This window comes from Molothrus aeneus, chromosome 10 (genome assembly GCF_037042795.1).
Source record: "Molothrus aeneus isolate 106 chromosome 10, BPBGC_Maene_1.0, whole genome shotgun sequence".
NCBI classification, from domain to species: Eukaryota; Metazoa; Chordata; class Aves; order Passeriformes; family Icteridae; genus Molothrus; species Molothrus aeneus.
This window is the reverse complement of record NC_089655.1, coordinates 14,716,943-14,781,502: the sequence shown is the minus strand read 5'-3', so window position 1 is coordinate 14,781,502 and position 64,560 is coordinate 14,716,943. Positions and strand designations below refer to the sequence as shown.

The window sequence follows — 64,560 nt, the reverse complement described above, 5'->3', positions numbered from 1 at the left end:
TCCAGGTTTCTGAAGGCAGGCTCCCAGCATCACCTCTCTGTGCACGAGATGCACCCCAAGCCTCACTCCTGCTGCCTCCATCCCCCAGAAGTCTGTCTCACACTGCCCACCATGAAAGCCTACGTGGAGGAGCAGCTTGTAGGAGGCAGGACATGCTGCCTGTCCCTCTGAGTGGACACAGCAGGCTCTGTCTCATCACCAAGAAATGAATAGGCTTAGTCTCAAAGCCTTCCATCTGCTGGATTAAAACTGGTTTTAATTAAACCAAGGAGGAAAAGGCAGAGGAGGAATGGTAAAACACAGTTTGGGGTGTGGAGGTTGTGCTTTTCTTCTGTTTGTAAGTTCAGTATTTTGTGCATGAGAAGAAGTGGCCCAGCATGGTGGAAACAGGTGCTGGAGTGAGCTTGTCCACAGCATCAGGGGTGGGACATCATCTCCTGATGTCCCAGCCCTGAGGGCTGATCTGTGCCTCAGGTGACAGCTTGGACATCTCCCAGCCTGGCCAACACTTCCCAGGACTGCAGGCAGGGTGAAAAAAAGACTTTTAAAAGGGGTAGATCTTTCCTCATCAGCTGGGAGGGGTGAGTAGATCTACTCTTCGCTTCATCAGAAAACAGTTCTTCAAAGCTTGTGTACCCAGTTGATGAAGAACTGCACTTGGCAGATAGAAAATGCACAGCAACTGCACATCCTGTAAACCTTTCCCAAAAGGGCATCACAAAATAATCACTCTGATTAAGTTCTTAATTTTTTTTTAGAGCATCATTTATCAGTTTAATTTAACATTACTTCAGTTGCTAAGGAACAATGATTGCCAACCTCCACCAAACAGAAATTTTCAACACTAGTGTCTGGTCATCTAATTGGAAAATATTACAAAACTCAAGCTGAGGTCTACCCTCTCCAGCCACACTGCACAGTGAGACATGGAAATGTTCTGTATTATATATAATAACACTGTTTATTAGTCAAGACTTGTAACTGTAGGAGAGAGCAGCAAAATCACAAAAGGCTCAGTAGAAGAGACTTGCAAATTAGTCTCATTACTCTTGAAATTGAACTGCTTTCCATGCTCCTGGCAGAGATACCTCAAGGATACTGAGATTGCCTTTCAGATCATGATCATTCTGCTTTACACAGTAATGTACTAAGTCTCCATCAGGCCAGTGATGGGAAGGGGGATGTTTACTTAGTGATGTGTGAAATGATGAATAAATCTTCAGGAATTATTTTGGGGGAGAGGGCAGTGAGGGAAGAGCTTTATTACATTCCTGGATCACCACCAACTGCAGAAATCCAGAAATTTTGCACATCTTTCAAATACTGGGCATCAAAGGGGGGGGAGGGGCGGGGAAGGAAGGTTCAACTCTGGTTCAAATTTCTGCACTACCAAAAATGTTCCTTCATTTCAATTAATTCTTGACCTATTTTTAAAGAAAAGAGCCTGCTGTGTCTTTCTGCCTCAGAAGACTGACATTGCCAGCAGGATGCTGCAGTCTCTGGTCCCAGCTCCCTGGGGAGTGGTGGGGGCTTTCCTCAGGGTGTGGGGATGCTCTGCTCCACGGGGCCATGGGCTGCATCCCACACTGTCCAGAGCCCCTCTCCCCACTGCCATCCCTGCAGGGCACTTACCTGGTGTCACACAGGAGGTCTCAGATGAACCAGCCTGGAACCCTCAGAATGAACCAAACCCTTCAGCTCCAGCCCAGGCCTGGCACAGGCTGGGTCATTGCACTGGAGCCACTGTGGGATCACAAAAGGGACCTGAGCTGGCACTGAGAGGGACAGGGCAGAGAGACAGGTCACTAAGTTTTCTAGATGAATATTTTCAAAGAAAAAAAGAGCAATGTTTTGAATAAGCTCCTGTGATATAAATAATAAATAAGCAATATACACTGTATATAGAGACATACACATACATGCATGCATTATGGAGAGCTCTTCTTTACTGATTAATTCCCTCAGGAGTTAGGAAATCACAACTAAAAACAATCATTTGTATGCAGAGATAGACTGCACAGAGAGACAGAATTTTCTGTTCTTACAAAGACAATACTTTTTGGAAAAACCCCAACAAATTATTGTGAGCCATACTCAATTTTGTCTAAACAAACAGCAGAAGAGATATTTTCAAAAAGTAAGGAAATAAAACTGATTTTTTTATATTTGTAATTTCATAAGCTTTGATTTTATAACACTGTTCTCAATACCTGAGCAATTCAACCCTTGTATGATACTTCTAAAAATCTGAGTGTTTATTTCACTAGCATGAAACAGGGACAAGTACTCACCAGATAAAAAGGGAGACCTCCCCATATTTGATTTTAAGAGTGTTTAGAACAATCTTTCCACTTTTTTGATTCATTACTGAAGCCAAAAGGTTCCCAGTTCTCCCAGGGAAACTCGTGTGCCTGACAAGGGGGCAAGTGAGCCCTGAGCTTCAGCTCTGCTTGTCCCTGCCACTCCCTGCTCTCCCCACCAGCCAGGGTGGGCACAGCCAGGCCCACTTCTGTCCCAGCACTTCCACTTCAGGCTGCATCTTTAAACCGCAAGGCACAAATCCTTGAGCAATGGCATTGGATCTGATATCGCATAATCTGCTGAGCGTACAAAAATTGGGAAGATTAGAATAGTGGCTACCACCAGAACGAGTTTGGTGATACTGACTGATTGGAAAAAAAAAAACAAAAACACCCTATTAAAAAAAGAAATGTTTTCCCTGGACATTGGGAGGATGAGATGCTCCCTTAGCACTTGATGTGACTTTCAATCAGTTTTCCCTGCTTTTTCCTGGCTTTTTTGCAGCATCCCCCTGACTTTATTTCTGATCGTGAACATTGAAGGTTTAATCAATCATTGCTCCTCCTGCTTCTGGAATCTAAGTGATTCACTTGTATTTACTGAATGTCATTAGGCCACAGTGATGAAGTAGCTCTGCTTGGATCTTTAATCCACTCCTTGTTATAAAAAACCCCATAAGATTGAGCTGTTTTTACCTGGTATCAGTTCAAGCCCTGGACACTGCTTGGAGGGGAAAAGGACTGATCTTCCATGTTTCTCTTGGCTAATCTTAAGGTTAATAGAAAGAGGACAACAGATGCTTTGTGAATTATTGCTTTGCAAATTAAACCTTCTTTCTTTGTTGAAGACAAGGCTGGGATGTTCCTTATTTTGTTACAGAAACCAGCAGTAGTTGGCTTGATCCATAGTACAACCACATTTTATCATCTACTGCACGCCTGGAGAGCTGTTTCAGGAGGAGTTGACAGATGCTGCCAGCAATAACAAAAGCACAAGCCCTTTGGATATGTAACTGAAATGCAAAAGACTTGCTTAGCTCCTTCCAGAGGCACAAGCAGACCTAGCTACAGCGGGAGAGGAAAACTGGAGAGCTGCTCCCTGGAGGCTGGAGCAGCTCCCTCTCCTGCAGGCAGGAGGCCTCTGGGATTCACCAGCTCTGCTGCTGGGTGTCCATGCTCTGCTGTAGGCAAGCAATCCCCTCAGCCTGGTTTTTCACTGTACAGAACAAACCCCAGTGAGGACTTGTGCCGTGGTTTTTCAGAGACTCAGTTCCACAGAGCAACAAAACTTGACGGTGCCAAACACTCCCATGTTAGGGCTCATCAGGAGTTAACTAATGATAATATCTGTCATAAATACTTTTGGGAATGGCAAAACATCAGACTGCATTGCAGTTGTGCCTCATTCTTTGTAAATACACGCTGAATATTTTTAACAAATAATTATTACGCTTCAGACTCTCCCCTTCCAGATATTCCCCAGTGACAATTTTTGCTTCACATAGAAAGAAACTGCTTCTTCATTCAACAAATTAAATGTTTGCCAGAATGGCATATTAAGAATCATAGAATGGTTTGGGTTGGAAAAGACCTTAAAGAACATCCAGTTCCAACACCTCTGCCATGGGCAGGGACGCCCTTCATTAGACCAGGTTACTCAGAGCTCCATCAAACCTGGCCTTGAACCCTTCCAGGTATGGGGCATCCAAAACTTCTCTGGGCAACCTGTGCCAACTTCTCACCACCATCACAGTAAAGAATTTCTTCCTAACATTTAATGTAAGAGAAACCAAACTCTCTGCCCCTCTACTGCCAGGCAGGGGGTGGCTTTACCAGCAGGTGGAAGGGACCCAACAGTACATCAGGCAGGAACTGCCCTGAGCCTTCCCTGAATCCCCAACAAATAATCCCACAGCTGTTTTGCCTTGAACATCTGGAACACTTATTGTGTTTGGGCAAGCCTCAGTAAGCATTGCCTTACCTATATGTAAAAGAGCACTTAAACTTTTCCTTAATTTGCAGATTCCTATTTAAGGTTAAACTCATGTTTAAACAACAAGCAATTCTTCTTCTGTTAATTAAGATTTATACAGGTTCCCATGTGTAGATGAAGCAATGAAGTCCTAATGAGCAGAGAGTCTAATTATGATCATTCTGTAATTGAAATAGTGGTGTGCCTCAGAATAAGACTGTTATTTTGCCAGATAATGGACTAATGAGCACCAAAGAAGTAGTAAAAAAGGTCTGTAAAGGACTCTTGGCAGTTCTTATGAGGACAGGCCAGAGTGTGAACACCTCCATGTAGTATTCAAACATGCATAATGGAATATATAATGCAATACAGCCAAAGATTTATATCAGTGTTGGAAGTGGCTGAAGGTCAAGGGCATACCAAAAGCAATGGAATTAATTATTAATGCGAGACAGAAGAAAATAAGCCAGAGACAGCTGCATGAAGTGATTTAGGAGACAGATTAAAAATATAAAAAGGGAAGTCAGTGGGAGGCAACATTGGGAAAATGATCAACATCCACCACAATATCGGTCCCATTGGCTGAAACCAGCTCCCTCCACGTTCTGATTGATGAAATACACCAGAGTCCGATATTTTTTCTTGCCTAAATGACCAGCTCTAATCATGAGCTCTACACATTGCTGCTTTCTTCATCGTTCAGCTCGTCAGGAAAGAAAAGATAATTACAGAATGTTTGTTTAGTAATTGTCTGCTTCTATTTTGGAGTTTGCTTCTGGTGCTAACAAATGCGACTCCATTATGTCATTTATCATGTGAACAGTCAGGTTGAGGAACATTTTAAATCAGGAACTATTTTGGTTTGCATGAGAAATAACCTCACAGAACAACTGACTGATGTGTGAGCAGAAAAATTCCATGTCTGAAAAGGATAGGTTAGGTGATTTCACCAGATAAAAAGCTTAAGGAAATATCTTTTCACCAGCAGAGCAGACTGCTCATGGACAATGGAAGAATTGCAGCCCCATATTTTTCCTCACAAGGAAGTCCAGATTTGAAGTTATTTTACCTGACTTGCCAGGTAACATTTATTTTCTATTACCTTTTCTCCTATTACCCTTTGCAAAGGAGAACTTTCATTTCATTGGATGCACTAAAAATTGTACTTTAAACCTGACTTATGTGCAAGTAACACAGGTTGTAATTATATCTCAGATGTGGCAAGAGCAGAAAAGTGGAGCTAAAGGAAAGAACCAACCAGACATTACCCACAGATATATCTGGAAAGTAATGGGGACTCACCGCTTATTAATAAACAGCTCCCTGCCTGTTGTCATCTTATTTCAAAAGTCCCATGCCTTCTTGGTGATTTCTCATGGGCAACTCCTCACAGCAGTGACTCCCTCTTCACAATACAGCCAACAAACTCCATCTCTCTTCACAGCACAACCAACAAACTCCAACTCTCCTCACCCAGCTCACCCACTCTTTTGTGGCACTCATCTTCTTATTGGACACAGCTGTGGCCTGTTAAGGGCAGGCCTGTTCCTAATCTTTGGTGATATGTACAGCTGCAACTCCTCAGGTGTGAGACTACCTTCTGCACTCTCTTTATTTTCTTACATTCTATCCCTCCACACCTCCCCATGAACCTTTATTGATATCCAGAACACTAAATTTCCTCTGTTATACTGTAGCACCAGCACATGATATTTTCCTGACTTAATTCAGCCCAATCCAATGCACTTGTCCATTAGGGTGGGATCTCACACGCATGCCCCATCCACATGGACAGGTGTAGCTCTTGGTGAACCTCAACCTGGTGGCATGGGCTCAGGCAAAAGGCTACTGGGAGCACACAGCCATGTGAGAACAAACTGGAAATTTCCTCCAAGGGTATTTTTCAACCTCAGTTTGCTAGCTGATTCCACAGCTGTGGGTTGAGAAACCTGTCTGAAGTGACTGGCCAAATAAAAAACCCCATCCATTTAACAGGGTGTTCTCTCAGCAATAATGGAACAGGAGTTGTTTGACAATACTTTGGGTAATGTCTTGATGACTGTAGATGGCTAATAATAGCAGTTCCTTTTTTTCCAGAAATATGAAAGTCATAAAAATGATGGTTTAGAGGGACCAAAACTATTTATAAACTGAAGAAGAATTCAGTGAAGAGTTTTGACTAAAAAGGAGTGGAGGGGAGAATTTTAATGTGCTTGAAATAGAAGTCAAAATCTTAAAGAAAAAAATGCAAATCTGAAGTATTTTAAGTGGTTTAAAAAAAAGTTGAGTGGCTCAAACATGAAAGGACACCTTTTGTTTCGGATCAGATGAAGATTTTGTGTTTACCAGGATGAACAACCTTGATTTGAAATGTCCTCTAACTTCAGCCTTAGGGTGGGCAGAGGACTCCAGTTCACCCAGGATCTTTCATCCATGCTACATACAGAGAAATAGTAATACAGAAAATGTTAACTGAAAAAAATTAGAAGTTCTCAGGAGCATTGACTTCCATCATAGGGTTTTTGTTCATTTCCTTTTGGCCAATTACTCTCTTCAGAAACGTCTCTGGCACATTATGAAGACTAAGTGTTAAACCTGGGAGGTCGTTTCACTTGCAGCCTGCCGAGATTGTCTTTACATTGCTGGTTAACGACTTGTGAACTTCATTGTCAGATGCTGCTCTGCGCCTTCGCATCTCCCAGCTGATGGCTCCGTGCCATGAGCCGAGCAACTGCTGGGCTCCGAGGGCGCCTCTCGCCCTTGTGAAATTCGAGTTCATTCTTTTTCTGCTCCCCGCGCTTTCTCCCTGCAAATTTATGACTTGCTAACAAATGCGTTGCTCTTGATTCCCTCCTCTTCAGTGATCTTTAAGATCTCTCATTTCATAAGGAAGAGGCAGGTGGGAGATCTGCTTCCAAAAAAAAGAAGTTTCCATAAGCATGGCTTTATGGAGTAAGGCTGCCTGTGTATCCATCCAATTTCCATTGACTTAATTCCGTCTTTTTTTGTCAAGTTGCATAGCAATAATTTACTGTCCTAAATGAAGTGTTTTCCTCAAGATGCCCACATTCCTGTGAGAGCTGGAGGTTTTACCCACACATGCAGGCAGCAGCCTTTCATCATTCTCCATATAAATTGAATACTTCCTCTGCTTGCTTTTACAGCTGTTCTCTGAACGCCATCCACAAAACTAATTCAATATTCCTGTGGTTCACCCATTCCTTCAAAAACCTTTGTCCAGGCTTGTTTTATCCTGGGAGGCTAATAATATTTGTTGCACCTTTACAGTGGCACAGGGCTGCATTGCACTGATCTGGCACCCGGGAATCAAAGCAGTCAGGGTGGGAGGAATTACAGTTCCTAGTAATTGTGCAAATGCAAATTTATTACTCCAAAATCCTCTCTAATGTAAATCCAGTCAGGTCAATAGAGGTAGAGCAAAACTGGCCATTCTGCTTCATCTGTTATCCTCATTTTTATAAGGATGGATAGCAGCTATTAAGAGAAAGGAACTTTCAAACGCCTGGAAATACACTGACCTGGGAAAAGAGCTGCAAGGGTGCCAGAAATCACTCTCTGTACAGATGGGTATTCTGCCTAACCAGAGCAATCAGCATTGCCAAAAACCTCCGCCAGTGTGAACTGCTACATCTCCATTAGCAGTGCTGATTAACAGGAGCAGAGGGTCCTGCCCTTTGGCTAAACCATGCCAGCCTGTTACAGAGGAATTCCCGATTTTGGCAAGTAACAGCATCTCCCTCCATCAAGGTCTTGCTAACCTGCAGCTGCCTTTTCCAGTGATTGTGTAAGGTTTTCTGCAATTTGTTGAGTTTGCTCCTAAAATCTTCTGTTGCTTGTGTAATCTTTTTACGAGCTACACAAAAGAATTGTTTTCCTTAAAAAATCCTTAACATATGCACAGATAAACTCAGAGTCTAAAGGTTAATGTTGCTTCATCACTGCTGAAGTGAAATCAAAGATTTAAAAAGTCATTCTGCAGAATGATCTTGCATTTTCAGGGGAAAATAAACTGTTATCGACTATAATAATAAGATTTTGGAATATGCTAATGGATTTTTTTTCATTTACCACACTCGATGCTCTCTTTTTTTCCTTAACCATTGCAGTTTATTATCAGACAGTTACAGTTCTCCAGAGAAGTTGGGTTTTGTTCAGAAAAAAAGACTGTTGAAAAATTATTAAAGCACCAAAACACCTGTATAAACCTATGTCAAGACAGGAGGAACTCTTACAAATAGGTAGGATAAAAATACACTGTATTAAGCCTTTTCTTGCTTTTAAGATCTTTTAATTGGCTCCATTTACCCAGGAAAGACAATGTGTTAATTTAGTGCCTTTTCCCTTCTGCACTGGTGTCAGCAAACCATCAGCCAGAGAAGGCAGGAGTTTGAAATCATCTCCAGAGACCACTCCCTGTAGAAATACCCATCAGTAGGGAATTGCCTCGATGCCAAGGCTGTGTTCAGCCTATCTAGCTTTATTAATCTGCTGACAGCCTGCCACTTCTCACTGGCATCACTGAGCAAGCCAGGTAAACTGCAGCCTAATTAATGGCCAGGCTAGAGGCTTTCTTCAAAGACTGACTGAGACAGATGCTGGTTTTTCCCAACAGAAATGCCAACCCAGTTTAAGTGTTCCTGCAACCTCCACAGTCAGGCAATTTACACGGATTTGGCGTGTTTGAATACACTGTGCAAAAGGATGTTCAGGCATCCTAAACACAAACAGTGTCCAATGTGTGTATACCTGTGGGTCAGATACCTGCCAAATGCCAAAGCCTTCAGGAGGATGAGAAGATACTCCTCTCCACCACTGCTTTGAAACAGCTTTAGTTTGTATGAAACACAGACTCATAGGACTGGAAATATCTCCAGCCTTAGGCTGTATCAAAACACGTGTGACAGAGATTTAAATGGACTTGGATGCAAGTCATGTAAGGTCAAGTTTCCATTTAAGAACCATTTGCATTAGCAGTCCTAGCACTGTAGTAGCACAGGGGAAGAGACACTAATGATATTTAGCATATTAACATGGACAAAAGCTATTTGCTACATCCTCAGGAATAAACACAGATGAACTCATAACAAAGCTGTGCTTCCAATCCTCCTCATTGTGCAGGGCTCTTACAGAGGTTCTCACAAAATGCCTCACTGGGCAGTGAGGTCCAAGATGTGGTTTGGGCATAGCCAATACAGCAGAGAATACACAATCCCTGTCAGTCAGGCTCACCTGACACGTGCAGTTGTGACTCCTCTTGCATTTTGGTGAATGTGCAGTTCATACCTGTCTGAAAGCCAAGCCTGCCTGCTCAGCCAGGCACAGGTTCCTTGCTGCAAAATGGTCTCAGCAGAAAACGTTCAGCTCCATGTGTGGGTAACATCAGCTCCCTTGACAGAAGCAGATGGGAGGTCCATGTGCTGCTATGTCAGAAATATCTGTCATTCTCCCATCTTCCCTGTGTCCTGTATCTTAGGTTATCAGGCGTGCTCCTCTCAATGCCAGTTAAAAGGCAGGTGTCAAACACAGAAGGCACGTTCATTTATAACTCCACAGACTATAATTATATGTAGTCTAGGGCTTATTTCCTGAACTAGGAAGGAGGAAAAATGGGTTAGGTGGGTGTGAGTAACAAGCAAGAACATGTCTTTTAGAGGTTATGAAACTACCTTGATCTCCCAGTATCAGAAATGCTGGCTAAGAACAAACAAATCAGAAAACTCTGTGCAGGCTGAGAGTTGGGACAAAAACAAGGGAATTGGGAACTGACATGGGAATAGTAACAAGTCTCTGATCGAGGCTGGGAACTTAGTATTGCAAGCAAAAATGGAGGAGAAATATGAGGTCACCACTACAGCTTATTTGCAGAAAGATAAGTGCAATCTTGGGATTACCAGGTGAGATATTTCAGTGAAAAATGGGGACTTGAATTTCAGTGTATGAAGCATCAGTGAGACCTCCTCCCATTTAATACTCTAACTACTTTTGGTAAACCATATGAACTTTGAGATTAATTGACACCAGAGCAGATGTAGGGAAGAGGTCTGAGGTGAACTGAGAGTCATTTAGGAAAGAAGATTGAAAAGCCAGTCCTCTAGCTCAGAGAGAAAGGTAGGCAGGAACCATCTCCATAAAAATACCTGAGTAAGGAGAAGTGAGCAAAACAGCTACTGAAATGAGAGCCAGTGCTGGTGCCAGAACATGTGGGGAAGGGTTCCTGACCAGCAGGGACATGGACAGCCCAGGAGAACCTCACAGAGGGGTAACAGGCAAAACCACAACATTGTTTAAAGTGGGAGCATGGTCCTTTCATGAAAAGGACCATAAACAACATTATTCCTGGCACAGCAGAGAACTGGGCTCTATGATCCAGGATCCTCCTGTGCTTGTAACTTCAAATTGCCTAACAGGAATAGAACAGCAGCAAAACAAAGCCTTTGGCCACTTGTTACTGGAGGTCTGTGGAATATTTTCACAGCAGTTGCAATGCCAGAAGCTCCAGTGTCCTGGCTCAACACCAACACATTCCTCTGCTATTTAAGTCCCCCCCGTGGTTTCACTTAGTAATGCTACTCTTTGCTCCCTGTCCAAAAATTGTGGAACAATGCTGCCTTTTTGAGCTTAAAAATGTTTTCTATTTACTGAATTGCTCTTCAAAACATAGTATAATTCACTCTAGAGTGTAACTGTGTTGCATTTTAACCTGCACAGAAATAGCATGTGCAAGTGTGGAGAGAGGATGGGAGAAAAAATAGCAATACAAAAATATCCTTATGACAACACTGAGCCCAAGTGAGAAATATTACCCTTATTTTACAGTAGGAAATTTTTGATTCTTTTAATCCATAAACAAAAGGGTTTGAAACCTTTCCCATGAAAACATAATAAGCAGGTGTGGTTTGGGGCTTTGCTATCAGCTGTAGCTTTTAACCAGTCTCTGAAAATTTGGTCTTGAATCTTTTTTATGAGCCTTTCAATGAAGTCTAAAGTTGAATTCTGGCTTTTCATCAAGATTAGAGAAAATTAATGACCCTGGCCTAAAGACCCCAATTTGCACTGGCAGGCTTGGAGTTTGGAACAGTATGAATTTCCCAGGGTGTGTGTGTTGGTGACTGTTAACCTGAATTACCAGTATTGCAACAGTGCTGGATCCTCCCAAACAAGAATCATGACATGTCCTATCCCAGATCTGTATCTATGGATGGCAGATATTACGTAGAACAAGGAATTATTATTATTATTACTATTATTATTATTTAATTCTTGTAACAATCACCAGATAGCTGAGCTACTCCCACAGCTGCATTAGGTATCATGACTAAAATATGCAACCCTTTTGTTATTTCATCTTCTATGAGAAAAGTGGACTGTCATATTTCAACAGACAATTTTAAGCACATATTTCTCAGTAAGTATGTTGGAAAATACAGCTCATAAAATGTGCCTTGCTATTCCAGTTTTGCCTATATTCAGTATTGCAGCCAAGTTATACAGACACCTAAAGCAGCTCCAGACAAGATGGGGTCCTGGAGCTGTGCAGGTCGCATGGAGCAAAATATGCACCAATCTGCCCTTAGAGTGGGGTAAATTAGTCTTCACAGAGCTCTGCCTTAACAAGTTGCTTTAATATTTGGATGGAATTGGGTTAGAGATGGCTTGAGTAGAGCTGATTCTAAGCACAAGCCAAGTAGGCAGATTTTCAAGGGCATTCACCACCAGGACACAGAAGCTGCTGAGATAAGAAACTTTCTGCCTAATTTTGCTGTGCCAGAACCCTGGGAAGGGAAGGAGAGAGAGGTACAGGAGGAAGAGATTTCCTGCAGAAGCTGCAGGAACAGCACTGGCTTCCCACCACAGCTCCTTCCCAGCCCCTGGCACAGCCAGGCTGTTCCCCAGGGTGGGGGGAAGCTTTGGGTGTGTGTGTAGGAACAGCTCCTGTTCCCCAGGGTGGGGGGAAGCTTTGGGTGTGCCCACCTTGGAGAGGTGGTGGGGCTGCTGAGGGCAGGGACCCCCTCTCACAGCAGCCACGTGTGCAGCAGTGCCTCATGCAGCCCTGCAGAGGGATGGGGAGATGGGGGCTATCAATGGCTCTGATGCCTTGGCCAGACCCTGCACCCCAGGACAGGTTTGTTGCAGAGGAGCTTCACGGGATGGGGTGAAATTTGTTCTCCTAGATATCCTGGAATCACCTTCTGAGGATAACAACTGAGGGGTTGAACTCAGTCCAGCTGTTGTAGCCAACAGTGCTAAGAAGCGCTGCAGCACTTTGAGCAGACAGGAGTTTCCTTAGCACTACAGGCTTTGTGTCCAGCCATTTCTCTCTGCTGTCAGCCTGCCAAGATGTGATAAAAGTACCAATAAGGGCAGGTTGCTCACTGCCAGGATGGAAGAGACTCCAGGCCAACCTGAGAGGACAATGAGCTTTCCTGGGCAAGGGCAGTCCTACACTGGGGGCTGCACTTAAAATCACTGGCCACATTCTCCTAGAGCAGGTGCTGGCCCAAATCTCTGCAGAATTTTATTCCACTCCTCAGACTCCCTGACACTGCCCTTGCAATCTGTTTCAGGTGCCCACTCCTCATCCATCAACAATTTCAGCCTCATCAAGGCTGTATCTGTGCCAGCGATCGAGCAAAAACGGTGCCACTTCTCTGGACGAAGGGGCATCAGAACGTCCAGGGAGCCCTGGGAGGAAATCACCAGGAAGGAACCCCAGCACACCAGAGAGGAGAATGGGGAAACTTCACTTTCCCAGGGGGCAGGCGGCCCGCAAGCGTTCAAGGGCTGCGGCAGGGCTGTGTCCGCCAGCCCGCTCCAGCCAGAAAGCGTCCAGGACGCGTCCAAGGGCTCCGGGCCGGCCCCAGGGGCTCCGGGCGCCTCCCGCCCCCGGCAGCTGCCGCCGGCAGGACGGCTCCGGCCAGGAGAGGGAGCCGTGGCCCCGCGCACCCCGCCTCGCACCCCGCCTCCCCCGGCCGGAGCCGAGCCGGCAGCAGCGGAGGGACGGAGCTGTGCCCGTGCCTGAGCCTGCCCTGCCCCTGCCCCGGCCCCGCTGCCCCGCAGTGACCGCGGCGGGACCGCCCCGAGCGCCCCCGGAGCGCGGCCGCGGGGAGAGGGGCGGGCGGGGCGGAGCGGAGCCGGGGGCGCGGATCAGGCACGACGGCGAGGAGGCAGAGGAGGAGGAAGAAGAGGAGGAAGAAGAGGAGGAGAGCGCGGCGCGCCGGGCACAGCTGTGCGCTCCCCGCGTCCTCAGGTGAGCCGCGCTGCCGGGGGTGCGCGGGGGACGCCCGTGTTCCCGTAGGCGTGGGCGTGGGCGGGAGTGAGGACAAGGGAGCCTGTCCCGCCCCGCCCCGGCCGTGAACTTCCCGCACGCAAAGGGAAAGTTTGTGTCGGAGGAGGCGGATTCCAGCCCCGGCGCGGGGGGAGCCGGGCGGCGGCGGCGCGCAGCCGGCAGCGGCCCCCGCTCCTTGGCTGGCACGGGGGGAAGAGGAAGGAAAGAAGAGGAAGCGCTCGGGAGAGCCCGAGGAGCAGCGCCCGGCGGGCTACGAGCGAGGGGGGACAGGTGGGCACGGTGGGAGCGAGCGAGCGGGGCCGCGGATGGGGGAGCGGGCGCGATGGGACCGGGGACCCCGCGGACCTCGGGGGACCCTGGGCGATCCCGCGGTGTGCGGGGACCGAGCCGAGCCGCGGGACCGCGGGTTCGTGCCCGCCGCTCCTGCGGCCGGGCTGGCGATGCCCCGGTCCCCGACATGCGGAGGGATTCGCTTCAGTTCGCTCCCGTGTGCCGCGGAGATCTGGGCATTGCTGGCTGGAGCGCTACACGCGCTGGGAAATGCAACTTTAATTTTCATCCGGATCGCAAATTCTTGAGCCTCTGATAGCTGCTCTCTGCTGTCAGACGGGTCTCTGAAATGGAAGTGGGGAGAGGAAGGGGTCAGGCTTAAGCTGTAGCCGGGAAATAAAGTGAAAGAGACGTGCAAGAAAACCGACTGGAAGCGATTAGATGCTGGCAGCAAGATGGCCTTTGCTGTGTTTGTTGGGGGCAGCTGCCCTCTTATGTGAAGCAGGTTTTTTTTGGGTTTTTTTTTTGGGGGGGGGGGAGGTGTATCTGGAGGGAAACTGGATGGTTTCCTATAAAACAAGGGGAAAAAGGAAACCGTGAGTGCTTCACTATTTCGGGTGTCCCTTTTCTGTGCCAATGCTGCTCTCCCCTGTTACAGTGGCAGTGCTTGTTCCTCACTCTGGGCTGGTTTCTTGTAGTGTGCCTGTACAGTGCTTGGCACAACAGAATCCTGATCTTGGGGCCTTGGGATGTCACAGTAAACTGGATTATAAATGCCTTCTCACATGCACACTCTGTCTTTTCATCCTGACCTCTGCTTTGTGAATAGCTGGTTATAGTGCTTGGATAAAATTCTGGTTGGCTTTACAGATCTTTCTTTTCTTATAAAATGATGGATTTTGTTCCATGCATTCTGTTTTTTGTCATAGGAAAGGCTTTTCACTTCTGGATTTGTCAGATTGCAGCAAGCTCCTTGTATTATAAAAACACTTATCTCCTTCATAATTAAAAAGTATTATTTTCCTGACACTCCATTCTTAACTGTGCCCCTCTCGGGCAAGCAGAAGTGTCACCCAGCATACTCTTCCAGGATTGTGAGGTGTTATTTATTAACTGTACTGTGGAGAGTCCATATCTCATAACTTAGAGGGTCATTTATAACAGGTTGCTTTTGACAGCTCTGGAAGATTTACTTGCTGTCTTGTATTCCTTGCAGGAAAGGCATCCCTTGTTTTCATGGAGAGCATCACTCCAGCCCACAGGCTCTCGGGTGGGCAGGCTTGGTGCTGGAAAGGCTCCTGCTTTCTGTCTCCACTGCCTTCCTGTGGTGAGCAGGAGAGGGCAGGCAGAGAGGATTAAACTCTAAAACCCAGATATTCTTCCCTGGAAGTAGGCACGGTGTTGCTGCTGGGATCACCTTGTTTGGAGGAGCAGCATCCTAAGGATGTAGGATAATGAGGGACATGGAGAGTAAGCCTGAGAGGACTTGGGGTGGTGGAAGCCTGCAGGGCACTGCAATGACTGGAAATGTTGAGCTGGGAAGGTGGGAGCTGCTGCATGAGCTGGAGGAAGGGGCTGTGGGGTGAGAGGTTGTGTTTCTGACTCCATGCCTCTGTGCAAGGCAGAGCTGCATCCACACAGCCCTGGGATTGTTCTCCATGTCTCTGATTCTAGCTTGAGTTCAAAGTGTCTGTATTTGATATGATGCTTGCTGATGTCTGTCCATGCCTCCCCAGAGTCCAGAAGGTCCTCTGATCCCTCCAGGGTGTGGAAGGAAAGCTTGTGTGTGAACACTTCTGGGCTCTCCCCTCCAGACTCTCTTGGTCTGTGCAGGTATTCTGCATTTGAGCACGAGCACATGCAGTGGGGATGAGCACTGCCTTGCTCTGGGCTCCAGCAGCCTCATCCCCAGGGCCAGGTAGCACTACCCTAAAACACCTGGCACCACAAAGCACACACAGATAAGACAGACCCAAGAGGGTAGCAGGAGTGGTGTAGCAGCCTGAATACTTGGAGGTGTGGGAAATGCCTCCCTGCTGGCCTCAGAGCTGTAATTTTAAGCTCTAAAATAAGCATTCAGGAAGAATAAGGCAGAAAGATTTTGTCCTAGCCTTATTCCTTCAAGACCTGCATGAACCAGATGCCAGTTCTAGGGAGGAAGAATTATATTCTTTATTCAGAATAAGAGTCCAAAATTTGAGTTTTTATTCCTTCTTCTCACTTCTGCGTGGATTTCTCTGTTGGCTATTTTGGCAGGCACATGATTCATATTTCTTTCCCTGTGTGTTCTGGGTCCCCTCTCTTGTCAAGTGTTCTCCCATTTCAGCAAGACTCTGACTTGCAAAACCTTGCCATAAAGCCCTTGTGGCTGGTGGTGTGGGAGAGCCCCATCCTGGCTCTCAGAGTGCAGGTTGCATTAGCCAGGTGGACACTTTGGAAGATTATATCAGCATGTGAATGCATTTGTGTCTTTTTTTCCCCTTATCATACAGTAATGGGGAGTGCTTTGGGAATAAAAATAGAAATAGGGAAAAGCCTATATAAGCTGAAATCTGTGAACAGCGCCACGTTATCTGGGAACTCAAACACGTTCTCCAGTGCAGCCCTGCTCTCCTCCTTCCTCCTCTCTCTCTTGACATAGCTCATGGATTTCAGTGCCCCCATGAGCAGAGCCTGTGTCCTCTGTGCTGCCAGGCTGCTGCAGCCTGCCTGGTGCCAGCTCTGTACCTGGAGGGGAGCTGGAGCATCTCTGGCTGGGCACAGTGGGACAGATGCAGAGGCAGAGCTGGCTCAGGTGTGCCATGCCCTTCTCCACACCCTGCAGGAGGCTGGGGGCTGTGTGCAGGTGGGGCTCTGCCAGCCACGGTTTGTGGCTGCTTTGTTCTGCTCCAGCACCAGCAAAACGTGCGGGCTGAGATTCCCTGCTAAACAGGAACAAAGCAGCTTCTTCTTTTGGGAGGTATTTTAGGATTTCTGCCCCCCCAGCAGTGCTTTTGCCAGGCAGAGGGCTAATCTGATGTTTCTCAGCCACAGTGCTGCTCTCTGTGAGGCTTTTGCTCGTGACTGAGCCAGATGAGCTCAGAGAGAGGGTAGGGAGGGAACTGATTTGGGGAAATTGCTTCAGTGGTGCCTGCCCTTTGGGGAATTTCAGTCTTGGTCACTGTGTTCACTGTGTTCAGCCTCAGAGGCCCCAATAAGACACATGCACAGGACATGATATTCATAATTTTGGAGTCTGATTTTACAGAAAGTAAAATACAGGAAAACAAGTGTACAAGTGTGTGTATTTTGTTATAGGGTTCTCTAAAAATAGTTGCCTGTAAAACAGTATTTTCACTACAAGTGAAGAATCACTGTCTTTAGTCAGTCCTTTGTTAACCTAACAACTCTCAGTTTCATCAAATGGGAATATATCCCCAGGAATTCCTCTGACAAAGGCTTCCCCTGAGTCTGGATGATTATCCAATTACAATTTAAAGAAAATTACAGCAAGGATAATTGGCTAAAGATAGAAGTATCTGAGAGCGTTAGGGAAAGAGAAGGAGAGAGTGAGAAAGTGAGAGCTTCACTTTCTCATATGAGTAAATGAGAATTATTTCAGTCCTTAACTTTTGCAGTGAGTGGATTCAAGGTCCCTGGTGTTTGGATCTCCCTCCCTCTTCCTCCCTCCTCTCCCTCCCTCTACTCTGTCTTCTTATGTGTTGACTTGATATTTAGATGAAAAAGTTACATTGATTCTTACGGAATCTTTTTACATTTACATGTGTTAACAAAATGAGACTGTTAACTTAAACGCTCCATTTGCAGCAGAGAATAAGAGATTTCCATGAATCCTGGCCTCAGTCGGGGAAGTGGTAGGTGGCTCCTTCTCCTGGGAGCACTGGGAAGGTGCCAGAGAGCCATTGGCTTGGAAATCCACTCAGAGCAGGGCCATGAGCAGCTCCCAGCCCTGCCCAGCCCTGCCTGGGTGCCCACAGAAGGAGCCCCAGTGCCGAGCCTGGCAGGAGCCCTGCGCGCCCAGCGCTCCCACCCGTGTCCATCGCCGACAGCCCTGAGCGGCCGTGGCTCGCTTTCCACCTGCTTCTGAAGCATTTGAGGCTGCCTGCAAGCCCACTCACTCCTTTTCCTTGCCAAGAGCTCGGTCAGGCCAGGCTGGGCAGGCTGTGCTGTTTAACCCTTGCAGTGCTGGCTGTGGCCGTGGCTCAGCGGCTCTCGGGGTGCGGCCTGGCAGTGCCAGGTCAGAGCATGGAGCTGGGCTCCCCAGGCAGCTCCCTGGACAGCTTTGCTGTGCTGAGCTGAAACACAAAGCTACAACGTGAATCATTCACTTACACAAATACTTAAGGAGCCTCTTCAGCTCTACTCAGCCAAGGTGTTATCAGAATTAGAAGAGGGCTTAAAAAAATTAGCAAAGAAAAAAGACTAGGTTTTAATACCTCTCTATTTATCTGGGAAAGCTGCTGGGTTTGCTTTTGTTTGTTTGTTTTCCTCACAGTTTTCTTTAATCCCTTGCATTATTGAAATATAAGTGTGGTGGAGTATCTTGCCTCTCTTAGGCCTGATGCTGTTTGTTTAGAGGGATGCGAGATTTTTCCAGCGTTCTGAGGAAGATTCTTAGGTATTTGATCAATTTCTGTGCAAAGGCTGGCAAGACTGGGACTTAAATGTTTATCCTTAGTGCTGACAGGATGTTGTGGAGTTGTTGAACTGTATATTTGTAACAATTATGCTGCTTGGCAAGAAAGACATGTTTTCTTCTCAGAGGGAATTTTTGTTGGTTTTCTTTTTTTGGACTTTTTCTGCCATGAGTTGTGGTTATAGCTGCCTTTCTTTATCATTTTACTTTTTGTTTTAGATGTAAATAAAGAGCTAATTACAGTTAATCTCAGTGCAAAGGAATGAAATTTTAAAGTATGAAAAATAACACCCATCTGTTGGATTTGCAGTAACATTTTGGGGTTTGCCTTCTACTTGGAAGGATGCCAAAACTTATCTTGCTCAATTTAAAGTTTTCTTTGCAATATTTAAACTGGATTTTTAATAATTTATAAAAACAAACAGAAAGGGAAATAGCTTTTCAAATTATGTTTGGTCATGTTCTTTATGTGGTGGTTGCTAAAATGTGAGCAGCTCTAACTGAAATGAGCCAAATTCTATAGGAACAGGTTGAAGACCTTCTGGAAAAGCATCCATTTTTCATAGTAGTGCATTGCATTTCTCTGTTTCCTGCTTGCTGGGGCTCCATGTGCCCAACTAACCAGCCCCAAAATGACTTGTTCCAAGGGACCTGTTCCTTAAGTAGCTACTATTTAAGATAGGCTCAGAACCCTGTTTTTTTGTGGTGGGTATGTGTTACTTTTAGCTCCATCAGCTCCACTGACTGTTGAGCTCAGGGAATTAATCTATACTTTGCACTCATATGTTATCTTTCATCTCAGCATCTCTAAGCACTTTAGAGATATTAAGATGCACTGCTGTGGTGTGAGATGGGGAGAGGCTGTTCTAAATGTGGCTGGGGAAACAGAGGCACAGATTTCAGAAGCCTCTACTAATGCACTCAGTTCAGGGGCCAGCCATTTATAAGTTGTCTAATGCCTGATCATCAGGGAGGCACTACAGTTTTTCATGCACTGCATTTGGTGATTGATGCCTATATACAGATTTCATGTTTATTAGCCAGAAACTCATATTTCTACCCTAAACTAGAGAGTGTTTTAAAATCTTCAACCTTAGGGACTTACAGGAGCCTAGTAAATGGCAGTGTAAGGAGTCCAAATTCCAAGTTATTTTTTCTCAGGTTAGTCCTGTTGCAAAAAGTAAAACCTCACCTCCCTCCCACCATAGTAACATCCAGAGCCCCACCTACATGAATTTATTAGCAATCTGTTGAGTCAAAGCTCTGAGATGTGTAAAAAATACTTAATTTGTCAGTAAGAGGCATGCAAATTCACTCTAATACAAATAATTGGATTTGTTCTGTTGAGAAATAGCCCCTCTTCCTTCAAGCACAGATACCTCCAGCCCTTGTTTTTAAGAAGGGACCCGGGTAGTAGGAGGAGGCTGTTGCTGCCCAGCTGGCAAGCTGTGGAGGCCTTGAGGGCACCCAGCCTCTCTGAATGAGCACAGATGTGCTGCTGGATCCCACAGATGTGCTGCTGTAAAATGTGTTACTCCAGCAAATTGTGCTGGTTGCATTTGATTTGAGCTGATGTGTTGGAGTGACTGAAGGACAGAACTCAGACTCCACTGGAATAACATCCCAATGGACTGGGATGGGATTTCCCCCATATCCATTCTCTTGAAAAAATAGCCCCAATGCATTTACCTTTCTCCTCCTTCCTTGTCCTCCCCCATGTTGCTGTGTGGAATTTTGGGAGCCTGGTTAGCTCTGGATCCTTGGGAGGTTTCACACACACACACACACACACACACAGAGTCCTGACCCCATGGAGAGGTAGGAACGCTTTTCTCCAGACTGGCTGTGTCTTCCTTTCCTCCCATTGCACAGGGGAGCTGTGCCTTGCCTTTCAGCCCTGTTGAATAATCCAGGAGGGTAATGTTGCTCCCTTAGCATTTTTTTTGCCCCCTTATCTGTCAGGTGCAATGACTCTGTAGCTGCTGGCCTGAAGTGTCAAAGAGCAGAAGGGAAACTCAACCCAGCTGTGTTGGTTTTTGCACCGCCCTGCCTCCCTGTGCTGTTGGTGGGAAGGAGGGGAGGGGTTGGGGGAAAAAAATTGTTTTAAGGGCTTTCTTTTACTTCTCATTATCCTCTTCTGGCTCTGCTAGTAATAAATTCATTTTGTACCTCTAAGCTGAGCCTGTTTTGCCCTTGGAGTGTTTTTTCCTGGTCCTTATTTAAACTCATGAACCCTTCATTAATTTCTCCTCTCCTCTGCCCAGCTGTGGCACGGGAGGGGAGGATGAGCGAGCAGCTTTTGTGGGTGCCTGGCACTGGGCCAGAGTCAAACCATGACACCAACTTCCCAAAGATACTCAGGGATTGCTTCCTCTCAGTGCAAAGATGGGAGCCAGCCCAGGGCTGGGGTCAGCACAGATTTGAGAATGTGAAGGCATCTACTTTCTGGCATTGAAGGTGCTCAGAAATGAACATTTCAGAGGCTTTTCAGATTTTTTGGCTCTTTGCAGCAGGACTTTAGTGCAGAGCAGAATTTCCTTGTGTCTCTGCACTCGTAGCCTTTGGAAATGTCAGCAGTGCATGTATTGCCTTTTGTTTGTCATTCAGCTGGAGAAATGAATTCATTGCCCTTGTGAGATCAATCATATTCTCCCCAAATAATTAATATTGATGACAGTCACAGTATACTGCTGCCTGCAGCTCCATCTCAGCTTTCCCACTGTGTGGGTGCTGTGGGTCACAGAGCAGATTTTCTGACAGGAGGCTCCTGGACTTCAAATTTCAGGGTGCTGTTCTTTGAAGGTTGAATTTCAAGATGCCCTGATGGGGCCAGTGCAGGCAGAGCCTGAGCAAGTTCCCTGTGATGGTGCAATCAAATATTTGCAGAGGGAAATGTTAGAGACATGGGGAGCAAAAGGAATACACATCACGGGGGGGAAGGATTGTCTCACTCTTGTTTCTCTTCTCCTCCTTTTTTCTGTGTGTACACAGCTTTTTCTAGTCCCCTTTGCAGAATGCAACTATACTATGCTGGCCAGAAGGGGACGGGTATGCAAAAGAAAGCTGCTCTGATAGTCCCCAGGAGGACCAGGTGGGTGGGTTGGGAATGTGGAGGGCTGGAAGGACCTCCAGAGAACTGCTTTTAAGTGAGGTGCTGTCTTGGGGGCGGCTGGTAGCTCCTGGGCTTTCTATTTTTATATTGCTTTAAATTGATGGATGTGTAAAGCAGACTTGGAGCAGCCTGTCTGAGCTGCAGGACAGGGATTGAAGCATCTTGATGTCTCATTCTTGTTTGCTTTGACTTGTAAGTTTAAATGGGATTAAATTAACATGATTAATATAAGTACCAGGTGTGGAAATGCTGTGTGGCCCAAACTTGAAAAAGAAACTCCTCTGACTGGCTTTTACCCTTGAATATTTTGCTCATCCCAGGATACCCAGAGTCACTTGAGGAAATCATTCCTCAGGGAGAGCTGGGCTTCCCCACTGGCAGCAGCACAGGCAAACCTGGCAGTGCTGGAGACATTGCAGCTGCCTGAGGGGTTTGTGGCACCACAGGAAAGCAGATTCCTGGGAAGGGAGAGACAGTGTTGTGCTCTGGAGCATGGTGGTGCTTGGAGGATTTTGGTCTGTTGTGTCCCTCTCTGGAGGAACAAGAAGGGAAGGATGTTGTCTGGATATGGAGCAGCCATCCTGGGAATCTGGTGCTCAAGCACTTAGTGGGAAGGAGATGAAGTGAAGGAGCAGGTATGTAGCTGCCAGCAAGGGCTTGGACTTAAGAAAAAACTCTTGGAGTGATTTTGAACTGCAGGCCTATTGCAGGTGGTGCTGAGCAGGGCTGGTGCAGCCCCTGGTGTGGCAGGGGAGGTGGCAGTGGGGCTGCAGGGCTCTGGCTGGACCAGGCTGGGCTTGCAAGGAGACTCCTCCTGGGAAAGCTGCTCTGGGGTTTGAGAGTCCTGGGCCTGTCCAGAAAAAGGCATTAAGCCCATCTGAAAACCTGCTCAAATCTGCATTGTGTTCTCTGGATTTGGAGATTTGTGCTGAGCTGGCTTGGGGCTGCTGCTGTGCAATCTGATGCAGAGTGTGGATGTGCTGCTGTGTCCACTGGGGCACTGGAGCAACCTCCCAGGGAGGGAAGTGGAGCTGCTCACATTGTAAAACCATTAAAAAGGTCAGGAGGCAGAATGTATAAATTAAATGCTTCTTGTCAGATGTCTCCAAGTGTTCCATGATAGTTAATTGGAATTTTTCCACTGAGGGGGGATCTCACTTTGGATTCCTTGGGTCTTCTCAGGTCTTTGGGCCACACTGATTGCAGATTTCCTTTTTTTCTGTGCAAAGATTGGTTTTTCTCAGTTTATTTGTGGCAGCACAATATTGTGTGTGTTTCTCAGAACTCTCCCTTCACTATAACACAACTGTCCAAAATAGAAGCATTGTGTCTGCCTTCATGGAAGATCTCAGCTCTCTTTGAAGCACGGTTGGAAACTTTTCATTCCCTGGCTATTCACACATGAAAAGTAGACTGTCTTAGCTGGATACCTTTTGCTTGAGCACAGAAGTGCTCTTGTAGCTCAGTGTTTGAACTGCTCAGTGGCCAGCGTGGATCCATTTGTAATCCATGCTGTTTGATTTTACAGCTGTGGCTCTGCTTGCCCCTCTCCAGCCCACTCCACAGATCTCTAGGCAATAGTCCCAGCTGCTTATTTGACTTGTCCAGGTGTGCATATTTTGTAGAGGTGACAGAGAGCTCGTTTATTTTGGCTGCATGAAGTGTAGTGTGCTCTGCCTGCTAAATTGGTGGCAGAGCATACTCAGTGGCACCCTGGACTCCAGCAGAGCAGTGTGCAAAATCTGCAGCATTTCTGCTTCTCCAGGTCCTGAGAGGACCCCAGGAGAACTGCAAAGGGAAGCAGGGGATTACAAATTTATTCAGGTACATTTTCAAGCCCCCACTCCGCTTCTCTCCACATGCCTAGATTGCACTTCTTTCTTTTGTCAGGGTGAAAAAAACCCTTCTTCCTCTGAATTCTCATTGTTAGCATTAAATCTGCTGAGCCAAAAGGATGCCAGGAGATGGTATGTAAGTGTCAATAGCAAATCACAAATTCCCTGCCTGGAAATCTCACCTCCATGTCCCAAACATTGGCACTGGCAAATCTTGCACTACCAAGGAAGCTCCCAGGAATGACTCACTGTGAATGAAAGTCTCCACACTTTTTCCCAAGCCTCTGAGCTTGAGGGGGGAGGCTGCTGCCAGCTCTGCCCTGGGGAGCCCTTGGTGCCCCTGGAAGGGCAGCCTTGCTTCTGCAATTTGTGCTGCTCTGTTGAAGGAGAAATAGCTTGGGATCACCTCCCACGGTGACTCTGGAGCATCAATGCTGAGCTTGTTCATCCCCATGTTGGGGATCTTGTAAAATGTCTTTATTAAAAAGCCATCAGGCTGCAGCCTTGGCCTGGATGTGCAGGCAGGTAGCCAGGGAGGGGCTGTGGTGGGTGACAGGCAAAGGGAGCCACCTAGGATGCCTGGTGTCATGTCCTGAGCTGGCTGAGCCACTGGTTAAGAAGACTATTCCCAGATTTTCTTGTCGTGTGTTTGGTTTTGGTTTGGTATTTTTGTCCTCCAGGGTGCTCAGTAGCTCTGGCTGTAAAGCTGTGTGCCAGTGGCCAGGGCTGGCCTAGCAAGGCAGAAAATCCTTTGTGCTGGTGACAGGAGACACCTCTCACCAGGGCAACTTTCCATCTGACCCCCACTAGTTTAATTCTTCTTCCCCTCTGCAAAAGCAGGTCTGTAATATCTGCTGTGATTCTAGCTGGTGAAAAGCTTTCAGGCTGCCCAAATTTCAGCATTTCCTGTGGTTCTGATGACATAAATTAGTTTTGTAATAGAAATCTTTCAGAACAAATTCCTCTCAGCCTGCTGTGATGTCAGGCAGGCGATGGCCTGGTGAGAGCAGCTACCCTGGCACAGGTGGGACTCCAGCACTGATTTTACACGTCCCTGCCTTAGGTGTGCCACCAGTAGATGCAGTGACCGGGTCACGCTTACGGCTCCTGTGATATCCCTGATTGCAGGGCAGGTTTCAGCTCTGCTTGATCCCTGCTGAAATGTGCCTGGCTGTTTGGGAGCTGCTGCTGAGACAGGTTGGGCTCCCTGCCCTCAGGAGGGATGTGAATGTTTTATCCAAGGACAGCGCTGGGGCCCTCTGGTCACTGTGCTGTGTTTGAAGTGCTGAGTGTGGCGTGGCATGCACGAGAGCAGGGAGAGTGCTGCCAGCTGCTCTGGGTGCTCATCATCAAACTGCTCTGGATTCCTCCCTGCTCCCTTCCTGGGAGCTGTCTGGGGATTAAAATTGTCGTTAATGTGGTTATTCCTCCTGGGCAGTAAAGGCTGGACTCCCAAAAGCCATGGCCTGTCTTTCTGCCCAGGGGTCACATTCTGTTCCTCTGGACGCTGTCCCTGGCACTGGCCAGCTCTGTGCAGGACACAGTGGGACCATGGGCACCACAGCAAAGGGCAGTGCCAGGCAGTGCCCACGTGGCCTCTGGAGGAGATGCAGGGTCAGGGAGACACTGTGCAGGCTAAGTGGCACCAAGATGATTTATGCTACAGTAATTCCTCCTTTTGTCTGACTTACCCCTGCACATACTGAAATGCAAAAGTGTTTCCTGGGGGGCTGAAGGGCCTTTTCCCATTTTCCATTAGTGTTTTTGCTGTTACTTTTCTGCAGCTGCTTTTTCAGGCTGCCCTTTGTCTGCCTTTTGGATTCTTTGAATTTACTTGAACTGTGCATCTATTTTTGCCCATAAGGAAACCCAGCAGACTCATTGAGCAGCCTTCTGCAATGCTGCAGTGGGCTGATGCAGGGACCCAGGGCTTGTGGGCACCCTGTGACTGGGAGCAGAGAGCTGAGCCCCTTTCCTGAGCACCAGCCCTGCTCTGAGCCCATCAATCGACCTCTATCTCCAAGTCCTTGTGGCATAGAACCAAAGCATTTCCCAAGCTAGCCCACTCCAGATTTTGCCAACCTTCCCATGTCTGTGTCCCATTTTTGGGGGCTCTCAAATGCTTTTGAGTTGGGACAGATTTACAGAGAGAAAATACTATGCAAAGCGTGCTTTGGCTGAAATTATTTATTTCCTCTTTCAGAAACTGCTTTATTTCATACTCCCTTTCAGTCAGAGCACTTAGTGGCAAGGTTCTGAAGGGCGCTTTTGTTCTGCAGGCTGTAGTGTGACTTCTCCATGAAAAGCAAAAAACCTATCAGCTCTGCCTAGAGGCTTCTGGTTAGGAGGGACAAAGGCATTTTTCCTCAAAAATGCAGCATTGTTCTGTAGAATTGGTACAGTGTCTTTGAGAATAGGTGTGCAGTAGTTACTTTGAGTGCAGTTCTCTTTGTTAATTACTTGACATCTGTCTTTGGTTTTATAATTGCTGGTAGAGTGCGTGGGCTTTGCAGAGTCCGTGCTGCTAAAGGCAGGAGGGAATGATGCCTTGCTGAGGTCTCTTTGGCAAGGGTGTTTTATTAAAAGGTGTTTTAAATAAAAATATTCATGGTTTTTTTCTGACAGAAAAGCCACTTGTGACCAGTATAAAATGAAAAAAATCAGACTTTCCACCCCTTTTGATGTTAAGAGCATGAGACACTTCCATGATCGTGCTTCCCCCGACCCCACTTTTCTTTCCTCCTCAGTAGACAGAAGGTGAAAGTTGGTAGTAAAAAGTGCTCTGGAAGAAAAAGGGAACAATTTCTGATTTGAAACAAAGTGAACATTTCAAGTTAAGTTCCTTAAAAGAAATTCTAGCAAGGGCTGTGATGGATCATTTTCCCTAACCGCTCTATGAATTATTATTAAAATGTTAATTTATGGAGACATTAAGAGCACCTCAGAGTCTGTTGGTCTCGTGAGAAGTTCCTGGAGTGCTGAGGATGTATCAGAGCTCTCCAGCTGCCTCCTGGCTGCTCTGATTGCCTGCTCTCTAGCTGCAGTGTGATTTCTGAGCTGGTAAGCTCTCCTGCTCACTGATTTTATTCTCCTTTTACTTTTATTTGCACTGGGTGGATGCAGCTGGGAGAAGCCTTCTGCTGCAGCCTGGGTTTGCACTCCCTGGCCTCTGGCTCCTTCGGTTGCAGCCACAGAAGCTGGTGTTTGGGGCAGTTCTACAGAATTGCACAAGAAGTTCATCAGACACCGCTGGAATTGCATCACAGGCAGGAAAATGGCAACATGCTCTGTCCTGTCACAAAACACAGAGGCAGGTTGCTGGGAAAGGTTGAGAAAACTCTTCTGTTTCTGGCAGGACCAGGGTGGGTTGTAGTCCTGTGGTGTCAGGTTCTTAAGGGCATTGCAAAACCCACCCCTCTCTGCAGCAGGATGCAATACTCATGTCCTGTGTCACCACAGGACTGCTGTGGGAAGACTTTTTTATTTGGGGGGATATCACAGGTTTGGGGCTATTTGGGTTTTGGAGTATTTTTGAGTAATATGTGCCACAGGAACAGAGCTGGGCTGGCAAATTCTGGCATGGTCAGGGCATCCAGGAGGGGTGTGATGCCTCCCCTTGACCAGCCCTTGACTCTGTGCCTGTCCCTTCCATGGTCCTTTGCATTTGTGTAGTGTGGAGCAGCCAGGGCTGTGGTCAGCTGTGTCCCTTCTCTGTAATGGAGAAATTGCTGTAATCTGACAGGCTCTGTGTCTGTCTGTCTCCACTGATAAGATCTCTGGAAAGCCTGGAATGAACCAGAAGTAAATCACTCTGTGTGTAAGGCTCCTGATTTTATAGCTGGGTAGAGCTAGAAAAAAAAAAGGATTTTCCTACTAGTAGGCAGAGCATGGAAATCTTGGATACCTTGCTCATGGGAACCTGTGAGACAGTTGAAAGGAGCACAGTTCCTGTGAGCACAGCTAATGGATGTAAATATTAGCTCACTGCAGAGTTCATGTATCACCCAGTGAAATGTAGTAGTTTATTTTGGCCTCAGGCCACGCAAATGGCCTTGCTCAATACAAGGGAAACTCATCCAAAGTCCATAGTGGTTCCTGCTTGCTTCAGGGCTGAATTCAGTCTGATTTGTGCAAAATGCAGGAGAGAGTCGCTGGAAAATAAGGGTGAGTTAGGACACACTGTGCGTTCAGCTAATGACAAATGGAGAGGGAACCATGAGGGATCTTGATTATGGGAATGATTCCCTGCCACTCTTTACTCCCCCTCTCTTCAAGCATCTCAATTACCAAAAGTTCCTTAATTCCTACCAGGAGTGCAGCATGTTGGATCTCTCTGTCCAATGTGATGGCATAAAAATGTTTTATCTTTCTTCAGCATTTCCAAGGGGTGGGAGTACTTAATATTGTTTCTTCCCTATGGAGTCTTAAGTAACATTGGGAGCTGGTTGTAGGTGGCAATAGAGAGAGGTTTGATAAGGAGCTGGCATTTCAATTTGGAATAAGTGGTAGGGGATGATCAGCCCTCTCAGCTGGACCCCAGGGGAAAAAACCCTCACTTCCTTCCTTGCTTCTTGACCATTTTTGAAAGCCTGATGCCTTCAGAGGCAGTGTGCAGCCCTTTCCATGGACTGTGCAGGGAAGAACAAGCATGCTTCAGATTTCCTTTGTCTCTTTGAGATGAGCCCAGCAGAGGGAAGGCATCGCACAAAGGCTTTTCAGATGTAAGCCCTGAAAAGGAAGGATTCAATATCCGCTGCTGGGCTTTGAGTAGTGCAGTTCACGTGTCCCATTCTTGTTAATCTCTGCAATCTGTGCAGTCTTAGGTGTTCTCTGCCTATGCTCAAAGCCCTTCTGTGTACTGCATATATTCTGGACAGGTTTTTGAGGGAGATGTTTAAGGGAGCTCTGTGGCTTCTCCCCCCACACTTTTAACACACCCTGATGGAGCAGGTTTCTCTGTCATCTCATGAGCACATTCCTGACAGTATCACCATGCTCATTACTGCATCTGCCTGGCAGAGCTGAGATGCTTTGATGAAGTTCAGCCTTTTAACCATCTCTTCTCCCTTTGTGATCTGACAGCACACAGGAATATCAAATGTGACCTTAACCCCTTTAATGAGAGCATCTAGTAGATGTCAGTTTTCATGACTACCAGCTTATAAATTGCATCCTGAAAAACCTAGAAACAGAGGGATATTTAATTCCAGTGAGTGAGCAGCTCTGAGAGCTGAATGCCAGATACTGGAGTGGGCAGCCAGTGAAACTCTGGCAGTGTACATTTATCTCAAATTACAGGAAATTGTGTTCTGTAGTGGGAATGGAAAAGTTTGGGATTGTTTTTTGCTTATCACTGCTGCTTAGAAAGTATAAGCCTTTGTTTAGATCCTTTCTGAAAAGTGTACAAACCTGGCGTTTGTTTACTCCTGCGAGTTCCAAGGAGGGTTTGACTGGGAAGGGCTGGTGAGGCCCTGTCTTGCCTCCACTGCCTGGAGGAGCAGGTTGAAGCAGGCTCTGGCAGCTGGCCCCTTTGCAGGCCACTGGCAGCACACCTTGCCAGTTGGGACTGCTCTGGTGTGCCTGTCCTGTCAGTGTCAGACACACATTCAGTGCAGCTGTGCCACAGCCGCTGCGAGTGCTCTCTGCACTTGTTCTTAGAGATGACCAGAAGGAGGTCTTTGCAAAGGACCTTCTTTTGGGAGTCAGAGCTTGGGATTTGTAGCCTGCAAACATCCATTTGACTCCTTGTGCTCCTGATATAGCCCATTCTGGTGACTTAGGTCAATGAGCTGGGCTGTCCTCTTCAGAGCCATCACCTCCCAGGCTTGGCAAGCTGCCTGCAGGCAGAGTGAGGCTGCCATGAGGGTGCTGTCCTTGAGGAATCTTAATGAAATAAAACAGGGATGTGTCAGAATTAAAGGATCACAGGGTGAATGGAGGAATAAACACACAGAGTTTAAAAATGGCCTGCAGTGGTAAAACAGTGTCAGATAACCAGGTCTGTGTGCTTTGTCTCCCAGGATGAAGATGGTCAGTGTCCTGCTGGTTTCCCTCTGGCTGTCCATGGTCACCCTCAGCAGAGGCTCAGGTAAGGACATGGCATGTGATGGACCTTCCCACTTCCTGTGCAGAGAAGAAAACTGTCTGCAGTGAGTTTTGAGCATTTGCAGTGTTTCTGGATTAAATGGTTGTGTATAAAATACTTTAGTAAAATGCATGGACACAATGTTGATTCTGGGGGGCTGTTGTACAGTGCTCTGTGTAGAGATGACCAGTGTGGTATGAAGAGGTGCATGAGCAAATACCAACAGCACCTCCACCTAAAAGTGCTTTCAAACTCCAGCTGTCCCTTTTGTCAGTATCATTATTGCCCTTCTGTGAGGGGTGAATCCAGGGCTTGGCCCATGGAGCTGCCTTGTCCCTGAGCTGCAGGAAGGACCCAGGCTTGAACCTGAACTCTGCTATCCCTGGTTGGATCCGGAGAGGACTGAGATTCAGCTCTCCAATTCTGACTCATGCCTTAGCAATGCAAGGGGAGAGGGGAACTTCTAGAGTAAGAGGAGCTCTGATACCAGTCTCACTGAGTCACTTTCCTGACAGGAAATATGTTGTCATGCTCGCAGCTCCTCTGGCACTCGTTCAGCCCAGCTCTTGTGAAGAGGCAGATTGTGCATGTCTCGGCTCCGGACTTCCTATTTGGGGGTGGAAGGAGACAGCATGATTTGCAGGAGGCAAGTGGAAAGGGGGAGGGAGGAAAGAACAGGAGCTGGTTTTATGGGGGGAGATGCTCAGAAATAAGGGCTGTACAGGGGTTTGACGAGTCCCCCCATGAACTCTTGTCCCTCTGCGATGCTGGCAAACAAGCAGTTACAATATACCCCGAGCAGATGAACAGCTCTTCTGTCATTCTCTCTTGGACCACACTGAATTATTGTGGGCCAGACTCTCAACGTGCACTTCAGCAAGGTTCATCTCAGTGCAGTGTTCATTGCAGAGGCTGAAGCCTGGGAGGTTTTTTCCCTTGGGCTGCCCAAGGGCTGCAGGCACTCACAGTAGGCTGTGATCTTTAGTGGGGGATGTCCCATCCTGGCTAACAGGGGAAACAGCAAAGGAGAAAGAATACATGGCCTAGGTCTTCTCCAGTGAGCCCTAGGCAGTAAGAGTGTGTGGGGAAGGAGGGGCCCAGGGACATGGATCTCAGCTGCTGGCTGGGAAAATCCCTGCTTTGCTTGTGCTTCTGGACAAGCTGTTCTGCTCTCCACCAACGCAACATCCTCCTCCTGCTGAGGCAGCATTACAACACCCCACGTGCAGTCATCTTGGGATTTTGCAGAAATGAGAGGTACGTGCAATTGAATCAGGATTGCCCAGGAAATGTTAGAGCAGCTCTAGAAGCTAACACAGTTGGCTGGGAAGAAGCTGATTTCAGAAATGAGCACCCTGGCATTTGGGTCACACAGGCTTGTGCCAGTTGATCTGGCAGAACCGGAACCTTCCATGCATTTCTGCAGGGCATTTAGTACTTTTTAAACATACCTCCTTTGGCAGAGATTTGTTGTAAAGGGTGGCCAGAACCCTTGTAGAGTGCTGCAAGAATGTAAGTCAAGCCTCAATACATGAGACACGTGATCAGTTAAAATAACACTTCTCCTGCAATTCCACTGCAGTGTATGCATTTAATTTCCTGCAGGTCTGTGGGTGTCAGATCCACTCTTCAGTTCAAAGCTTCTTTTTTGTGCCATGGACTTCATAAAGTGGTTTGGGCTGTCAGAATGTCCTTTGTTATTCATGATGGGCTTGGATGGCTGTTTGTACTTGGATGGAGGGGCAGCCGTCTGTGCAGCCCTCTGTTTCACTGCAGGGTTTCCTGGGACTGGCACCAAAAGGAGACTGGAGCTCGTTTCACCCTTGCAAAGTCATAAATACATAGCAGTATGGTAGAGTGGCCTTGTTCTGGAAATGTTACAGCATTTGGGCTTGCTTTTCCTTCTTGGAGCAGGGCGTGTAGGTGGGGGGAGCAGAGCTGAGCTTATCTGGAGTGCATGCAGAAGGGCTGTGCACAGTCTACAGCTGCCCTGGTGGTCGCCAAACATCAAGCAGGGCCATGGAGATGGGTAGCTCTCACTGGGTAACCTGGTTCCTGGGATATTTAACATGTGTGACTTGGTAGGGATTTCTCATTTCAGCTGAGTGCTTTTCTGTGCTTTGAGCATTAAGTCATGTAATGCTGTATTGTTGGGACCAGCTCTCTCTCCAGCCCAAGCTGGACTGAGGAAGGCTGGAGGCAGGGACAGGAGTTGTCTTGTGGTTTGCTGCCCCTTTTCCTGCCTCTGCCATCCTTCCCAGTGGAGCAATCTGGTCAGCAATACTGACCAGGGACTGCCCAAGCCAGGGGTACCAGCTCTGCTGAGTCCCAAGTTTTGTGAGCTTACAGAGGAGGTGAGGAACCATCACTTGCTAAATTTCAGCTCTAAAATACCAGCATTGCTCTGGCTGCAAGTGGCCTTTCCATCCAGTTAAGCCACCGTGGCTGTCAGTCTCTCTGGCAGTGTGTCAGAAAGCTTTAGCATTACTCTTCCCCCTGCTTCCTACTGGAGAGACAAACCCACAAACTTTATTTCCCCTCCAGATTTTGCCTACAGCACTGTGGCTCTAAACATCTGTTCTCTGGGCTCTGCTGTTTCTGCTGCGTATGGAGGCTGGTGCTGAAACAAAATCAGTTGCTGAAAGGGAGGTGCAAGCTGTACAGGGGAATAAATGTGATCTGAGTAGTGTAGAGTAAGAGATGCAGAGCCTGAGACTGAACTGGTGCCTGAGTCTTCTGTTTGCTCACGCTGAACATGTGGGCAAATCTTCTCCTGCTCTTGACAATATCCTGACCAGCAGTGCGTGGAGTGCACGAGTGCATCACTCATCACCTTTGGGTCAGTGTTCACAGTGGTAGTCAAGGTTTTCTGCTTTCCCTGCCTAACTAAGCCATCCTCAAGATGGGACTCATGTTGTAGGATGCTTAATGAACCCAGATGTTCTGATAGCCAGGGAAGGATAACAAAAACCCATGGGCCTGGGTCTGGTTGTACAATAGTTTCTTTGGCACTGCTGAAGTCATATAAATATACACTGGCTTACAAGAGATGAAAAACCTCTCAGACAAAGAACATAACAGCCACTATGAATGCAGAATAAAGTTGTCTCCTTGTTTCTGAACAAAGCTGGCCAGTGTTAGATACCAACTTATAAATGAGATGTGGCTGTAATTGTGCTTCTTGTTCAATTTTTCCCTCTCTGCTAACCAGGCTGCTCTCGCACCCTCCAAGAGCTTTTGTAGCATGAGGGCTCGGGAGATGACCATGGTTGGGAGTACTATCTTAGGGGATTGCAAAAGCAGAATATTGCTGCCAGGAGAAGAGGAACAGCCTCATGCTGATTATCTAATGGACCCACGTAGTTTGAGCAGGTACCTGCTGTGCATAAATAGCCCTTTGGTGGGGGGAATCATCATGTGTGCATAGGAAATGCCTCTGTAGCTCCCTTGGGGGCTATCAGACAGGCTGTGTGGTAGGATGAGCCCAGGACTGGGCCAGAATGATACCCCAGCATGGCAGGTAGTGGCTGGAAGGCAGCCAGGAGTTTCTCTCCAGGGAGCTTTATTTCAGGCTTTGCTGTTATTTGCTGGATTGTGAACATGTCTGTTTACACTCCTCCGTATCAGAGGCTTTCAGCTACTTTGGTTTTTGATGGTTATTGATGTCATCAATGCTTTTGGGTTCAGGTGGTGGTTGGAGCAGCCAGGAGTTCTTGTTGCAGTGAGAAAGAAACAGAGGTCTAGCTCCAGAGGTCAGAGCCACTGCCTGCACTGTCTCTCCGAGTGCTGAACTGCACTGTGGATCTCATGCTTAACAGAGAGAGAGAACAGTTGCTTTTGGCCAGGGGAAATTTGCAGATTAATAAATTACTGTCTGTAAAACACTTTGAAGATGGAAAGCCCTGTGCAGCTCCTCAGGATTATTACTATATGGCTCTTACTCTACTGATGGGGTTCCAGTCGCCTTATTTTCCTTATGATTTGTGACAGCCCCAGAAGCTGAGAAGCTTATTTTAGTGTGTAAAGTCAAAAGAAAAACAGATTAAACTGCATTATTGTTTTCTAAAGAGACTAAATCCCTCCCCCACCATCATCTCCTGGGATTTCCTGACTTCCTCCTACTCTTCCAATCTCAGCTTCTTGCTGTCCTAATTTAGGACGTGATTTTATAACCATCCATACCCATCTGTGAGCTACTGTGGTTGTAGAAGTTTATGGCACTTGGGGGCATGAAGTCATTGACACTGAGGGTGTTGAAAGCTGCACAGCCCTGGAGTGGATGGAGATAAAACCTGTGGAGCAGAGCTGACCTGGGTGCAGATGTGTCCCCACAGCTGCCAGCCTCTTTCCACACCAGCCAGAGCTGTGCCCACTGAGGAGATAAAACCTCAGGTCTGCTTCTTGTCAGCTGAGGAAACAGGTTGTGAGGGGTGAGCTCTGTGCAGGCATCATGGTGTGACCTATCTGCATTGAAGTGCAGGAGTGTGTGGAGGAAAGCAGCCCTTTCTGGGTGTGTTGCTGAAACAGCATTGAACAGTCACCTTTGCTCCTGTGTGTGTATCAAATAGGGCATCAGGGAGCTGTCCTGTCCCCCTGTCACAGTCACAGGGCTGTGCTCTCACTGTCAGAGGTTTTGTGGCACCCAGGTGACTCTGCTGGACTCTTAGACCCTTGTAGTGAATTTTGCTGCCTGCTGTGTTTGTTTGGTTCCCATCCTTGTCCAAGGACAGCTGCTGCAGCATCTTTGTAATGCAGACATCCCTGTGGGATGGGCAGGGGAGAATTGCTGACTGTATTTTAAAGCAGGCAACAGAGCACCTGGCTAAGTGCAGTGACTGGGCTGCTTGGGTTTAGCTAAGCAAGCCTGTTGGCAGAGCCAGGAGTTTAGCCTGGACCTTGTCACGTCCCAGTGTGGTGTCCCAGGCACGCAAGAGCCTCTGCCAGCTTAAGCACAGCTCAGCAGTGGTGCTGATCAGATAAACCCCCTTTTCATGCTGCCTCTCCTACTTTGCAATGGGGTGTTCCATTTCCTGTACCTCTCCTCTTCCTATGCTGCTCTGCTTTGCTTCACACATAAATTTTCTCAATGAAGTGGCATGGAAAGTAGCTGTTTGCTCTTCTTATCCTTCAGGGAAGCAGTTCATGCCCCTACCTTTATCGTTTTGATCTCAAATTTAAAGAAAGCCTCCAGAAAAATATGTCAAGCTTGCTAGAGAAATCTGAATATAAATTTTTTTTTGGGTTTTTTTTTTTGGCCCAGTTGCTGGGGGTAACCAAAATACTCTGTCACATGCAGTAAACAGCTTTGTGCACAGATAGAGAGTGAAGTCACAGTGCTCACTGTGGAGGAGTTCTAAGAGACACAAATAAGGACTACCCAGTGTTACAGGCTGTGCTTGATGAGATAAGGAGATCCAGAGTCAGAAGCTCTGGGCTCCATTACAGAATCACTGTTTTTTTGGATGTCTTGCTTTGGCTGCTTCCCCTGAAGTCCACGGTTTATGCAGTCAGCTTGTTTTCCATGACTTTGGCAGAGGCAGGTTTTCACACCTGTTTAAGTTAGACATTCAGGGTCTAAAGTTAATCAACTGCCATGTACAGGTGCTTTTCAAAACTGAGCAGAAGGTCCTTTTCCTTCTTCTTTTCTGAGCTGTCCTACCTATTCAAATGATAAAAACACTTGGGGGGAGAGAGAGAGACTCCATCCTAGTGTGCAGCATCCAGATGTGAGGCTTCTGTGGGGGCATCACAGCTCAGTGGCAGCACAGCATGAATATGATGGAACTTGGGAGAAGTGTAAAACCATGTCACCAATGCCATCACAGCAGAGCTACATGGATGGGGTTGGGCTGTGTAGGAGGTTTGTGCCAGGACCACTTCCACCTCCTTGCTCTACTGGAGAGGCTGTGGGAGGAAGGCAGTGGGGTTATGAGAGGCCTCTTTGGATGCATTTCCACTGGAAGTGAGATTACAAATTTCTGCAGAGTTGGCAGAGCCTCTAGGCTGAGCCTCCAAGGCAGCATTCAGCTACAACCAGGTGTTCTGTGGCCACCGTCACTGCTGCAGAAGTAGTGAGAGCAAATGGTGAGAGCCAACTGATCTTGGCTGGGCCTGACCCAACTTCTGCGTCATTCCCACCCATCTCAGCGTGTTTGGTTTGTGCCTCTTCTCCCAGTTAAGGGCAGAGCTTCTCATTTGTTTTGTTCTATGCTTCTATTCTTCTACCCTGTTGTGTGGTCAGATGGGACACTGCTGAGCAGAGAACACAGCCAGGGAACAGCCAGGGGTGGTCTCGTGCAGGGTGTAAAAGGAAGAATGCAGACACAGTGGGGAGAGTGGGTGCTCCTGGCACTGGCATAAATAGGAGATTCACCCACACACGGTGCTGGCCACAGCTGGTGCCTCCTGTGCTCACAGCACGGCTTCTCCATTCAGCCTGGCTTCCTCTCCTTTCTTCTCACCGACTGAGCTTGAAAGATGGTGGTGAGGAAATTTTTTTTAAAGGTAGTAATGATTAATTCTTGCTTAATTGCTTTGTGTGATCAGCTTTTTCTGCCTTATTGATGCTGATCCGTGCATCATAACAGGCTGGCCTTGCTGTGCCCCCTGGGTACAGGCTGACTCATACCAGCTTTGCTTTAAGGTAATGCAGCAGGGACAGATGAAGAAAGTAGGAAGCTGTTGAGATATGACTTGGCAGCCCCAAAAAACCAACTGTGTCATGGGTCACAACAAAAGAAGTGTGGCCAGGAGGTCAAGGGAGGTGATTCTGCCCCTCTATTCTGTTCTGGCGAGACCCCATCTGCAGTGCTGTGTTCAGCTCTGGGATCCCCAGCATACAAAGGACATGAATCACTTGGAATGAGTTCAGAGGAGGGCATGAAGTTGATCTGAGAGCTGGAGCACCTCTCCTATGAAGACAGGCTGAGGGAGTTGGGGCTGCTCAGCCTGGAAAAGAAATGGCTCTGAGGAGACCTTAGAGCCCTTCCAGTACAGAAAGCTGCACAAGGACTTCTCACAAGGGTATGTAGTGATGGACAGGGGAGGATGATCTTAAACTTAGGGGGAGAAGCTTAAGGAGAAGCTTTCTTCTTCCTTGATATTAGGAGGAAATTCTTTGCTGTGGGGGTGGTGAGGCACTGGAAGAGGATAGCTCATCCACAGCTTTTCTGGGTATCTCTGGAAGTGTTCAAGGCCAGGTTAAATGGGTCATTAAGAAATGTGGTCTAGAGGGAGATGTCCCTGCACCTACAGCAAGGGTGTTGGAACTGGGTGATTTTTAAGGTTCCTTCCAACCAAATCATCCTATGATAGTACAGCCCCATCTGATGCTGCAGCTGAAGTGGTGTGAGGAGCAGGGATCATTAATCTGGCAGCACTGATGGCTTTGTGTCCTGCTGCCACTGCAGGGTCCCTGTCTGCATGCAAGGCAGGCCCCCTCAAGGCACACGAAATCAAGGTGGGAATCCTTATCATCACTCTTCTGCCCTGCCTGCACTTTGTCTTCCAGTTCTGGAGATGGATGTTTGTGGCTTCATTTCTCTTCACAGAGAAAAGCAAGGCACAACTTCCCAAGGATATTTCTGGAAATCGCAGCGAGGAACCTCAGAGAAAGAAAAAACAATTCTTATCTCAATTGCTGCTCCTCCTGTTCACATATGGAATGCATTGTAGAAGATTATTTACCTGGAGGGAATTAGTAATTGGATTCTGGTGTGAGTGTTTTGATTATTTGACCCACTGAATCCACGAGTGTGTGTCGGGACTGTCGGCTGGCAGTCACAAGATTCTGTGCAGCTGAGTGCTTGTGCAGATTCAGTTTAGATGTAGTGTAATATAGTATAGAATAATATAGCATAATAAAGTCATTAATTAGCCTTCTGATATCCATGGAGTCAGAAGCATAATTTCTCCCATTCATCAGGGGTTGCCCTGCTTTTACTGTAGGTGTTTCCTTCCACCATGCAGCCTGTATGATCCTCACCACTTTTCCTAAGCGGGGCTCTGCAAACAGGACCATTTCTTGCCTTTTTCCCACGTTGTCTGTCCCAGGTAGGTGTGGTGGGTCATGGGCTCGCTGTGCAATTGCAGAGCATTCAGCAGTAAGAGGGGTCAAGGGAGCTGCAGTGCTCTGGATTGATACTGAGGACAAGGTGGCTTCTTTCAAAATCATTTTGCAGAGGCATTTCTAGGAAGGTGCATTTGTGGGATGGTGTATTTTTAGAGAATTTTACTGTGTCCCTCAGGTGTATGTGTAGTGCTCCATTTGCTGCAGCCTAGAAGAGAGGTGGAGTTGGATATAGCTCCATCTTCTCACTAGTTTCCATTTGTTAGGGAACCTCTGGAGTCACAGCACGAATGCTGATCCCAGATGATTTAATCAGGAGCTGCTCTTAACTCCAGCAGCTGTTTTGTGCAGGAAACATTTCAAGAGAGAAGAAACTCACTTCTGAGGCTTAGCCAGTGAAAACAAGTGTGAGTGGCTACAAATGGGCACAGCACCATAGAAGTTAGTGCTGTGTCTCACAATTAGAACTGGATCCTTGCATCCTTTTTCTGCAGTGCTTCCTCAAATCACATTGTTGCTGGAATCAGCATATATCAATGTGTGCATATATATTTTTTTTCCTAGTGGGACTGCTTTATGCCAATGAAGGGTCAGTTATGCCATTTATTCAGGCTATCTCCAATTTAGACTGACACACAAGTAGTTGCATGCTGATGTTAGCAGCAAGTAGGCTCTGAATAACCTGTAGACCTTAAAATAGTGGAAAGAGCACAAAATGTTCTGGGGAGCTGTTGGATGCAAATAAAATTATAGCAATAATAATGTGAGTATCCCCTCTACTTAATGGATGTGTGTGGACATGCTGCCCCATCTGCTGGGTCTGCTGCAGGAGTGCCACCACAGCAAAGGTTGCTGTTGTCACAGGGAGGAGAGCACTGTCACAGCTGAGGAGGAGGAGGAGGCTCACAAAGGTGTGTGTGAGGGGTGCCCTGCGTTCTCACACATATCAGGCAGAGCCTGGCTATCTTGGGAGCAAAACACCCCAAAATGTAGAAATGGCAGTGTAACTGTCAGCATGGCACAGCGGGGAGGGAAGCTGTGCAAAGCACTGCAGTTTCTGTCCTCAGTGTTTTATGTGTTAAGGACATTTTGCTGCAGCCTGTGGTGCTCCTGCCATCTCTGCTTTCAGTGATGGGTCATGGCAGTACTTCCTGACCCTCGGGCTCGTGCTGGGTGGCTTTGCCCTGGCAGCCAGGAGGAGTCCTTGCCTTGGGAGGGAGGCACAGCCTGGGATCTCCCCCTGCACAGCTGCTCCTGTGCTCTGGGTGTAGCTGTTCATTCCCAGCTGTGTCTGGGGTTCAGCTCAGAGCTTGCAGCACCCCAGGGCAGGGCACGTGGGGAGCCTTAGCACCACCTGTTTGCTGTGACAGTGTCCCTGAAGCCAGGCCAGCTCTGAGACAAAATCTCCAGGTACAGCTCTTAGAGTAAAACAATAACAGTCCCTTCTTCCCAAGCCAAGAAAGCAAGGCCTGGGCATTGTTTTAGAGAAATGTAGGAAGAAAAAAAAAAGAAAATAGTTGTATTTATTTTCAATAACTCATTCAGGTTGAACGGGTAAGTAGTTTTACAGTGCTGATTTATGGGCTGTTGCAAAATGCAAGAGCTGCTCATGATTGCAAATTTCATTGATCTTGACTCCAAGAATTTCAGTACAGTAATGTTTTATATAGTTTCTTCTCTCCCCAGTCCTGCCATTTGAAGTAATAAGGATGATTTGCCTTTATGCAGCCCAAGAGGAGATGCAAGTCAGATGCTGGGAAGAGAACCTGGGCATCCTGATTTACAGAGCCAGGTCTGCTCCTTTCAGAGGGGAAGCCTTTCTTTACAGAAAAAAATGCCCTGTCTCCATGAGTAACAGCCCCTGCTTTATCGTGCAGTTAGCAGGCAGGCTCTGCAGGCTCATTTGTCTCATTGCCACTCTAAGGACACTTGACCATGCCTAGTTCATGGCCCCACCAGCATAAAGCAGTCTACTGGTTCCAGTTTGCCCTGATCAGGGTGGTGGTGGGTCACTATGCTCCTTCCCAGGGTGTGAGACTTCCAACAGTGGTTTGGTCTTTGAAAAGGAGCCTCAGCACAGTCTGTGGTAGCAGCCATAGTGTGTGATACTTTTGAAAGATCTGTATGTTTTTAGATGATGAGCACTCTCCAGATATTTGGGGTTGGGGTTCCTTTGAACAAATGCTTGTGTTCTGGGTAGCTTCACCACCTTTTTCTAGCCCAATTCATTCTCTTCCTCCAGAAGTAGCACTGTGTCATATGAGTGTTTGGCATACTGCAGGAGGAGCAGTGCAGCTTGCATTTACATTTATGTGTAAACCCGCCAGAAAACATTTCTATTCTTACTGGCCCAGATTCCTCCTGCCCATGACTAACCATTGCTGAGCCACAGGAGTTAGCATCACTGCCTTTAAGTGCTGCAGGCCTATCTTCTCAAAGGTTTATCTCTGCTTTTTTTAATTAAGTATGAATTTGGGGGCAAGCTACATCCCACTGTCTATTTAGGGAAGAATAAATGCCAGAAATCCTGCTTTGGGCCTGTGAAGTCAGTTCAGAAGAATTGGGCTCAAAGAGCATATTGTATTCTGTTTCTCCTCTCAGTCTGAGTTCTTCTAATATCTACAAATGGGAGAGGCTTTGCAGTGTCATCTCTGGTGAGCCTGTGTGTGATGTGCTGAGACACTGCTCCCAAGGACTGCTGCAGGCAGCACACCCCTCTCCTGTTTGACTCATTTTGGGCTCTCAGACGTCAGGCTGCCCTAGCAAATGCCTCCCAGCAGCTCCAAGAGAGGCACTGGGAAGTGTGCCACGCTGTGCTCTGCCTTGTCAGCGTGGGGAGCAGGAGGTGCAGTGACAGCAGCCTCCCCGTGTGTCTCAGTTGGCTCTGACAGCACAGGTTGCTCCCAGGTTTGCCAACACCCTGGGACTGTGCTTTGCTTGCACTGAGTCCCTGCCTGCCTGGGCATCCTGATGGGTAGGAGGAATGGAGGGGAGTCCCTGGAAGAGAAATGGGTTTGGACTGTGCTTTTTGTGGTGAAACTTGCTAATGACAAGAATATTTTTTAAAAGAAAGTAATTAAAGAACAAAGCTCTATACAGCTTTGTCTCATGCTGGCTGTTTTCTGTGTCAGTCCAAGTCTGCTGTGAGCCACACTGAGCCACTGCCTGTTGAGCTGTGCTTGGGGTTTGCAGCTGGGCACTGCCTGGGAATACAAGATAACCTGCTGCTACCTGCTCCTTACTGTTCTTCTGCCCCCTAGGCCCCAGTTCTAAACTTCACTATCAACAGCCTTTCTGTGTCACTTAGTACTGCTTGTACTCATTGTGTTACCCTGGTGTGCACAGCTGTCACATGAATCCATCACAGGTAAGACAGTCCTCGCTTCTGGAACCCACAGTCCAGCTTCTTCTGGCAGGGAAAGTGACCCACAGCTCTAAGGGAGTGTTGATGTTTGATTTCTTTTTTTTTTTTTCCCCTCCTATTTCAGCATGTCTATTTCCATCTTCCCTATCATTGTGTATGGATGCACACGCACCTCTGGCATTGTTGTCATCCAAATTTTATCTTCCTACATAAGACTTTTGTGGTAAATTTTCTTGGAGCTCTGTAGGAAGCCTAGTTTTATGCAAGAATATCCTATTCTATTGTCCTGATGAGAGATAAATAGCTTGGCATAAACGTAGGAGGTGTATAAATGAAAACAGAAGTTTCCAGGTTCTCTAGAAATGAACACAATGTTCTTGCTCTGTTTTATAAAAGCTCAGTTTGCTTTCATTGAGAACACTATGGTTTTGTCTCTGATTTTAAGGGGACAGAACCAAGGGCTGTGGGGAGCACGGGCAGAACTGTTTTCCCCCTGCAGACTTGCAAGCCTAAGGCACCTTGTTCTCTCTGGCTGCAGAGCGCTGCGATGACTGGGGTGTGGACACCATGAAGCAGATCCAGATCTATGATGGGGAACCTGCCAAGATCAAATGCCCACTTTTTGAGACCTTCTTGAAGTACAACTACAGCACAGCCCATTCTGCTGGCCTAACCCTGATCTGGTACCGGATCGCGCAGGACCGGGATCTGGAGGAGCCCATTAATTATCGTCTCCCTGACAATCACATCAGTAAGGACAAAGACACCCTTTGGTTCTGGCCTGCTCTTCTCAATGACACTGGGAATTACACCTGCATGCTCAGGTAGGTCGTGTGGTGCAGTTTCTGTACATCTTCAGTGCAATCAAAGGACTTTTGTGGAGGTGGGGAAATGATGCTGTTAGCACCAGAATTTCCTGTGGGGAGACTACCATTTACAAAAGCATTAATGGGAAAAGAATGTTGCAATTATAGGACTGCTCAGTGCTGAGCCAATTTACATGGCAATAATGCTTGGAGCCTTGCAGACACTAATGAGTGTGCCTCTCCTTGCTGCAAGTGTCCGTGAAAATGTTATTGCTGAGCCCATGGCAAAATCCACAGGCACTCACCATTAAGAAGTGATCTGCATGTCTAGAGTAAAAATAGTTTCAGATGCAGGGGTAATGTTTTGACTGCACGCTAATTTGGCAAAGATTCATGAGATTCAGACTTCTAGGAAATTAAAAGTGTCTCTAACTGTGGTGCAGAATGAACGTAGCATCTGCTATGCATAAGAGCTCTTTTTGGTCTTCCTCACGTTGTGTTTTGTCTGTGTCTTTGACCTTATGATCTGCTTTAGCAGCAGGAGAGTGGATGTTGCTTGTTAGTCATCTTTATAGGCTTTTGTGAGCTTGTGTGGCCACCTCTGGTAGGGTTTTCTTTCCCATTTACAAATGAGTCAGCTAAGGCTGTACGTACCTGATCAGCACTATGATGCTTGTTATTGCAGATGTAATTTTTATTTCATTCCATTCCACTGCTGTAGGAGTAAACAAGTTTCAAGTAATCAGTCCTATTCTTGCCTACCCTTAGGAACACAACCTACTGCAGCAAAGTTGCCTTTCCCTTGGAGGTTGTTCCAAAAGACCAGCACTCTTGTGTGAGCCAGTCCATAAAACCCACTGAGGAGATGTTCTACTTGGAGCATGCCAATCAGAAGATCACATGTCCAGATATTGATGGGTTTTACCCTGCCAGTGTGACACCAACTGTCAAGTGGTACCTGGTAAGAAGAACTTACTTGGGCAGCAGGGGGATGCAGTGGTGTGTGTGAAAAAGCAGTGTTTGGCATGGCAGTCATGGAACTGCATTTCAGATCTCCCCAGTGATGATACTGTTAATGAAGCTTTACTAATTTTAAGAGCTCTGCTTCCATTTGGTTCAAGGGTAAAACTACTCTTGGAAAGAAATTGAGAGCTAACACTGAAGCTTTTTTGACCAGTGTGCACAAGTGAAAAATACTCCTAAGAGGGATTTAGGTGGCTCAGTTCAGTTATGGGCAGTGTGCCTGACCTGCTGTGTGTGAGCCTCTCACTTTCCTGTAAAGGAAACTGTCGTTCATGTTCCCTCTTTTTAAAAAACCTCACCTGTTAAATAAAATTGCATCCTTTCCAAAATCCTCTGAGGTCAGGGGGTGGAGCTGTACATCAGGCTGTGCAAGACAATGGGTGTCCTGTTTGACACAATTCAGCAAACCTCTTTGCTGAAGACTGATACATCTCTACTCCACCCTCCATACTTTTCTGATTATTAGACTGTCTCCAGCCATCCTCAGGCTCTTGCCTTCAGAATTACTGCTCAATATGCTTAAATTTGATTTCACTCTTTTTCTCTAGGTGGATGCCTTTAGTCAGTAGAGAATAAGAAGTCTCAGGGGATGTAAAGTATGAGAGTTATGGGAATAAATTCTTCAATAACATTCTATAAAGTGCTTTTGTATTTCTAGATAGAAGATTTTGTATAAATGAATTTAATAATAAGGGAAATTGTCAACAAATGTATGTGCTGATTTAAAAAAGAAATTAAAAAGACCCAAAAGGAAAACCCCACCTCTAAAACCCTTCAGGAAACACTTCCTCTTGTATCAAGAGGAGCCATTTCACTCCAGTAGTTTAAATGCTTTACTTGTATCATTCATTGAAATTCACATCTCAGCAATCAATTAGCAGAATGAAACAAAAAGCCCCTTGGAAGTAATTTTTCAGGCAGCAAGTCATCCCATGCCTAATAAAAATCATTAAAAATGGTATATGACCCCTGTCCTAAACTACCCCATTAGGATGTATCAGATTTGGAAATGTACCATTCAAAAATAATCTCTTAGAAAATGTGCACATCTTTGGATTTTATGACAACCAAGATGTTATCTGCATAACCTCTTTCTGCAAAGGGATCTCCAGCTTGGTATTTTGGCACTTTTCCTTCCGTGCCTGACAGAAAGAGAGGAGTTATTAAGGTTTATGTACTATAGATTCTCGTTTGCTATTTGCAAATTCTGGGGCCTCATCCTCAGCTGAAGGCAGCCAGGAGAGCTTGATTAGTCCTGAAAGATGGACATCAATGGGGTACATGTCCTTTAGTCTTGGTATCCATTTGTGAATATGTCATCATTTTCTTCTTATCACTTTTTACTTTGTTCTTCACTCTGCTGAGGTGCTCACTTTGATTGCCAAGGTACTTCTGGATCAGAGATCTTTCCTTTATAAAATTGTCTGTGTTTAAAGTGGGATAAAGTTACTAGGGTGATCTGCTTCATCACTTCATTTTCAAGGTGAACATAGCAGTCTCTACTCCAACATGCTCAGACTTCATGGTATTTAGGCCTGACCTACATCATGATCCCAAGTGTCACATTAATAGTTTAAATCAGATCTTTGTAGAAGCATTTAAACCAATATTTGCACTTTTGAGTCCCAAACTCAAGTATTTTTCTGCCTGACTCCAGAACTGCAACTCGGTGGATGGCTTCTATGAGCGATATCCCCAGGGGCCCAGGCTTGTCATTGGCATTGTCCGCAGTGCCTATAAAGGGAATTACACTTGCATTGTGACATTCAAGGACCACGGAAGAACTTATAATCTCACCAGAACCATAAAGATGAAGGTGGTGGGTAAGAATGACTTTAAAATGTGTACAATGCATGTGGGTAATTGCAGAAGTGGTAAAAACAGCTGGAAGAGTTTGTTGCACGAACAATTTTTGGTTGTAGTCAATCTGTGTTACCCAACTGACCTGATGGTTTTTTTCTTGCTGGGGTCAGACTTGTGCGACTGTCCAGAACATACTGCAGTAGATGTCTCTCCTACCACCTTGTCAAATGCCCCAAACACAGAGAGTGGCCACCCGAGGCCGGTGAGGTTCAGCCCATGAGATGGCCAGGGGTACCCTCTGCTGGCATGTGAATGCATAACCTTGGCACTCCTGCTCATGGTCTCCTGTGCCCTTTGCTCATCACTATTTGTGGACAGTCACTTCATAGCCAACTTGTCTTGATCTTCTTGGAATCTCAAAGCCATTTGTCCTGGGGTTGAGACTGCTAATCAGCCAGGCAGAGCTCCAGGTGCCCACTGCTTGGACACATCCGTCCCAGGCACAGAGACTCAGCCTACCTGCCAGGGAATTGCAGAGATTAAAAACCTAGTGAACTGTAGGATACATTCTGAGTTCCATGGAAACAGCTGTTTTAAGGGTTGAAATAGATATTTGTGACACAAAATGAGGTTTGTATTTTGTTTTTTAGAAGCAGCAGTAAAAAGAAACTGGTGCAGGTTATGCCTTGTGGGAAATGAGAAGGTTATGGAGCTCTTCTCATGTGAGAGGCCCAAACTAGCTTACCTAAACTTTGGGGGAACCTTAAAATCTGGACCTGACCCTGAGTTTGTGGATTAGGATTAGATTTGTGTGCGCACAGAACTCCAGAGCAGGAATGCATCACAGGTTAGACTGGGGAATGTGCAGTGCGAGAGCATCGGGAGTGAGGCTGCAAGGATTCCAGGTTTTTATGAAGTCTGGGGCCCCATGGGGGCTCTCTGTTGTCTCCTGCAGGATCTCCAAACAAGGCCTTGCCACCACAGTTCAGCTCTCCAAATGAGAAAGTTGTGTACGAACTGGAAGCAGGTAAAGTCCAACACTCACAGTGGGACAGGGAGACCCAGCCAGGCACAAAGCTCTCCCCTTCCACTGCATCCCTGGTGCTTTCCCTCACAGAGCACTGGAGCTGCCATGGGTTGCCTGGTGGACAGTATGGGATGCTAGTTTTTGATAGAGAGCACAGCTTTAAAAGCTGATTTTTTGCAAGATACTCAGGCATGATGATACAGAACTGCAGCTGCAGAAGCAGATGAAATGGGGGCACTCAGCTGCTTAGGAGAATTCCTGTAGGACCTTGTTTCAGCCCTGGCCCTGGCTGTGGTTTGCTCCCATCCTCCCTGATTCGCCCCTAGAGAGGCTTTAGTCTTTTAGCCAATTCTTGCTCATCTCCCCTTTTTTTGGCTGATGACTTCCTAATAAATGACAGCTCTCCTCTGCTGATCTCTCATCCCTGGGTAATGGGGCACCCCACCCTTTCCCTCACCCCTTCCCCCACACCATCAGTTTTGCCTAATAGCTTTTTGGAGCAATTCCCTATATCAAATGGATTGTGTCCCATTACATTGCTGTAATAAATGTGGTGGCAACGATGATGATTAGCACCAGAGTCTTCACTTTAAAGAACAGCTCTTTTGGCTCAGAAGGTCAGATTTCATCCACAGTCCTCTGTAAGATAAAATCACTTACTGATCACCAAGATATTCACACTCCCAAGTCCTATCTTGAGCAGAAGTCAAATTCCTGAAGAAGTATTTCCAGGCCAAAATGCTTTTGTGTAGCTTGAGCTTTCACTTTATGGCATCTGTCCCCTGTGCAGTGGGATTGATTAGCACTGCCTGGGTTTCCAGTGGTTAGCATGGAGCATGTCCCTTTGGGTGGGTTACTTCATGCAGTCAAGGAATTTGTAACACATTTGAGAAGGCAGGATATCTTTTTCTATTTACCTGTCTGTAACAAATCCTCATGTCCAGGGATGTTGAGCTGTTATTACAGTTTATGTCAGAAAGTGGATGGTGGCCGCATTCTTTCCTGAAGGGACACAGAGCTTAGTTTGGTAGGATTTTGGAAAGCACCAAAATGAGAGGGGTGCTGTTCCTGCACTGCAGTACCTTTTCTCCTAGGAGATGATGTTCCTTTCTTTGCAGGTGATGACCTTATCCTGCCCTGTGAGGTTTTCTTCACATTCCTGAAGGACTCCCGGACTGAGGTGTGGTGGACCATAGATGGGAGAAACACAGATGACATCACGGACCCCAAGATAAAAGTCACACAAAGGTAACATCTAATGTGAACCTTCATTTCTAATCCCCTGGGGCCTGTGTGGGTACAGGCATGTGACAGTCCTAATGGAGTGTGTAGTCTCCCTGCTAATCAGAAGCCTCTGCTGTGATGAGCATCAGGACCTCCAAGGAGGAGGCCTCCAGACCTGGACAGTGTCACATCTTACAGATAGATTTGAGGGAGCTTTGTTAACCTCATCATTTGTTCAGGTCCTGGTAGTGATGCAAACAGCTGCTGTTGTTGTGGGACTTATAAAACAGGGGCTGACAATTCTATTTAGAGGAGTGTTCCCAAATAGCATAGGGTATAAAAGGGTTTCAGAAAAACAGAGGCTGAAAACAAAAATGTAATATTATACATAGTATTGATTAGGAAGAATAGAGATTCAATCACATGAAGAACCCAAATGAGGATCAAAGTCCCATTTGCTGGATGCTGAGTTACAAGTGGAAGGTAGTCACTGCCCCAGCTGATTTGCAAAAACCAATGTAGAAAAAAGAAAGGCAAAAGGAAATACTGTATCCTCATTTTGCAGACGGTCAATTCAGGCGGAGAGAGACAAAGTGACTCATCCAGGACTGCATAGGGAATGTGACGTGAGCTGTGAATCTTGAGTTCATGAGATCTTCTTGTTTATAGGCGAGAACTTCATTTCCTCTAAAAGGCAATGTGGCACAGCTGCAATGAGAAAATTATGAATGGTAAAATAAATATTAAGGAAAATCAGATAAAGGAATAGCTGCAGCTGTATTGCAATCTGAAGTGTATATTGATTTATAAATACCAAGTTATGTGTTTTGGCCTTTTTAAAGAAAGAAGTTATATCAGGGAAAGGAATATATGTCACTAAAAACTTGCTGCACTTTCACATGTGTAATGCTCTAGTTTTTCTCTTACAGTGAAATTACCAGAGATTTTGAAGACAAAACTCTGGTGAGGACTCTAACAGTGGCAAAAGCCACGGCGGAGGAGCTGAAGCGGAATTACACTTGCCACGCCAGGAACGCCAAGGGCGAGGAGCACAGCCAGGCCGTGGTGCGCATGAAAGGTACAGAGCCTGCAGGGCTGGGGTGCTGGGGGGCTCTGCTGCTGCCTTCAGCCTTGCCCTGTGTCCTGGTTTAGGGCAAATTTGGGAGAGAATCCAGAAAGCAAACCCACATGGCCTCTCCCCTCAATTGGTTTGGGAAGAATTCCTCGGAGAGAAGTGGAAGGAACCTGTTTATTTAACAGGCAAAGCACCCCCCAGCACACACAATGAACAATACCGGATGACACCACTCTGAAAAAAGATGACAAATTCAGAAAGTCTCTCTTGTGGGTGGTTGCTCTGTTATCAGTCCCTCCGGCGCTGGGGCAGCTGCTGCAGCCACAGGGTGCAAATTCTCAGTGTTCCCAGGTCCCAGTCCGGAGCAGGTTCAAGTAGGTCCAAAAAAAGGAAAGGAGAAACAGTCCAGGAAGAAATTTGGACTGTTTAGCTAAACTAGCTAATGAGCAGAAGCAAGAGCAAGCAGAAGCAAGAGCGAGAGCAAAGTGAAAAGCAAAAGCAAAAATCAAAAGCAGCACTATGTACTGCCCTGTCTCTGTGTCCTGCCAGCCGTGGGGGAGCAGCTGATAAGAAACCAAAACAAAACATCTCTGAAGAGCAACAACTCGCTCTTCAGAGCTAGTCTTGAAGGCACAGAACATAATATCCAGCATAAACAGCACACACAAATGAGGATACAAGCATCATAACGTCACCCTAGGACACCCTGCAAAACAGTAAGGGAGCAAAGAGCTCCATCCGCCCTTTCTGCTTAACACAGTCTGTTCTGTAGGCACTGCTGGCATCCTGCATCACTTCTCAGAGGCAGGGAACAAAGGACTCCCCCACGGGCAAGTCTGTGGGTAGAGAAAGGACAGATCTCTTGTCCTTATCCCATCCCTGCACTGTTGAGTTTGTGAGGTCTCCAGGACAAGGTGAGAGATGAGAATCTGACTCCATGTTCTCAGAAGGCTGATTTATTATTTTATGATATTATATTAAAGAATGCTATACTAAAACTATACTAAAGAAAGGATACAGACAGAAAGTTTAACAAGAATGAATAATAAAAACTTATGACTGACTTCTCAGAGTCTGACACAGCTGATGGTGACAGGTCATTAAATAAAAACCATTCACATGAAACCAATCCAACATGCACGTGTTGGTAAATGATCTCCAGCCACATTCCCAAGCAGCAAAACAGGGAGAAGCAAACGAGATAGTATTGTTTTTTTCTCTGAGGCTTCTCATCTTCCCAGGAGAAGAAATTCTGGCAAAGGGATTTTTCAGAAGATACGACAGTGACACTATACCACAACTGAAGCTGAGGGCACAGGCTGCTTGAAATGATTTCAGGTTATTTGGTTGTGTGAGGGTTTTGCATGACACAACAGCTAGCAGCTGGCATCCTCCAGAAGACAGTTTGCACTCGCTGGCATTGCTCAGAGACAGTCACACCACGGAGCTCTGTGGTTTTACTCCTTGCTGTCATGATGCTGCAGTCTAGGCACAGCCACCTCAGCATGGATCGTATAGACTGATTCAGCTCTGTTCTGTGTGGGTTTTTCCAACGTCTTTTTTTCATCAAAGATTTGGTTCTTGTTTCCCAGACCCACCTCTCAATAATAAAAGCTATGTGAGGCTTCCTGATTAAGGTGGATTTTTCTGCCTTCTTATCAGCCTCATCTAGAGCTTCAACATTTGCTTTTACTCTAAGCCAGACCTCCCCTCTGCCACAGGGAATGCTGCCATGGCTTGTGTAGTTTACACCAGACACCTTCCTCCCTCTACTCTGCATTATAAGCATGGAAAAGCTCTTGGAGGTCTTTACTGGAAGATCTTTTCTTCCTGGTACTTGTCCTCCTTCTATTTTAGTCTCATTCCTTTGAGACAAACTTTTTCTGGATTGTTGGGGAGGAACAATAGACCACACACAAAACTGAGAAAGGCTGAAACCATCTGTCAGTGAGTTCATGCTCCATATATAATTCTTCTGGGGTGATAATATTTGTACATGTAGCAGAAGTGAATCTGAAATATTCAGATTCTTTCTCTAAATATCAGTGCCTAAATACTATTTTCTAGTGGACTGACCTGTACTATCCTCCCTTTTCCTTCCCCACATCTGTTCTTGGTTAGTTGACTGGGTTTGCTCTGAGCAGACATGGTTACCCACCACTCGTTCTTCCTGCTCTATTCCACACCAAAGTCCAGGAGCCATCCCTAGCTGCTGCTGGCAGAGCAGCCTTATGCTAAGCTCAGTGCAGCCCATCCCACTGCACATCCCATAGGAGCATCAGGCATGCCAGAGCCAACCCCTCAGCACCTGGCTTTTAGCAAGTGGCTCTGTATGTTGGCTCCAACTCTTCCATTACATTAGGTCATATAATGTAAGAAGAAAAAGCATTTCAAGAAAAAGCATTTCTTGCTTTTTCTGGATGATTTCCCTCTCCTTCTTATGTACTTCTGCTGCTCATCACCTAATGAGGGTCGATAAATTCCTTCCATTTTCAATTTTGTAATTCAGTTTTATTAGCAGCTTATTAAATATTGGAATATGGTGGTGTTTCCACTCCCTGTTATTCTGTTATTGTGCAGTTTGCCAATTTGCACATCAACTGCCACCAACAAAGTTGCCCAGGGATACAGTTAGAAATTTTCTGTCCTTAGTACAAAGAGGCAGCAGTGGTGTGACAGTGCATGAGTTGGAGGGAGCCTGTGATGTTCTGGCTTGATGCCCACAGGTTACCCTGTTTGTTTGTAAGCATTTCAGCTTTTCTGTAAGGAACTCTGATTCTTCTTTCATGGTAGAAAAGAGTCAGGCCATGGCTAGTTATATCCTAGGTGTCAGTCTGGGACATGCCACGAGACTTGTGTCTGTTTGATAGGGAGGGAGAATGGTAACCATTGCCTTTATTTTGCTGCAGATGCTTTATCTGGATCTCTTAGAAGTCAGAGCAGTTGTGTTCCCCCAAGAGTTTGCTGATAGTGCTGAGAAGGTCATGTTCATGTTCTGGCTTTGGCCTGTGCAGGTTTCTTCCTCCAACAGGTCATTCTGTCACCAGGGCCTCACTCAGAGACAGAATTCCAGCCTGTGCTATGGACTTGCTCTGCCAGCATAAACAGATCTAATAACCCAGAATGGGGCTCCAGGGTGGCCAGCCATCACGTGTTCTGTCAGAAGAGCTTTGGCTTGGCCACCTTACTGTGAAGGGGCAGCTTGGGTCCTGGCTGTTCCTCTGTGGTGTTTGGCTGCACATGACACAAGCTTGTTCCTGCCCAGCTGAAGGTCCAGCCTGTTCTTTGACCCTGACCCTCTGTCTATTTTTGTACTCAGTTGTAGCACCCAAGTACACTGTGGAGCTGGCCTGTGGCCTGGGGGCCACCATCCTGCTCGTTGTGGTGCTCATAGTCATCTATCACGTGTATTGGCTTGAAATGGTCCTCTTCTATCGGGCTCATTTTGGAACGGATGAAACTATTCTAGGTAAGGAGTTAAAATGCTTTTTTATTTATCCTGCTGCAGGCCCTTTATTTTCATAGAGTTTTCCTATAAGCTATTTTTAAACCTCTTCACAGCATAATAACGTTTTGACCTTCCATTTCTCTATCTGCATGCAGTTGTGTGGGTCATTGCTTGTTAGAGCAAGAGGAGTCAGGCTTTTGGCTCAGGGAAAAGGAGAAAGAAGTCCTCTGTATTCTCTGCAGAGGTGGAGCATGGACATGCCAGGCTCCCCAGGGCCCTGCCCTGCTGATCCAGCTGTATCATCCAATCTGTAGATTGTCAAGATACATCATCAGGTTTCAATAAGTTCCTTGTTTCCCTGGTGACTCTCTGTAAAGGATTCATGATCTGATCCAGAGTGATCTGCTTTCAAATGTGGGAAGGCATCCAAAAGGATGGATGTGGAAATACACCGTTCTGTCCTCAGTTCTTCCCTGTGTTACTGGGAGTTCATTGCTAGGGACTCTGAGGTGAGATTTCCTCCTCTGGAGGAGGAGGAGGGTGTTTGAGCCCTTGCAGCTTGTGGTGTGAAGCTGCCACGGGGCACGGCAGCTCTCGGAGGGTGTAGGCAGGGTGCAAGTCTCTGTCTGGTGGGACTGCTCGTGTGGATAGACAGCAGCGAGGGGGAGCAGAGTCAGAGGTGTCAAAAGGCAAAAGGAGCCTGGACAGAACGGGTTGGTCTGTGGAAATCTATGTTGTGGTGGTGTTTGCAGGGGTCCCAGGACGAGGGAAGAGATGAGAATCCTGACTCCGTGTTTCAGAAGGCTGATTTATTATTTTATGATATATATTATATTAAAAGAAAATGATAGATTAAAACTATACTAAAATAATAGAAGAAAGGATTTCATCAGAAGGCTTGAAAGGAATAGAAAGGAATGGGATGATAATAAAATCTTGTGACTCCTCACAGCCTTGACACAGGTGGCTGTCATTGGCCATCAAGTAAAAACAATTTCACATGCTGGGTAAACAATTCTCCAAATCACATTCCAAAGCAGCAAAACATGGAGAAGCTGAAGCTTCTCAGCTTCTCAGGAGAAAAGATCCTAAGGAAAGGATTTTTCATAAAATATGTCTCTGACACTACGTGCCTTAACCTGCAGTGCCTGGGCTCCAAGTGAGCCTTCCTACCTGCTTCTGTTGCAAGTCCAAGGCCCAGCATGGGCAGTATCACAGGTGTCCCTTGTGCTCTTTGTGTGCCCCTGTGCTTGCACGCCCAGATGGGAAGGAGTACGACGTGTACGTGTCCTACGCGCGCAACGCTGAGGAGGAGGAGTTCGTGCTGCTGACGCTGCGTGGAGTCCTGGAGAACGAGTTCGGGTACAAGCTGTGTATCTTTGACAGAGACAGCCTCCCTGGGGGAAGTGAGTATCTCACAGGGGGCTGTGCTCCATGCACGTCCTCTGTATTGCTCTTTGAGGTATTGATCATGGATTCCAATGAGCCTATCCAGATTATGTTTTGGTTTTTTCCCTGTCACTGTTAATGAACTCTTTTTAGTGTCTTCTAATATTTTTGCTTCACACGACAGTGTTGCAGATGCTCCAGGCCACCAAAATGGCTGCTGTGGGGATGGTGGTTGGTTGTTTCAGTTGCTCTTTCCAGGAGTGATGTGCAGGAATGTCAGCATGGGGAACCAGAAAACTGATCTTCATGCAAGCCTTCTGAGCTGCCTTAAAAAATTGGATAAAGTCAAAGCTAGAAGAGGCAGGGAAAGTGTTATACTGGATCAGCTCACAGAGGGTAATGGAGAGTCCTTGTAAAAACCAGGAGTGTCTACTTCAGGAAGGAGTGGAAGGTGCCAAAGCTTCCAGTGAGAAGATAATGTGCATCCCATTCATCCTCGTTAATTAGGGAGTTTGTGTGTAATATGGCATACAATTTAGCTGCTATTATCAAAAGGACTTCATTGCTGGTAGTGAGAGTCATCTCTTCAGTAAGATGTAGTCCTTTTTTACTGTTTTGACATAAACCATACAAGGTTCTGGACATAATGTCTGCTTCAGGGAGGCAGGGAATCACCAAGAATGGAAGTTTGTGAAGCTATCTAGATACATACTTTCACAGCAAGGGCATAAATGTAGATAACACTCTTGATTTTTAGTTTTTTGGAGGCTGAGTTGGTTGTATGATCCTGATGCCTATTAAAAGTTCAAAGTCTGAATTTCTGCCAGTGCAGCCACCCTGCTTTGAATTCATGGGCTTTGGCTCAGGACCCCAAAGTCCTTTTTTTTGCTCACAAAATCTGTGCTGGGAAAGTCCATTGGGGTGTCCCTTTTGAGTAGGAATGGGTGGACTGCTGGATTCTCAGCCCACCTACCTGACAAAGGGAGCAGAATCAGTCTGGGTTCTGTTATCTTTCCTTTCTAGATTGTTGCCAGGATCTAGGAGCACCTTAAAGTTTGAGAGTAAATAAATATGTGTCTCAGTGAGACAGCTGCAATCCTGTTGCTGTTCCTCCTTGAAGACAGCCTGAATGATGTGGCAGGGCACCCTCCAGGCTCAATTTCCTTGATGCCACTGTCAGGCTCAGGACAGGTTTGCTCTGAGCCATTTTCACCAGATGTCCATCTCCCTCCTGTTCCCTCTGCTGCTTCTTGCCCTGTTCACTTTAGAGGGTGTCATTTTCCTCCCAGCACTGCTCTCCTGGGCTCTGTGTCCCTCACCTTACCCCCGAAGGTTTCCATCTGTGCCCCCCTCAGTCCCTGCCAGCCCCAAGGCAGTGCCAGCCCTGCAGAGTGCTGCCGGAGTGGTTTGTCACCGCACTGCCGTCCGCGATGCTGCTGGGGCTTCCCCGGAGCTTCTTAGCCAGGATTTGACTAATCTCCTTCTCAGGAAAGCACAGGGGCCAGGAAATAGCTTTTGGCAGCTGGTGTCACACCTCCAGAGCATGCATCTGTGTCATGGGTAGAGAGTTATGTTGTCCTTGATGAAGAAACAGTGGGAGATGGATTATCCTGTGAGTTAGCTGACAGGAACTAATCAAATGTGCTTGACAGCTAAATGAAGCTGTCTGTCAGCATTATTTTACTCTCCATTGTAATTTCTGACCAGTCAAGAGTGTTCCCTTATCAAGGAAGTGTGGGAGATCCTGCAGCAGAGAGTACAAGCACCCGGATTCACGCTTACAAGGGATTTTCACATTAATTATAGACGATGGCCAAGGACAGTCTACCTGCAGATGTTAGAAAATTAAAGAGGATCCACAGTTACCATGACATTTCTCTAGCTCAAAGGATGTCATTTTTGGGACACTTCACTGAAAGTCCTCAGAGTCAGTTCTAAAAATGCTCTAATCTGCTTTCATAGATGACGGCAGCAGGAACAGATGGATGAGTAACGGGAGTTAGGGTTGTAGCACTACCAAAGCAAATTATCCCATCAGGACACTTGGGGACAGTGTGAATACTTACTTTGTGTGGGGAAACTAAGGCAAGAGGAGTGAGGGGAGTATCCAGAGTCATTCTGGACTTCTGCCAGATGAGGATGTAAGCATAGACATTCAGACTTCCTGAAGCCTCTTCAGGGTGAGTCTTTCCCTTGAGTTCATGTGTTATGCAACTGGCAGTTTTCCTGCTTTGCTCCAGAGAGCCTCTTTTCCCCCTCTCATTAGAAGGAAGCTAAATCTCAGCCTGAGATCAGCAGCTCTCTTGGCCACAAGGCATCCTCACAGCACTGGGTGGTGTCACTGATGTGTAGTACAGTGACTTTTAGGTGTAGCTCTCTTGGTTATCTCTGTGTAGCATGGGGAGGAGGACAGGCATCCATAGGTAGTCTGGAGTGATGGAGAATATGCCACTGTATGGGGTACTGGGAACCAGCCCTGGTGTAGGAGGTCCCACCTGGAGTCACTAACAGGGTTGGGAAGCACCAGTGTAGTCTAGAGAGAGCCTCCAAGGGATTTATTGTCCCCTTCAAGAGTCACCTGCTGTCACAGCAGCAGCTCAGCAGCATGTTCTTGGGCATCACTAACCACCTCAATGTTTCTTTCTCCCAGTTGTCACAGATGAAACCCTGAGCTTCATCCAGAAAAGTCGACGTCTGCTTGTTGTCCTGAGCCCCAACTACGTCTTGCAGGGGACACAGGCCCTGCTGGAGCTCAAGGCTGGCCTAGAGAATATGGCCTCCAAGGGCAACATCAAAGTCATTCTAGTGCAGTACAAAGCCATCAAGAAGAGCAAAGTGAAGGAGCTGAAGCAGGCCAAGGCAGCCTTGAATGTCATTAAATGGAAAGGAGAGAAATCCAAGTTCCCAAAGGGCAGGTTCTGGAAGCAGCTGCAGGTGGAAATGCCAGTGAAAAAGATTAGCAGGAGTTTAAGCCTTGATGGGTTGATGCATATCCCTGAAAAATGTTTGGCACAATCAGAAAACAAACCAAAACACATCTCAAAAATCCCCAAGTTAGGCCAGGGAGTGGGGAGGAGCTCAGGGTTTTTTCCATGAAGGACCATGTCCCAAGCATTTCAGAGGATAGTTATGTTTTCCCTGCAGCTTTGATATTGCTCTGTCATTAGAGATGAAGTTGCAAACACCTGCTTTCTGCAAATGTATGTCCTTATTATCAAGCACACAAGGCCTGGGCTTAAGGTTTAAATTTGCTATCTAGGTGGATGCATCCAGCACCTTGTGATAGCAGGGCCAGTACTCCTAGATCCAGTTGCTATGGGACCTTCATTAGCATCTAGGACAGAGCTTCTTTCCAGTCCTAAGTAACTTCACTCCTTTCTGGTCCTCAGTCCCTGTTGTGGAGGCTGAGGAACAATTTGCAACCTGGCTCCAGTGCAGAGCCTTTCCTGCATGTGCCAGGTCTGTAGTCCCAATCGCTTGTGGGATCACAGACTCCTGCTGCACTGTGGGGAGTGTGGAATTTTGAAGCTCCTCATCTCTGTTCCCCAAATTTCCTTTGAAGCAGATGCATCCAGGTAGTTTGGCAATGGGAAATGGCTGTTACAGAAGCATTAAAAAAACCCCCACAACTCTACTGGGTGCTATTTGTGTTGTAGCACATCTAGGAACAAGTGTCCCAATCTCTGGGACTCTGCAGTCTCACAAGTGCCCCAGATCCTTCAGAGCTGCTTGTAATCCAGGGAAATCTCTCATGAGTACAGGCTGTGGAGCATGTGAGAGATGTTTATTTGTAGATTAAACTCAGGGACTTCACAAGCACTACAAGGAACCCCAATGTACTACTGAACCTGCCTACTCTCTGTGCCACTAGCTGGGGGAAAGCATCATGCAAGGTGCTTCCAAGGTCTTGGGAATAACATGGATATAAGTCCAACTCAGAAGGACACCCCAGAAACTTACTTGAACTTCCTAAAAACTACTAGTTCTGTCTGTGTAGATAAGACTGTGAGGACAGGATGAGAAAGTTGGGGATGTTCTCCCTGGAGAAGGCTCCTGGGAGACCTTTTTGTGGCCAGTGCTTAAAGGAGCTTATAAGAAAAGTGGGGACAGACTTTTTAGTAGGGCCTTTTGCAATTACCCCTTTATGGACAAGAGGTAATGGTTTTAAACTAAAAGAGAGTAGATTCAGACTACATTTAAGGAGGATATCTTTTACAATGAGGGTGGTAGAACACTGGCACAAGTTGCCAAGGGAGGTGGATACCCCATCCCTGGAACCATTCAAGGCCAGGTTGGACTAGGTTGTGAGCAATCTGATCCAGTTGAATATGTCCCTGCTTATTGCAGGGAGGGTGGCCTTTGAAGGTTCTTCCCAACCCAAATTATTCTTTGATTTTATAAAGACTCTCTTCAATGCCTGCTTTTGAACAACATCACCACCTCTAATTCAGGGTTTAGGTTTAAACTAGCTTTGGCTTTACAAAGCAAGTCTCTCCCCATCTTCATTCCAGCCCAAAGCTGCAGAACAGAGAGTGTATCTCAGCTTCTGCAACATTTGCACAAAACAAGCACAAAAACCCGCTGTGTAGGTGTCCTTGGTGAGTTAAACCCCATCACGCAGTTCATGCTGAGGAGGGGAGTTTAATCTCTCTTGTAGGACAAACCAAAGCACAGTGGGGCCCTGGCATTGACTGGTGCTATGGTTCACAATGTTTTCAAATAAAACTTCAGGCTCTGAGGGTGTCTCCATACTCCTGCAGCTCTTAGTGCAAGGACCTGCCCACTTAATTGTGGAGTTCAGTATTACACACACCAAGTGTATACTTATTTTTATTGGTGATGGTTGCTCCTGAGTCACCTTTGACTCATGCGTTTATTCTCTTGATGTCCAGTGGGTGAGGCATAAGCATTTATAATGGCACTATAAAAGCACTACAATTAGGAGTCTATGCACTATTCACCCAGCTGAGCTGGGAGCTTTGAGGGCATCCCAGTAAAAAGCCCAGCCTTAAGGGTGTGGGACTGAATGGTGTCAGGAAAGCCTTTTGCCCTTAGCATTTTATGAGTAATAATGTTATTCCAGGGCTGCAGGCAGCTACAGCCCCCATGCCCTTAGTCAGGTACTGTATGTCATGTTTAGGAATGGTACCCTACAATTCGGGGCTCCCCCTGAAACCATGTGCCCCTCATTTTCCCCTTCTCCCTTCTTCTGCAGAGGGAGGGAGAGAAGAATTGGAGGCACAAATGGTAAAGATCCTGCTGTGAGATAAGAAAAATTTACTGGAAACAATAATGAGATAAGAGAATGAACATTAACAACAACAATATTGGTGATAGAGGGTACAAGAAATGAATAATTCCCATGGACAAACCCCCTGATAATTTACCATATCCAGTCATTCCTTCTGCTGCCTTCACTGGCCCAGCTGCGCTGTGCTGGGACCCTTGCTCTCCAAGAGACCCCTTTCCCTCCACCCATTGCAAATGCAAGGTGGTGTAGAATAACTTCAGTGTCCTGGACATGCCCCCTCCTGACTACTGCAAAAACTAACCCTGTCCTGGCCGGAACCAGGACACTGTACAGATGTGTAACAAATAGGGTTTCTTTCTTACCGTCCTCTTCATCTTTCCCACCACAAGTAAGCTTTGATTTAAGCAGGTAGAACTGCAGTCAGCTTCACTGGAGGCGGTGGAGCTCCTCATCTGCTCAGAGGTGCTTAAAAGTTTTGTTATGAGCTTTTCTACTGTAGCTGTCTGTGGAGGGACAGAGCTGCTTCCCACACTGCAGAAAACTTCATTTATAAGAGATAGCACCCAAACCCGTGCTCGGCTTTGTGAACCCATTGCAACCCTGTCACTGTGCCCAGCTTCACCTTTTTGTTTGTGTTTTAAGCATCTCTGTAATCAGCTGCCAAATCTGCAGGCAGAGGGAAGGCCTTGAAGCCAAAGCAGAGCTGTGTTAGGTTCCCATATGATTTTTAAAAGATTGACTCCCAAATACTTGAAAATTGAATTGAATTGACATCCCAGACCTCACTACATCACATCTCAATTTACCCAAGTTACCAAGAGGTTTTACGCTGATGTTTTAGTAAGTCTGATTATTTTAGGAAGTTAAATCCACCTCATGTATTTTGCTGATTTTATTGGAAGAGTTGTCCAAATAATTAATAGGCCTGGACTTTTTCAGGCATACACTGCAGTGGCCTTTGGTGTCATTGCAACCCCAGAACAGGATTACTGAGAGACATCAGCAGAGCAGCCACAAGGCGAAAGGTGCGATGGTTTGGAAGGGGCCTGAGAGGTCAGAGGGAGCAGTGTGGAAGGAACAGTCCAGAAGCAGGTTCCACTCACCAGGAGCTTTACCACTGGCTTTGCTGGGGTATTTCAGGCCAAGGGTAAAGCCCAGTCCCAACTGTAAAGTAGATGTGCAAGTGCCTCAGATACGCCTGTCATTTCATTCTATGCCACGTGCGGCTTCCATTGTGGGATTCTGTCACAGCATCCGTCTGAATCAGTTGATTCATTTGAGTTTCTGTGCTCTAACCTAACATTTATCAATATGCAGCTCATGCAAAGTTCCTCATTGTTTTTTCATTGGAAAACAGCGTGGCACAAATTGGAAAAAATATCTTCTGTTCCCGTACTGTTTGATGTTGTACAGCTGTTCCAGAGTTTTCCCTTTTCTGTATGTTTTTGCCTTTGTGTGATTTGGTTTGTGAAGTGTCAGTATTATTTTATTTTGCTTTTCAATAAAACATTTTCATTTTTGCATTTCAGTCCTTGTGCATTTCTCATAAGTACCATCTTCCCATTACGTCTGCAAAATGCTGTTAAAGAAAGATGATTGTGTGTAGTCCAAGCATCAAGATCATTTGGGGCTCCTCCTTGGAATGGGACATTTTCCTGGCTGTTTCATGCTGTGCCTGCAGAGGCACCTGAGCTCCCAGGTCCATCCAAGCAGAAACACAGTGACACACAGCATTCAGATATCTCACAGTAGTGGACACATACACTCTGATCTGAAGTCCACAGTAGTGGACACAGAAAGTCTCTGATCTGAAGAGTGCTCACTTGGCAATCACAAGACAGAAAGATGGGAAGGCAACATAATCTCTGCTTTAAATATCAAATCAGAATTTTAGAAGTCTGCCAAAACCACAGAAATCAAACTCACTCTCAGGCTACTTTGCCCATCAGTTTCTAGGTTCAGTGAGATTCATATTTTCTCATCCATTTCTTGCCCATTTTCTATGTTTGCCTGCCTGCAGGTAAGTTGAGAGACAGCCCAGCATGTGCAGACCACTAGCAAAATGAGTACCTGTGACCACCTATGGATTTGAAGTTTATGGATATGGGATCTGTGACCATAATCCTTATAATATGTTACATCTCTGGGGTGCACTGGGGAGACACAAGTAAACGAATGAAATTACGCAGTGCCTTTTGCAAACATTTAGTAAAGATGGAAGGTTTTTTAGTAAAGAGCAGATAATCAAGAGTATTGAGTCCCCAAGCCCCTGCAGTGTTACTGCTGCATGTCCCATCCAGTACTGTTTCATTGAGGGGGAAGATCCTACCTGCACACTGTGAAGTGTCTGCTCAGGATTTTTCCTGAGCTGGGTAAACATTGCAAACTGAACATCCCATGGTATCCTGGTCAGCCAAGTCTAAATGCATCCCTTTCTCAAAATCAAATATATCTTTGGAAATTTGAACACCTTCCTTACAAAAAAAAAAAAAGTCTCAGAAAAAAAAAGTCTGTCGAAAAACATGAGTCTCAAAAGTCTCAAAAAGCATTGCAAATTCAAAATTGATAAAAGAAAACCAGCACTGTCACCTCAATCAAAACATTTCATTTCAGCAGGATCAGAGTCATTCATGTTAATTGAACCTGGGCTTTTTGAGCAAGCAGGTAGACCTTCTAGGGGCTGCTCCTGCTTACATTTTGCTGTGGTTCTGTGATTCCAGTTTCAAAAAGAAAGACCTTTCAAATAGCAAAAGAGCTTTCTCTTTCACAAACTGTTGAAGCCTGGCTGTTTTCAAAATAGATTTCAATCACTTGTAGAAAAGTTTGAATGAGGTCTGGACTTAGGAGATTGCTGCCAATTCTTTATGCCTTTGAATAGGTTGGTAAAAATGTGTCATGGTGGTAAGTGACAATTCTGACAGAACTGACTGTAATCTACTTTTGGTTTCAATGAATCAGTGTTGTCCTGTGTGTGTTGGGGATAAAAATCCCACCAACCTTTTTATACAAGAAAAAAATCCCCCTCAAAATAATTTGATTTTAATTCTAGTATTTTATTAACCAAACAATGCCCTACTTTCTCCATTAGCATTTTACTGGATGATCATTTTTCCTATCTGGGTCTCCAAATAATCTAGTGACAATGAATTTTACAGCTAATCATACTTCTTTGAAAAGTACTGCTCTGTACCATATTAAAATAAGGTGCATTCAGATGCAACACAGTGCACCTTCTGCTGTGAGATAAGAGACAGCCAAGTGCTGGGAGAATCAAGAGGCATTGCCATTGCAGGGAAGGAACAGTACTTTTATTCATATAAAGGAGCAGTGTTCCACTGTCAGGGAGAGCGGAGAGTCTCCAGCCTGAGGAATGAAGGCTTTAGCAGTGTGAAATGGAAGGGAAGCAGGAGGTAGCTCCTCTTCCCAGAACAGCTCTTTGAAAGACATTCCTAGAGGCAGATTTTTCTCTATGAATGTGTAAGAGCTCTTACTCTAATGATCCTTATCTTGCTTGAACCCAATTTGTCCTTGGGTCCCCTCTCATCTCAGGCACCAGCACTTAGTGAGTGTATGGGTTTTAAAATTTTTTTACTGTTTTATTACTCAGCTTTTGTTAAATTGCTGAGCGCCACAGCCATATAGTTCCCATCCTTTCCACTGCTCACCCTTTAGCCACTACACTTTCAATATACTTTCTGTGTCCCAAGCCACAGGTAGAAGTCCAAGGACATCCTTCAGGTTTGCTGCTTTTCAAAATTGGTAATAAAAGAGATGTTGCTCTTGCCTGGCACCATTTCAGCTAAGCTTCTTCCTGAGCTTTACAACTTGCAATTAATCCCAAGAAATGCTTTGAAGGACAGTATTTCCACCCCCCCATCATGCTTAGGGGAACTGGTGGAGGGGTTTAAGGCTGACATTTTTGCTTTCTAAATTTGGAGGTTTCTTCTTAAAGGTTAAAGAGCATGACAGGGGCGAGGTGGGTCAGCCCCTGCAGTTTGAGCTGGGGCAGGATGACATGATTGCTTTAAACCCCGATTGCAAAGAATTGCTCAAGCTGTGGGCAGGTGGTTCCCAAACAAGACCCACCCTTTATCAAATGCCTGCACTTCTCTGGGCGTGACTGATGCTGTGCAGAAGTCAGAGTACAATCATGGCATATCCTGGCTTCTCATTTACTGCTTCAGCCTTCTCAAAAAACCACTGCACAGCAAAAAGGCTGCCAGCAGGAGGGTGGGCAAGTTGAAAGTCACAGAGCTTGTGCCAGGTTTCCCTCCGTGGGAAGAGGAATCTGTGCAGGTATGCCACCAAACAGCTTCCTCAGCTTTTCTCTCCCCACTCCCTTCTCCTTTTTGTGCACCCCAATTCCTCTGCCCTTGTGCTCTTAGATACCACTGAAGCAGTGTTCGACTTCATCCAGAGGAGCCGCAGGATGATCGTGGTCCTGAGCCCTGACTACCTGACAGAGAAGAGCATCAGCCTTCTGGAGTTCAAGCTGGGCATCATGTGCCAGAACGCCATAGCCACCAAGCTCATCGTGGTGGAGTACAGGCCGCTGCAGTGCACCCACCCCAGCATCCTCCAGCTGAAGGAATCCGTCTCCTTCGTCACCTGGAAGGGGGAGAAGTCCAAGCGCTCGGGCTCGCAGTTCTGGAAGGCGCTGCGGCTGGCCCTGCCGCTGCGCAGCCTGAGCGCCAGCGCCGGCTGGAACGAGAGCTGCTCCTCCCAGTCCGACATCAGCCTGGACCCCGTGCAGAGGAGACGGAGCCGGTTGAAAGGGCAGCCCGAGCCCCGGGGTGCCACTCCTGTGACTCTGACCCGCGGAGGGACGGCCTCGGCCTCCGAGTCCAAGGCCAAGCAGCGAGCCAAGCACTTCCTGACGTGCCGGTGCTGCGGGACCTCCTGCAATGGCAGCAGCAGACACAAGCAGCAGGCCGTGGCTGAGCCCAGGTGGGACAGTCAGCTCTGCAACCCGGGCTCGGGCAGGGCCCCGGCGCAGGGCCCTCAGGGCAGGGGCCGAGCCGAGCCCCCGCCGGCACAGGGCCCCGCTCTCGCCCTCTGCCATTACAGTGACCTGTCAAACAACAACGACTTCTACGTGCTCTAACCCACAGGCCGAAGCACTGCTGGTGCTGGCCCACTGAAAGGAACTCACTGCGGCCTCAGGATATTTTTACCGTGGCACAGGCTGGCACGGTGCCACTGAGTGTCAGTGCCATGCCTGCATGAAGCACTGCAGCAGTGCCACTGCTGGTGACCTGGGCCAAGGACCTGCAGCCATGCACAGAGCAGTGGCTGGGGCCTTCCTGCCCGGCTGCTTCTCCTGAATTTAAATTACAAAGTGGAGCTGAAAGTGGGTTTCTCTGGCGTGGCCGTGTTTGCAGTAGGGCTGCTGCTGGGGTCGGGAGCAGGAGGGCAGGGCCCCAGCTGGAGCCTGGGAGGGAGGGAGCAGGGAGAACCATCCTGCTGGCAGTAACCCCTGGGAAAGGGGAGCAGGCCTGCATTTTGCAAAGGCTAAAACTTTGCTAATGAGGGTAATGGGAGCCCCTGCCACTGCAGTTATCCACTGTGGTCTAAAAGAACCTGCTCAACAGTTTCAAGACAAGCCCTTTCTCTCTAAATAAAATTGATTTCTTTAACCTGCTGTTGTGAAAAGTTCCATAGGAACTGGTAAATGCTCTAAGTTCACCAGGCGGTGACTGGAGATGTGGTTTGCCCAAGCTGGCTGAGGTCCTCTCCTGTTCCCTGAGGTTGCAGTGGGCTCCTGGGCTTGCTCCCTATCTCTGCTTCACCATATGAGGAATTTGTTCTGTCAGTTGAGAGGCCTTCCACACAGCAGGAAAGAAAACCATTACAGGGAATATGACTAAAAAAATTCTGTGAGTAGCCAATGAGCCCAGGGATAGGAGCAAGACCTCAAATGCTCACAGAAAACCTCCAGCGCTGAATCTGAGGGGTCAAAACTCAACCACACTTCATTAAATAACCAAAAGAACCTTTGAACAGTCTCCCTGGGGCTGCTGTTTCATCAGTCTGTTGAGCTGGCTGTCAGCAGTGTTTCCCATTCTTCTCCTGCACTGAAAACTTCATTTGCCTCATTCCACATTGTGTAAGGACTTCTCTCCTCACCAAGGAAGGGTGCTAATCCTGTCAGCCAGTTGCTTGCCTTCAGCTGATGCTTTGGCATGACAGATCTGCTAATATACTACATTTGTTTCCTTTCCCTGAGACCAATAAAGGTCTCCTTCACCACTCTAGTCAGTCCAGTAATTGTGTATCAGATTGACAAGTAATTATTTTTCTTCTGCCTTGAAAATATGATCTGAGCCCTTGGGGTACAGGGTCTGGTGGCCTCAGAACCTTTATCTGATGGCCTCAGGTGAACTTGCTGGAGCTGTGAGGAAGGACAGGGCCATGTCTCACCCATTTTTATAGTCCTGAAATCCAGTTATAATTCATATATCACTTTCCTTCTCTCAGCAGACCCTCTCCCTCAGTATTGCCCTGACTTTTTTGATCCTTTCCTTCTGAGATCAAGCACAGCTGACAGCTCTCCTGTTAGAAGCCT

General features: G+C 46.6%; 1 protein-coding gene across 3 annotated transcripts; it reads left to right on the top strand.

Moving 5' to 3' along the window:
- The first annotated feature begins 13,462 nt into the window (after positions 1–13,462).
- On the top strand, positions 13,463–63,631 carry IL1RAP (interleukin 1 receptor accessory protein). 3 transcript variants are annotated; one of them, XM_066556834.1, is made up of 11 exons: positions 13,463–13,540; positions 29,453–29,520; positions 41,488–41,773; positions 42,524–42,716; positions 44,436–44,601; positions 45,537–45,608; positions 46,727–46,856; positions 47,762–47,910; positions 51,227–51,376; positions 52,618–52,761; positions 62,381–63,631. In XM_066556834.1, the coding sequence occupies exons 2-11, from the start codon at positions 29,454–29,456 to the stop codon at positions 63,097–63,099; spliced, it is 2,076 nt and encodes a 691-aa protein (XP_066412931.1). In that variant the 5' UTR covers positions 13,463–13,540; position 29,453; the 3' UTR covers positions 63,100–63,631. The 3 variants fall into 3 exon arrangements, with proteins under 3 accessions (XP_066412931.1, XP_066412933.1, XP_066412932.1); XM_066556836.1 differs by lacking the exon at positions 62,381–63,631 and adding an exon at positions 55,395–59,523; XM_066556835.1 differs by lacking the exon at positions 13,463–13,540 and adding an exon at positions 13,767–13,849.
- The last annotated feature ends 929 nt before the right edge of the window (positions 63,632–64,560 follow it).

Coding starts and splice junctions, on each gene's coding strand:
- IL1RAP (XM_066556834.1), top strand. CDS start 29,454: ATGAAGATGGTCAGTGTCCTGCTGGTTTCCCTCTGGCTGTCCATGGTC. Junction 41,774..42,523: donor AATTACACCTGCATGCTCAG/GTAGGTCGTGTG, acceptor GCCTACCCTTAG/GAACACAACCTACTGCAGCA. Junction 51,377..52,617: donor AACGGATGAAACTATTCTAG/GTAAGGAGTTAA, acceptor TTGCACGCCCAG/ATGGGAAGGAGTACGACGTG.